This window comes from Phocoena sinus, chromosome 19 (assembly GCF_008692025.1).
Source record: "Phocoena sinus isolate mPhoSin1 chromosome 19, mPhoSin1.pri, whole genome shotgun sequence".
NCBI lineage: Eukaryota > Metazoa > Chordata > Mammalia > Artiodactyla > Phocoenidae > Phocoena > Phocoena sinus.
Window position 1 is genome coordinate 16874893 of NC_045781.1, and position 62745 is coordinate 16937637.

The 62745-nt window shown below is 46.2% G+C and overlaps 1 long non-coding RNA gene across 2 annotated transcripts; it reads left to right on the forward strand.

Annotated features, from left to right (window-relative positions):
- The first annotated feature begins 32910 nt into the window (after positions 1-32910).
- On the forward strand, positions 32911-60630 carry LOC116744711. Of its 2 annotated transcripts, none has more exons than XR_004347129.1 (5): positions 32911-33125; positions 36521-36612; positions 36876-37032; positions 59437-59492; positions 59961-60630. It is a non-coding gene; the product is annotated as an uncharacterized LOC116744711 (long non-coding RNA). The 2 variants fall into 2 exon arrangements; XR_004347128.1 differs by lacking the exon at positions 32911-33125 and adding an exon at positions 35254-36424.
- Positions 60631-62745: the final 2115 nt, after the last annotated feature.

Here is a 62745-nt window from a genome sequence, read left to right on the forward strand (position 1 = left end):
ACAAACCCACACTCTCTGTACAGCTGCATGTTCACCTGGAGGAGGAGAATGTGCAGATCATGTAGACCCAAGCATCACCCTCCCTGTGAACGGTCCCTCTCTATCAATAAATGGGCATGCTGAGTTTTTACAGCAGTCCTGAGAGCTAGCCTCATGGAACACAGCCCCTGTGAGATAGATACACTCTCCACTTGTTGGCAACACCCAGCTTCCAAGCCTGCAGGGCCAATGGGTAGACCAGTTCTGCCAGCTGCCTTCCAGGAGGCGGGGCAAGAACAGGCCAGCTGCACACTTCCTCCCTCTGCCCAGTTGCAGCCTTGGAGACTTTACTTCTAAACCAGTGACTCTCGACAGTTTTCCCTGTGTTATGGGCCCAATTTTGTCTTCCAAAGATGCTGAAGTCCTAACCCCACCAGTGTCTGTGAATGTGACCCTATTTGGAAATAGCTCTTTGCAGAAGATCTAGTTAAGATGAGGTCATTAGAGTAGACTCTAATCTGGTTTGACTGGTGTCTTTATAAAGAGGGGAAATTTGGAGGCACAGAGGGAAGATGATGTAAAGATAGGAGAGAACACCATCTACAAGCCAAAGAATGCCTGAGGCCACAAGAATCTAGGAGAGAGGCCTGTAACAAGCTCACAGCCCTCACAGGGAACCAATCCTGCTGACACCTTGATTTTGAATTTCTAGCCTCTGAACTGGGAGACAATTAATTTCTGTTTAAGCCACCCAGTTTGTGGAACTTTTTAATGGTAGCCCTAGGAAACTAATACACCTTGTACTGGACTTTTTACCAGGGAATTCTGAATTAAAGCTGTTAGTTACGATTCACCATTTAGCCCTGGTCCCTGACTTTACCTGTTGCTGGAAAAGCAATCCCCTAAGAATATGAACTATGGTTGGGCAAACTTGGTGTCACTGTAGAGAATCTCTGGCCATGGAGAATTTCTACCAGCAGGGATAGATGTTCTGCAGGGCTGAGTAAGTACTGTCTAGTGCTTTTTAATTTTTTTAAAGTTAGCTTCAGATAAGACAAGCATTTCAGCTATGTATATAGAAGGCATTAGCGCCAAAAGATATTCCTAAAGACAAATTATAATTTATTTAAAGTGGGTATTTACCATTCTGTTCCAAACATAAGTAAACATAGTCTGTTTATTTCAATGCTTTGCAAGTCCCCAAAAATTTACTTTGGAATTTTTAATCACATACTAACTTTCCAGTAAGAAAGCTCAGACATTTAAAACTATTTGCACATAAAACATGTTGTAATTTTTTAAATGAAATTTAAAATTTTCCATGTTTAATGTAAAAACAGCTGTCCTGAATTACCTCAGATGGCTCGCCTCCACAAGTTAAAGGCAGAAATACTTGGTATCTGAGCAAAAAAGTGACCGTCAAAGTTTGATCAAGTGAAAACATGGGATTATAATGAATGTAATAGATGCTTTTATCTATAATATTCACTCCAGTTGAAATAATTAACTAAGTTTCTGAAATAGTCCTTGTTTCATAATTTGATGTACTTTTTCCCCTAGACTTACATTTTGTAAGTATTAATTCTGGAAGCAATCCAATGAGGTTGACAGATTTTCTCCCATTTTGTGGATTGAAAATACTGAGACCCCAGAAGGGCGAGTGGCTCACCCAAAGGCATAAAGAATAAAAATTGCCAAACGTGCAGGCATCTGTTACACCTCTTCCCTTCTCATTCCTTCCACAAATATTCATTTATTGAGAGTAGTCCTCCTGTTCAGATTCTTTGTCAGGTTCGGGCACACACAAGGTTCTTGCTTCTGACTGACATTTACTGAATGACTCCTGTGCTGCGGGCTCTGGCATCTCTTACTTCATTAAACCACGCCTGTGAGTCAGGTATGGTTAACTTCATATTATGGATGAGGAAACTGAGGCTCAGAGGGGTTTGGTGTCCTGCACAAGGTCACGTAGTTAGTTCATGACTGACCTGCCTGGGGTTGGTAGCAGACATAAATGAAATTCAAATACATCATTTTTAAAATTATACCAGGTAGTTTCCAAAATGAAAAGAATTTTTCTTAGATTAGTCCTTAGCACCTGCTATATGCCAGATACCACACGAAGCTAGTTCAGCTTCATCTCATTTAACCCTCTGAACAACTCTTCAAGGTAGGAGGGTTATTTCCACTTTTTCCAGCTAAGGAAGCAGAAACTTGATGATGGAAATAAGGTATCGTGGCCTGAAATTGGCAGAGGCAGAATTGGAGGCCAGGTCTGACTGGCTGAAAGCACAGTTTTGTTCTGCTGCCCAGGTGACTGTACATATGAAACAGAGGGTGATGGCTCAAGAAAGCCCCATCAGATCGCTACAGGATTCAGAGGAGGGGGGCTGTTATTCTAGGGGGAGTTGGTGATGAGGGTGATGAGTGGAAGAGTGGGTGCAGGAGAGGGGCTACAAAGGCTTCTGCAGGCAGAGCTGGTGAGGAACGTGTGGGAGGATGGGGAGAAGGCAGGAGTGACACACTTGCCCTCCCTGTCCCCTCGGCCACCGCTGTCCTGTGGGCCAGTGTGTGCTGGAGACTCTTAAATGCTGAGTTTGTGCGTAAGATGGAGACTATATAGATGAAGCTGATCGTGAGTGAAGAGCTGAAGAGAGAGCATGTGGGTGGATGTTTGCATGGATGCAGAGAAAACCCCAAGAAAATTTAATCTGGGAGCTGCCTGGCACATGTGGGAGGGGAACCCCAAGCCACAGTGAAACAGGGCTTGTGCAGTCTCCCAGTTGGCCCAGCTTCCTTTAGCTTCTTTTGACTGCCCCCCTCCTCCGTGACTGCTTTTCAGATCTTTTTCACTTACATTTGCCTGGAAATAATCTTTTACGAGGTTCCAGGGACAGTAAAATTGGGGGGAGGGGTGCCCTTACAAGGATCCCCACATTTCTAAGCTGTCCCTCTTATTTCTCTCCAGAAAGGCAGGGAAACTATTCTTTGGAAACAACTGCTGAACTGCTTATGGGTCTTAGAGTTTGCTGTTGTGGGAACAGCAGTGAGTTTTATGAAGTGACACTTTTTGGCCTGCAGGTCAGAGCAGGGGCACGTGAGTCTTAGTGAGGAGAAGAGAGGAAAGTACAGGTTGGGGTATAAACCCAGAGTTCATTGTCTGCTTCCAGCAGCATTTTCCAGCTGAGGGACCCAGGGCACACTCTTTACCCCTCCTGACCATAAACTATAAACAGTGGTAACATCAGTGCCTACTCCAGAGGAAGTGCCCGGCAAAGTGTCTGGGACGGAGATTCAGTAGATGTGTGTTGTATCTGAATCTGAGTCAGTACGTTCTCCATTCACAAGACTGTTTCAGCAGCTACCTAATAACTAGTCCCTGATGCTGAAAGAAAACACCTTTCGGGCAACACTGCAAGTGGCTGGAATAGAAAAGACTCAGAGGTTGTTCACCATCCTCAGTGAAGTCAAACCCATCGGGCAGCAAGGTGTGGTCGTGTCCTTAGGGGCATCAATGAGGAGGTGAACCTGCATGGTGGTGTCCCCACTGACATACTGGTGTGCTGTGGGTGACTGCAGGCTGCACCCACAGAGCCTGGCTGTTGCAGAGGGGAGCCTGCCTGGCAAAGGTAGGTGCTATCTTGAAGGCATTAAAGATGGCAGATGAGCAAAAACAGGTAAAACCAGGGCAAATGGCCAGGATGCCAAACCTGTGTCCAGTGGCAGTCCAGACTCACCTTGAGGCCAAGCTGGTCACCAGGTGAGGCCCTGCGGGGGCTCTGCCCCTCTTTAGAGAGCGCAGGTGCTAGCAGTTTCTGTCCTATGGGGGCTCCTTGCAATGTGTCCCGAGGGACTGAACAGCACTGAGCAAATCTCTGGAGAGGGTTTCCCATCAGACATCTCTGAGTTTTGGAAGAACAAGAAATAAAGATAAATGGCAGGTATTGCTTACTAGACTAAAACACGCAAATTGATCATATATCCCAAACTAAGATGTTGATTCTTATTTCAAGCAAAAATGCCCATGTTTTTAGTGACGCTTTGCCTGGAAAGGTTGTACAAAGGGCTGACACAAACCCTGTCTTACCAAAGGAGCTGGTTATCCCTGAGAATGAATGAACATTACACATGAAACATGCGAATTAAAATTAGGTGTTCTTTTCCCCCCAACCGTCTTACTTTTCATAGTTATTTAGAAGAAATCTGCATTTTTCACTTGAAATGTGCCGTGCCTTTGTTGGCCAGCTATGTGTACCAGTCTGCCTGCCTGTTTCCACTGGCTTAGCATGCTCACTAATTAGAGAGCTGCTGCCTGATTCACCTTGTTAATTAGAGGGACTTGCACACGGAGCCCTTCGGGCAGTGTGCGAGAGAGCCTCGCACCAGTGCCCCGAGAACGACGCGTCTGTGAAGTCATTCTTCTCATCTACCTTCTATTTTTCATTTGAAATGAATAAATCATTGAGATTTTCCTTGTGGAGTGAGAATGCAAGAATTCACTTCTCTGTAAGATGTAAATTACATGTGATCAATAGGAAGGGATGACTCGTGTATTGTACTTACATGATTTCCTAATTCACTTCTTGTCGGTGTATGAAAAATGGCCTGAAATATATGTCTCCTCTCCATGAATCGGTGTCCTTCATCTGGTAAAGGAGGGTGTTGAGTGAGAAACACAGTTGCTTCTTTTGAGCTCTCGGAGTCTGGACTGGTGGTTTGTTGTTCTCTTGGTCAGAGGAAGGGAAGCCTCTGAAACCCAGGCCTCTGAGGAGGGGGTTTGACCAGCTTTTTCTCCCCGGCCGCCCCCGGGCCCCTGTCTGCTCAGGAAGAGACAGGGCGCAGCAGGTCATTTTGATGGAGACGTTCTTTTGTAATAGAGACCCCCACTTCTTGGAACTGAGATTTTAGATGTATTGTGTGTCTTTAAAAAATAAAAAATTTAATAGTTTGGCTTGGACGCCATCACAGAAGCAGTAGTGCCTTCAAGCACCATGTTGCCTTCTTTTCCAACCTGCACAACACTTTGGAAATTAGTTTCAGTGGCCTTCTCTCCAACTGCTTGGTTAAACTGAAGCATTATGGCTAAAGGAGAATAGAAAAAGGCAGTGAACTCTCATTGGTTGAAAGGAGGGTAGTAAAGGTGTAGCTTTCCCATGAAAAAAAGAGAGGGATGGGGCTCAGCCCCACCAGGTCTGGTTGTCTCTGCTGAGAAGCCTGTTCATTAGCCACATTATCAGTCTGTGTGGTTAATATCTTTATTGGCTGTGTTGGGTCTTCGTTGCTACACGTGGGCTTTCTCTAGTTGCCGCGAGCGGGGGCTACTCTTCGCTGTGGTGCACGGGCTTCTCATTGTGGTGGCTTCTCTTGCTGCAGAGCACAGGCTCTAGGTGCACGGGCTTCAGTAGCTCTGGCACGTGGGCTCAGTAGTTGTGTCTCGCGGGCTCTAGAGCTCAGGCTCAGTAGTTGTGGTGTACAGGCTTAGTTGCTGTGCGGCATGTGGGATCTTCGCGGACCAGGGCTCGAACCCTTGTCCCCTGCATTGACAGGCGGATTCTTAACCACTGCACCACCAGGGAAGTCCCTGTTAATTAATATCTTAAAGAGGTTCACCTTTCTCCTCATCCATAGCATCTCACTTGCAGAGATTCTGGCAAAAGATTTGCAAATATTTCTTTAGAAAAAGGAAAGAATTTTATACCTGCTCTTCCTGGGGAAGGCGTAGACTGGAGTAACTGTTTTCTAGATGCTTTCCCCACCATTCTCAATATCTGATTTTGTGCCCACAAGCACGCATTGAGCACTTGCTGCGTACAAAACACTGCCCCAGTCCTGAGGGAAACCCTGGGACAACAGAGGTCACCCCTGTCCTCAGGACACCACGTGAGGGTGGAAGAAAGAATCGGAGAAGAAGCAAATCATTACCACCGAGTGGTGGGCACTGGGGAGACTGCACAGGGGAGGGGAGTTGGGACTGAGGTCACAGAGGAGGGATGTCTGTGAGGGCTGCTGGGGACTGAGCAGAGCTGGCCAGGTGGAGGAAGGCTTGCAGGCAGGGAGCACAGTGCATGCAAAGGTGTGGAAATGCCTGGCCTGTTGCAGGGGTGTGAGTGGCAGGAAGGCTGGAGGATGAGTGAGTCAGACGAGAGAGGGCTGCAGGGGAGGGAGGCACCAATCAGGTCCCCAAGGCCAACATTCTACCCTGGATTCTACCTTGGGTGCACAGCATTGCTGTTGGCTCTGCTACAGCCTCCAGCTCGGGCGGGGACTAGGGGGCAGAGGGGTCAGTATGTGGCCTCCACAGGCCTGGGTTTGGGCTCAGGAATAGCCCGTGCGGGTCTGTAGGATTCCACAGGAGGATGCAGAAAGTGCACTTGGCCTCTTTGGCACATCTGCCCTCTGCACAGCTCCAGCCCTGGGTGCAGGATCCATCAAACATAGGGAGTAGAGGGCGTGGTGAGGGTGGATACTGACCTGCCAGGAATCTCATGGGCAAAAGAAGCTACTTCTACAAGAGCCTCCACCAGTTTGACCTTGAGAATTTTACCAAGGATCCAGATTGCAGCATGGGCCCTCACACAACACTTCCCAGACACCTAGATCAGTTCCTCAAGTGGGATTTGAGCACCTGCCCTTTGCTGGGGTTAGTGCAAATAGCCAGGGATACAAAGATGAAAAAGACACTGTCTCATGCCTTTAAGAAGCTCACAAGAGATGGCAGAAGTGATGCGTGTTTACAGAGATGTAGAGGACGCACTGTTAAGTATCAAAGCAGCAGCCAGGAGAGGGAGGTGTCACGGGAGAGGTAACACTGGCACTGAGTTTTACAGGATGAATAGGATTTATTAGACTGAAATGGTGAAGAAGGATTTTCTAAACAAGGGACAGTATGTGCGGAGAAAGGAGATGTGAACGTGCACTGTGGGTTCAGGAGCTGCAAGAATTTGTTGAGGTTCCAACTCGGGGAATGAGCCTGGAGGGTTTGCAGTGGGGTCCCAGGGGTAAGAGGATCGGAGGGAAACAGGATCAGATTTAAACTTATAAAGGAAGCTTTTGCCAGCCCCTCCCACACCCAGTTGTACAACACCAGACTTTGTTCCTTTAGCAAGTCGTTGGCTTCAGTAACATGAGTTACAAGACAATGAAGAGGTAGAAACACAGACACAGACACACACACACACACACACACACAGACAGACACACACACACACACACACACAGTGAAATCAAAGTAGTATTAAAATAGCATCTGAAAGCCCCATAAGGTTTCTCCTGGGACATGAGACCTCTTGGATCCCCCTCACACCATGGGCCTCACCCTGCTGCTTGCCCACCAACCACCCTGCCGCCCTCCCTCCTCCGGGCTGAGCGCCACATGTTGGTGTGCTAACTTCCTAAGTCTGTGACATGTCCCAGGAGGGCCAAGTCTTGCCCACCTCCTGTTGCCCCAGTGGTACCAAGTCCAGCAGCACCATGGATTCTTGGGAAGCCTCTGCTAATTGATTAGTAGTTTCTCCACACATTTAAAAATGTCATCCTTTGCTTGATTCTAAAGGTAATGTGTGTTGATGGTAGATAATTTGGAAAGTGCAAAGGTGCTGAACTGTTTCGGAGTGACTGATCTAGCTTGTTTAGGCCAAATATATACCCCCTGCCCTCCCAATATCCACCTTTACAATGCTCTAGTTGATTTTACACTTTGACTTCTAAAATTCAGCCTTCTTACTTTGTATTGGCTATTGTAAAATTAACTCTTTTAATGGACTTTTTGGGGTGAAGGAAGAATTCTAAACTCTGTGGTGTTCTTTTGCAGTAATAATATGAGTATAAACTCCTAGCATGATTTATCTGAAGTGGTGACACCCACCTCCTTCCTAGTAGAGGGTTGGGGATGATACAATGGCAGGTGAGGTCAAGTTGGTGTACACAAAGCAGGTAAGTGAGTGTCATTCACACTCATAAGAATGATTAACCTTACCACAGTAGTATTGATGAGCTGGGATATAGGGGCATGCACGTGTGTGCAGATGGATGCAGGTATCCCAGCTACAGAAGGCTGCTAAGTGCTTGCAGCGAACTGTGTACAAATCAGTGCCTAGTGAATCTGCCCATAAAATGCAGGCAGCATCTGTTTTTTCCTGTCTGCCCTTTGCTGCGATAGACCAAGCAATCTTGAATTCTGAACTGAAAGACTCATTTTGAAACAACTTTAACCCATATTTATATTTCCAAATTTGGTGAATCTGTGGCTCTGCTCTGAAAATAAAATGTTTGATGCTTTCTTAAACGTGAGGACATATTCATAATTCTACAACTATCTGCTGAGCACTCCCTATTTGTGAGGTTCTCTAACAAAAAGGGGAGGATTGGGCTTCCCTGGTGGCGCAGTGGTTAAGAATCCGCCTGCCAATGCAGGGGACACGGGTTTGAGCCCTGGTCTGGGGAGATCCCACATGCCACGGAGCAACAAAGCCCGTGCGCCACAACTACCGAGCCTGCGCTCTAGAGCCCGCGAGCCACAGCTACTGAGCCCGGGTGCCACAACTACGGAAACCCACGTGCCTAGAGCCCGTGCTCCGCAACAAGAGAAGCCACCGCAGTGAGAGGCCCACGCACCACAATGAAGAGTAGGCCCCGCTCAACGCAACTAGAGAAAGCCTGTGCATAGCAACGAAGACCCTATGCACCCAAAAATAAATAATAAATAAGTAAATAAATATTTTTTTTAAAAGACTGGGCTTCCCTGGTAGTGCAGTGGTTAAGAATCCACCTGCCAATGCAGGGGACACGGGTTTGAGCCCCGGTCCGGGAAGATCCCACATGCCGCGGAGCAACTGAGCCCATGTGCCACAACTACTGAGCCACGTGCCACAACTACTGAAGCCCACGCGCCTAGAGCCCGTGCTCCGCAACAGAAGAAGCCACCACAATGAGAAGCCTGCGCACCGCAGCGGAAGAGTAGCCCCTGCTCGCTGCAACTAGAGAAAGCCCGCACACAGCAATGAAGACCCAATGCAGCCAAAAATAAATTAATAAGAAACTAAAATGGTATTAAAAAAAAAGAAAAGAAAAGAAAGGGGAGGATTTGCTCTTAGCTTTGAGGTGCTCATAGTCTGGTGGGAGACAGAGTCCCATGGGCGGGCACCAACCCTGGAGGAGGATTGTCAGCTATGACAGGAGTTAGTCCACCAGAAGGAAAGCAGGGGATAGTCAGACAAGGAGTGTATTGGGGTGGTCAGGGGAGTGCTTCCAGCAAAGCGGGGAGATCAGGAGATGCCTGAGGCCAGAAAGGAGCACGTCCTGCAGCTGCTGGGCAGAGGTTGAAAGGGAACAGCTTGAAGACTGCTTTGGGTGGCCTGCGATGTGTTACATTTTCTTTTTAAATTAGCTGCCAACATTTAAACACTGAGCGGTTTCACATTCAAAACCAAACCGAGCCCAACCTGGATTTTTGGGTTTTCTAAAAATTCTGGTATCTGCATTCCCTCCTGACAGCAGTCCTAGTCCCCAAGGTGTCTGAGCCTGGAGCTGCGAGGGGCAGTGCAGAGGTGGGTGGGGCTTTGGCTCCACAGTGGGCACCCTGTCCTGCAGGCAACAGAAAGCCTTCCAGGGCTGTGAGTGTGGAGCTACCTGAGCAGGTTTGCCTTTAGAAAAGTGTCTCTGATTATAGCCTGGAGAATGGATTTGGTGGGGCTGGACAGGAGGCTGTTCATAATAGTTCATGGGAAGAATGATGGGGAGACTTGTAGAGGGTGAAAAATGCCCCCCGCCAAAGATATCAGATTCTAATCCCTGGAACCTGTGAACATTACCTTATATAGGAGAGAGAGAAAGAGAGACTTTGCAGGCCTGATTAAATTAAGGATTTTGAGATGGGAGGTTATCCTGGATTATCCAGGCGGGCCGCAAATGCCAGTTACATGTCTACTTATAAAAAGGAGGCAGGGAGAGATTTGACACAGGTAGAAAAGGAGGCAACGGGACCATAGAAGCAAGGGCAGGAGGGATGTGGCCGCAAGCTAAGGAATGTCAGCAGCCACAAGAAGAGGCACGGACCAGATTCTTTCCTGGAGCCTTGGGAAGGAGTGTGCCCCTGCTGACACCTTGGCTTCAGCCCAGGGATACTGATTTCTAACTTCCACTCCAGAACCGTGAGAGAATACATTTCTGTTCTTTTTAACCTCCTCCCCCCCACCCCCAGACCCCGTGCCCAAGATTTGTGGTGACTTGTTACGGTGGTCACAGGAAACTAATACAGACAGTGTCAGAGGGCCTTAGGGGTAGAGCCTACCAGTCTGGAGACTGAGTGGATGTGTTTGCTGTGGGGATGGGAGGCATCTAGGAGGTCCCCTGGCTGAGTCCTGCTGAAATCAAGCCTGAGATTCAGCTAGAGGTACAGGAGCAGGCCCAGGAAGCAGAGGGAGGGCACAGGGAAGGAGGAGACTCCTGTGAAGGTGCGTGAGTGAGTTGGTGACTGCAGTGGGCAGAGGAACCATGTAGAATACTCCTCTGAATCGTCCCTCAGAAGGACAGGAAGCTGGGGCACCTATCAACTAGCGCCCATCTCCCAGTGGTTGACGGTTGCCTGTATTAGGGTTTTCCAGAGAAACAGAACAAATGAGCTGTATATTCATTATGTTTCATCTAAATATATTAAACATTCATCACAGTAACTCTCTCATATGTACATATATATATATAATGTCTCTATATATTTGTTAAATGTAACAAAAATAAATAAATAGGGAGAGAGAGAGAGACGTATTTTATGATGAACTGGCTCATGTGATTATGGAGGCTGACAAGCCCCAAGATCTGCAGTCAGCCAGTTGGAGCCCAGGACAGCCACTGGGGTAGAAGACCACTGAAGACCAGCAGCCTCAAGACCCAGGAAGAGCTGATGTTTCAACTTAAGAAAAGGCAGGAAAAACCTGATGTTCCCAACTCAAACAGGCAGGAGGAATTCTCTCTCACTCTCAGGAAGGTCCGCCTTTTTGTTCCATTCAGACCTTCAACAGACTGGATGAGGGCTGCCCACACTGCGGAGGGCCACCTGCTTTACTCAGTCTAGCAGTTCAAGTGTTAACTTCATCCAGAAACACCCTCACAGACACACCCAGGATAATGTTTGACCAAATATCTGGGCATTCCATGGCCCGGTCAAGTTGACACACTATCTCCTGTTGAGTGGCCTCCTGTGGCCACTGAAAAATCTGATGGATGCTGAGGGGTGCCTTCGATGTGGGACCCAGGCCGTGTGCCTGGGACCATTCACAATTGCTGTGCCGAAATCAGGTGTGCCCAGGGATGCGGCTAGGACACAGAAAGTGTCTGCCCCAGGCTCCTGAGTTTCCTGCTCGGGCGAGTGGGGGAGTAGGGGATCACGTAAGAGGAGTAGGGGGTGGGGGACACAGAGTGTAGTCAGCAGCGGGTTGGGTTTGCGCACGCCGGGGCACACAGGCAGGTTGAGCTGGGGCAGGACTGAGGGGCCCTGGAGTGGGTGAGGTGATCTTGGCGAGACCAGCTGCAGAGGAGCAGAGGGACGAAATCTAACGGCAGTGGTGCGGGCGTGAGTGGGGGGATGGTGAAGTGGAGCCTATAGCTGAGGACAGTCCCTTCAAGGAGAACCGTAAGACAGGGGCTGAGGGAGAGTTGGAGTAAAAGGAGAACTTTAAAAAAAAATTTATTCTGTCAGTCAGTCAACAAGCATTACTGAGTGCCTAATCCATGATAGTCCCTGGAGATGTGACCATTATCAACACACACTAAGCTTCTGTCCCCGGAGAGTAAACATGTAATAAAAAGCACAATAATTTCAGATGCTGTAAACATGTAACGCAAATAAAATAATTTCAGATACTGATTAAGAAGCACGAAGAAATAAATCAGGGTGATGTGATAGCGAGTGACAGGGCTACTTCAGCTGGACTAGTTAGGGAAGGCCTCTCTGAGGAGGTGACAACTGCTGTGACTGCAGGGAATGGGAAGGACCCAGCTGGGCAGAGAACTGGGGGAGGACGTGCCAGTGCAAAGGCCCTGGGGTGGGTGTTCGAGGGAGAGGGGGAAGCCGTGTGCCTGGAGGGGACAAGGCCAGGAGGCTGCTGGGTGACACCACTCAGGGCACCATCAGTAGGCCATAGGGGGCTTGAGGTGAGGCTAGTTGCCGTGTGCAACCATTGGAACTTCTGAAGCAGGGAATGACATTATCTGATTTACGTATTTAAAAGGTCACTCTGGCATTCATGGGGAAAATGGACTCAAAGAGGGCAAGAGCAAAGGCACGGAAGCTAGTGAAGAGGCCCCATGGTGGTCCAAGCTGGGGACGGTGGGAGAGATTTGGCAAAGACGGGCATTGCAGGGAAAGGCCTGTCTGGATGTCCTAGGATCAAAATGATACACAGAAGGACAAAAATTACCATCTTCTAAGGTGATTGTGCCACAGTAACGATGCAATGTGTTGTATTAAATACAGAAGAAACTTGATAATTGCCTGGCATCAGTCAATGTATTCTATGAGGTGTGTGTTGTTGGCAGGTATTAGACTTGTTTAGGAGGACTCCATCAGTTAATGAGCTGTTGTGATTGGGCTGTGGAAAGCGAACTTTTGTTTTTAAATTGAAGTATAGTTGTACAATATGATATAAGTTACAGGTGTACAATATAGTGATTCACAATTTTTAAAGGTTATGCTCCATTTATAGTTATTATAAAATATTCCCCATGTTGTACAATATATCCTTGTAGCTTGTTTTGTACCTAATAGTTTGTACCTCTTACTCCCCTACCCCTATATTGCCCCTCCCCGCTTCCCTCTCCCCACTGGTAACCACTAGTTTGTTCTCTACACCTGTGAGTTTGTTTACTTTTCGTTATATTCACTAGTTTGTTGTATTTTTTAGATTCTGCATATAAGTGATATCATACAGTATTTGTCTTTCTCTGTCTGAATTATTTCACTTAGCATAATGCCCTCCAAGTGTACCCATATTGCTGCAAATGGCAAAATTTCATTCTTTTTATGGCTGAGTAGTATTCCATTGTGTGTGTGTGTGTGTGTGTGTGTGTGTGTGTGTGTGTATCACATCTTCTTTATCCATTCATCTGTTGGTGGACACTTAGGCTGCTTCCATATCTTGGCTATTGTAAATAATGCTGCTATGAACATAGGGATGCATGTATCTTTCAACTAAGGGGTTTTTGGTTTTTTTCACATATATTCCCAGGAGTGGAATTGCTGGATCATTGGTAGTTCTATTTTTAGTTTTTTGAGAAACCTCCATACTGGAAAACGTACCGTTAATAGAGGTAGGCTTTTCACAATCTGCCGGTGACTGGAATGTAGCTTTCAGAGTGCGAAAGCTCAGGGCAGGAGCAAAAGGCCAGCGTTGAGAGAAGACCTGTTCCTGGGACAGCTAGACCCTGCTGCCACAGCCCTCACCACATCCCTCTTGAGGACAGATGTGGAGGGAGAATGTGAGATGGTTCCCAGCGGGACTGCAACCAGGCTCTTTCCTCAATCTGGAGATGCTGCAGGGGAAGGGTGGCAGATGGGGAGGGAGGGTGTCTGCTCACCTTACGCCCAAGGGTGGGGAGGAAGGTTGGAGAGCCAGGTGCAGAGCTGTGCTTTGGGAAGGGTCCGGCTAGAGACCCGCTGCCCACAAAGGGTGGGATTCTTGTGCCAGACCCTAGTGACCTCCAGAAAGTATTTGGGGAGAATGTCCCTTTTATTCTCTGGTTTTGGTGAGGGAGATACGCAATCACTTAAGTTCAGCATAGGTATTTGCGGCAAAGAGGCCAGATCACTGCTCCTTGTCTGACTCTGGACCACTGATGGCAGGTGTCCTGGTGCCAGCAGCAAGTGATGGACTCAGTCAAACCGAGGAAAAGTCCCCACTCTACCCTTGTGAGCCTCAGTTCTTTCAGCTGTGGAATGGGAACAGCCCCTCCCGTCCTGAGTTCAATGAGGACTAAATGGAAGTAAGGGCAGGGTGAGTGTGCCAGTTTAGATAAACCCTGAAGACATGTCATGCTAAGTGAAAGAAGCCAGAAACTAAGGGACAAATATTGTATGAGGTGCCTAGAACAGGCAAATCCATAGAGACAGAAAGTAGAACAGAGGTTCCCAGGGGCTGGGAGGAGGGAGGAATAGAAAGTTATTGTTCAGTGGACACAGTTTCTGTTTGGGATGTTAAAATAGTTCTAGAAATGGATAGCAGTAATGGCTTCACAGCAATGTGGATGTACCTAATGCCCCTGAATTGTACACTTAGAAATGGTTAAGATGACACATTTTATGCTATGTGCATTTTACCACATTAAAAACGAGCAAGAGGGCTTCCATGGTGGTGCAGCGGTTGAGAGTCCGCCTGCCGGTGCAGGGACATGGGTTCGTGCCCCGGTCCGGGAGGATCCCAACATGCCGCGGAGCGGCTGGGCCCGTGAGCCATGGCCGCTGAGCCTGCGCGTCCGGAGCCTGTGCTCCGCAATGGGAGAGGCCACGGCAGTGGGATGGCCGCGTACCGCAAAAAAAAAAAAAAAAAAAAAAAAAAAAATTAGAGGAAGAAAAGCACCTTCCGATGAACCCAAATTGGACTTCCCGGGGTCGCTGTGGCCTGGCTGGACCCTAGCCCAGGCCTGGACGCCAGCCACCCGTGGAGGATAACTAAATGTAGACAATTTTGAAAATAACTAAAGTATATGAAAGCAGAACCACATCACCCATAATCCTCATAGTTATCTATGAATTTTTCATTATAAGGTTTTCTATGATTTGATACTTGGGTTTTTGTTGCTGTGGTTGTGTAGCTTTATGTCATAAACATTTCCCCATATCACGAGAAACTCTATATAAAACACTATAATGCCATATGCAGATGCCATAATTCACTTGATCAATCCCAAATGTTGGCTATTTAAGCTCTTCACAATTTTTCACATTATGTACAACACTGTGATCAATGTGCATAAATCTCTATCTACTCCCTGAAATTTTCCCTGGAATAGATTTTTAGAAGTAGCATTACTTGGGTATGATATTGAGCCCTTATAGAGGTTTACCCCGCAGTGGCTGGTCAATTTCAGAAAGGCTCTCCATTTGATACCTTCACCTGGCTGACAGGCGTGCCCTTTCCTCAGCACCCAGCCTACCACCTGTGTCCTAGAACTGTTGATTCCACATGGAGAAGGGGCTACCTTGGTTTAATATACCTCACTCCTGAGCGAGGCACTGCTCATCCCACTGGCAGCCATCACGGAGCTCCTGGGATGCCAAGGCACTGTGTATACTGACCTTAGAAGGTGGGATTGACGAGAGGGGGCAGATGTTAGAGACCGTCCCCAAGCAGAAACAAACTCTCCAGACCGTAGCAGCCTTGCTTCTCATAAGGTAGACTCAGCTCGGAAGAAAGACAGAAGGCCCTCCAGCCCCCGTGGGGAATGTTTGCCGTCCAGCCAATATCGTGTGGGTTTTTTTGGGGTTTTTTGGCCGCGCTCCCCAACCAGGGGTTGAACCTGGGGCCTTGGCAGTGAAAGCATGCCATGCTAACCACTGAACTGCCAGGGAATTCCCACCAGTATCATTTTATGCTTGGTGCCTTGTAGGTTCCTAGAGAGGCAAAGCGAGAGAGAGATTCTCCAGGGGTGTGGAACAGAGGCAGAGGCAGACTTGGAGAGTGGGTGCAGCCAGTCCCTGCCCTCAGCTCTTTCAGAGGTGCTAGGGCAACCTCGGCCGGAGTGGGGTGAGGCACCCAGATACCCTGGTCTCTACCTCCAGCTGACTCTGGACACCGCTCAGCCACTTGCCTCCATGTGACCTCGGTCACATTTCTGAACCTCGCCCTGCCTCCGTTTTCCCATCAGTAAAGGGGGCTGATAATACTTATCTCCAGTGGGTCGTAGTGAGGGTTAAGGTTATGGATGTCAAAGTGCCAGGCCCAGTCCTCTGTAACCAAGCAGCACAGAATGTGCCAGCTACTCACTCTCCTACTGCCACTCACAGGACAAGCAGACCTTCCTCCTTCCAGATGTCTTTCTCCCCAGTCATCAGCAGGGTGGGCATGGGGCTGGTGTTTGCTGTGCCCATGGCGGGGGGCATCTCAGACATGAGAGCTGATGCTGGTTCCCCTACTTCCCTGTCTCTCAGCAAGAGGCCCCTCCTTTGTACTCAAGGCCCCCGGACCCACCCAGACCCCAGTGTCAGCTCTCCAGGGTCCCCACTGCCATTTGAGGCCTTTGCTTTCTAGGTGATCATTTTTAACAAGTAGACCCTCATCTTAATATATTCAGCACACATCTGACAATTGTGATAACCCTGATGGGTGGTGAGCAGGGCAAATTAGCTAAAAGATGATTGATTTGTTTTTTTACGCACAATTTTATCTTCAACCTTTCCTAGCAACGTGCTCTACCAGAGTCATAATTTCTTCTCCCAGGTATTTGCCGGTATCAAGATTGCACATCTATTTACGGTTGCCTGGAAGCCCCATAATTACAATACAGTCCAAGTGCCCATTTTCTTTCCTTGACTACAAATAGGGATCAATCGAATTTTAAATGACCGCTCCGGGGCTGGCTCCCGATCGTGACCTTTGTAAATGATTAGAGCTCACCTCTGTTGCCGTCTGCCCAGAAAGAGCGAGTGGCCAGAGCTTTCTAACTGGCATTTAATCTGGATGTGGGCCAAAGATATTCCAGATGAAAACCGGCCATGAGCTGCCGGTGGAGAAAGGGCTTGTGGACTTTGTCTCCGCCCCAAGGACACTTCCGGGGGGGTCCCCCTTTCCTTTGTCCAGGTCCTGAGTTCTGAGGATGTCTGTGGTTGGAGCTGCACTCAGCACCCTTGTGGGCTGAATTCGGAACATCCCTGGAAGTTGTAAACCTGCAGATAAAAAGTGTTACTTGCCAGAAAGACGTTTCAGAAGTTTCTTCCTTTCTTCTTCTTCTTTTTTTTTTTTTTTTTAAATCACTGAGTTTGATCTCCGTGCTAAGCTTTAGATTGTGAAGCCTGAGAAAGCTTCAGTGTAAACAATTCTTACTGAAGAAACTGGGTCCAGACCTTGCCTTGAGCTCCCACTTAACGCCCCAGCCATCCTCAGGGTCAGGGCTGGAGTTTCTGATTCAGGCTGGAGCCAGCTGGAAGTGTGTCTGAGCCTGCTGAGGCCCCTGGCGGCACTGCTTGAGGGAGAGGGCTGAAGCCCAGCCACAGAGGCCTGGAACGTGATCCTCCTGCATTTGCGGGGAGGGAGATTAGTCAGGAAGACCGCTTCCCACCCACCTCCCTTGATGGCAATGTAGGGGCCACGGGGAGGGTGAGACAGCCTCCTATTTGGCCGCCAGCCCCACCTCAGTTTCTTGAACTGCCGCTGTTAGGAATGATTTGCTACCTTTATCTGCGGTCAGGGTGCGGCCGTGCCATTGAGATGAGTTGTTGGCCTTGCCCTTCCAGAGTCTTATTCTGTGTAATAGCAACATGTTTCCTTCTGGGCGGTGGTCTTCCGGCTATCTGCTACTAGCACCGTCTCGGGTTTCTCTGAGCATCCCTAAGCCCAGCCTTGGAGCCCACTGGTTCACACTACACCCTCTGTCCCCTCTGCAGCCAGGCCAGCTTCCCTGGGACTCATCCTTCTCAGCACCTGAGTATCAGCTGCTACCCACGCTATGCCCCACAACACCCCATCGTCGCCCACACCTCCCCTTCTGCACCTGCATCCAGCCACCCTGAGCTGGCTCTGTGTCGGCCCCCCTGAGCGATCCAGGCAGTGGGGCTGGCACCTGCTTAGGACGCAGACAGTGGTTACCCCTGTCCCCGCCCGAGCACCTGAATGTATCCTTATAGACACTTCAGCTCCTCGTCATGCCAGTCCCTAGGGAAAGCTTGACTCTCAACCAACCCACGAGAGTCCTCTTTGGCTCCTGGACACCTGAGGTTCCAGGAGTAGAGGAGGAAACCCGGGGAGGGGATAAGTTGAGATGTGCCAGCAAACGAAGCTTGATCCCATGGTTGGCCTGCTAGCATCTCTCTGTGATGCAACTGCTAACAGAATTCTTATAAAAGCACCAATGTTTCCAGAAGTGAAAACCATCGTTAAGAGTTACGATCTAAAATCACATGAGAAGTCTCAGTTAAACCACTGTTTTGGGGCTTCCCTCGTGGCGCAGTGGTTAAGAATCCACCTGCCAATGCAGGGAACACGGGTTCGAGCCCTGCTCCGGGAAGATCCCACATGCCACGGAGCAACTAAGCCCGTGCGCGACAACTACTGAGCCTGCGCTCTACAGCCCGCGAGCCATAACTACTGAGCCCACGTGCCACAACTATTGAAGCCCGCATGCCTAGAGCCTGTGCTCCACAACAAGAGAAGGCACCGCGATAAGAAGCTTGCACACTGCAACGAAGAGTAGCCCCCACTCGAGAAAGCCTGCACGTAGCAACAAAGACCCAACTCAGCCAAAGTAAGTACATAAATAAATTTATTAAAAGAACAACAACAGCAAAAAAAAAACCTCACAGTTTTGTCCTGCTGCAACAGTCTCAGGAAAGTGCGTGCTGAGGCTGTGTTCCCCCATGGGTCACAAGTACACGTGTGTTCTTGGAATGTGGAGGACAACTTTCTTTCTTTGCCACAGATGCAGAGACAAGCTGGCTCAGCTGAGGCAAAGGCAGAGAACCGAATAGCATCAGTAGCTTCCAGCCCTTGAAAGGCCACGAGGTGAACTCACTTGAGCTCTTTCCGCAAGTGGGGAGGTGAGCCCGGCCTGTGTGAATGTGCATGATTTCTTCTATGTCTCATGACTAAGCATTTCCTTCTGTTTGGCCTTTGAAATGCATCAAAAAACAACAAAAAACATCTCCTTGTTCCTGTCCATTTATTTACAGAACAAGAGTGTAATCTCACAGGTTGGGGCCGAACTCAGTGGGCTTTCCCAGTTGTCATCACTGGGTTTTAATGTATACATTCTAGCAGGCCCCAGTAATGTGAGCACAGCATATTTCAAGATATTTCTGTTATGGTATATCCAAGGATACAGTTTGAAGCAATTGATTTAATTCCCAAATACAATGGCAATCTGGAAGCGTGAGATGTGTTTTGTGTGCAGTCAGGATGGGCTTTAAAATGTGTCCTCAGGCTCGGCAGCAGATCTGAGCCTGGAGCCAGAATCCGTTGAACTGCCGTCCCAGGAGCCCTTGACATCATCAGGCATTAGTCCCAGCCACAGTGTGGGATGGTAAAGCATCTGGACTGTGGAAGGTGGCTCTGCATCTTTATTTGCTGTTACCTTTTGATCACTCCCTGAAGAGCGGCGACTTTGCTGATTTCAGTTGAGTTTATTTTCCCACTATTAACATGTATACATGTGTTTTCAAAGATGCTTACATTCGTGTCATGTTTTGCAGATAATGTATAACAGTAGGATTTAGGTGAGAATCTTTAGTGCAAAATCTATTGCTCCTGGTAACGAAGGAAGTGCACGGCAGTGAGGTATGATAATGGATCCCACCACAGGCAAATTGTATCTCTTGAATTTCACCTTTGTCTTGGCACATATACTATTAGTAATTATTCTGATTAGAATAATGGCCTGCATTTTAAAAGTGTATAATTTGCTCTTCAAGTCACTGTTTAACCTTCGTGGGAATGTTACTTTTGCAGAGTTCTGCTGATCCTACAGGCATCTAAAATACCTGAGTGCAGAGATAGGAGTCTGCTTATGGGCAGGGACCGTTATCAGAAACCTGTTATCAGTGAACGATGAATGTTTGAGTCGGGGTTTGGGTAGTCTTCTAAATTCTTTTCTGAACCCTTCTGTTAAGAAATTCAGAAGAAGCAGTGCCTACATGCCCCAAGATTCTGGACTAATTGACTTGTGCAGTCAAGTAGATATAGTATAATTTCACACCCAGACCAACTGGCAGGGGCAAAACCAACAAAGAAGATGGCTTTCATGAATGAAAATTTAGCTGAAATGGGCAGAGCAAACAGCCATATTTTCCAACGGAAAACACCCATGCTACAGGAATAGGCTACAGGATAAAAGGGTTCCATCTTCAAGACAGTTTGGGAAGTAGTAGGTCAAACCATGTGCAACAGGTTTCTTTACCAGCTCGCACTGTGTATCTCCCCTTGCCATCCTAGCTCAGGGCTCCATCCCTGGTCACCTGGACAAATGTGATAGCTTCCACTGGCACCCTGTCATTCTATTGTCCTCCAGAACCCATTCTCCACACCCAGCCAGAGGGGACTTTTTAAAAGATGATTTGACATGTCACGCCCCAACCTCAAACCCTCTAAGGGTTTCCCACTGCGCTCAGAATAGACTTCAGCTGTTAACGTGGCCCGAGGCCTGCCTCTCCTCTCTGTTCCACTCTCCTCCTTCCCAAAGGCTTCAGCCACCCTGGTCTCTTCCGCCCTTGGAACTGCTCAAGCCCTTTCCTGCCCCAGGGCCTTTGCACTTGCGATTTCCCTGCCTGGAAACTTCTTCCCTCTGATCTTCTTGGTTAGCTTCTCCTTGTCATTCCGATCACAGCTCAAACCCACCTTGTGAGAGGTGCTTTTCCCATCACCAGCTGTGTCCCACCTCCCGCACCTGCCCCAGTCACTTTATATACCATTAACATGTATTATTTTCTTTATAGCACTCTTTGTTCTCTGAAGGTATCTTGTTTATTTATTGTTCTATTATCTCTCCCTGCCTGAATGTGAATCTCATGAGGACGGATTGGTCAGCGTCTTGGTCTGTCCCATTCACACTGACTCTTTGCGTTTGGAACCACTCCGCAACTTGGAAGACTCTCTGTGAATACTCGCTGAGAAACAGATGAACGGCGGGCACGTGTTCCTTAGATCCTGGGGAGTAACCGGGAGCCGGCCACAGGCGTGCATTGAGATGTAATGTGCACTTAAACCGTGTGCAGCCCCTGGCCCAGGGTGAAAACCTCACCATTTGAATGTGTTCAGTACTTGGAAAATTGATTAGAACCTGAGGGCTCAAAACTGGTTCTGAAAGTCTCGCCTCCTATCCCCAAATCTAGGTATCCTCAGGGGTGGGTGTGCGTGTCAGGTGCCCCCCGCCCCCAGTCACCTGCTCCTGATTACAGATACCCCATCCTGCAGTTTGTGCTACAGGCAGAGTCCTTTTTGGGTAACAGGCCCTCATGTGGCTCTGTTGCCCCACCACTGTTCCTGTCTCTGGGATTTTGCTCCCCCTCCTTCTTCTGGCCCCAACCCTGTAGGCAGGAGCTCTCATTTCACCTAAGTGGTCCAAGAGGTTTAAGCATCCTTAAGAGGGAATACTGGTTGAGCAGAGCAGGCCCAGGGACCCTGGCTTGGTACCAGTTTTCCTAAGGCGCTGTATCACTGAGCCGGAAATGTCTTCCAGTTCGAGGCATCCCCCTCATGTGATACACTGTGTCAGCAGGGTTGATGGGAATGGGAACAGTGGAGTCAGAGCCTGAGGGTTCCCCACCATGGAGGGACCAAAATGATGGTAACCTTCTGGCCAAAGCCCGAACCCTGCTTGTCAGATAATGTGGCCTCAGAGCGTTGACCTCTTACATCATCTAAAGGACACCTGCCTGCCTCCTGGGCTCCCACCCCACACTGCACACCTGCCCAGAGCCTTGTTCCCATCTCTGCCCTCCCCTCCTCTGTCCCGCTGCTCTGGCTTCCCTGGAACGTTCCTTTTCTAGACTTCCATAGTCATCCTCCCCTAATCAAGAATGGCCATTCTTGTTCATTCTCCTCATTTCTTGCCTCCCATTCCAGGTTCCAAGGCTTCTGGTGGTCCTTCCCTCATCCATCTCCCTGTCATCCATCTCTTCAGTCTTGCTTGGCTGACTCCCCCACGGCAGCCAGAGAGAGTGTGGTGTGTTATGGATAAAGTCAGACTATTCTGTGAGTCTATGGAAGGGAAGATAAATTAGCATAGTAAAGAGTTTCCCTTCTAGTCACACTCCTTTGGAGCATGGTTTTCTAATTGTTTACAACTTCCAGACTGTAAAACAGGAATATGGACAGTGCCAGCAAAATCCATAAAGCAGCTCCTATTTGCCTCTATGGTGTGAGAGGCATTTCTTTAGCTTGGGAGGAATATTGATGGATAAAAGTGTTGATTGGCCAGAAGCCCCAACAGGAGGAAGCGGAAGATGTGAAATGTGAATGTCCTTATTCATGGAAAGGGGTGTCTTTCAGGACAGGCACCAGTGCCAAATGCAGGGGAGATGACTTCAAAAGCACACGTGGTCACTTGTGGGGTGCAGCTCTCTGAGACACACACATCTGTAGTGAACTCTTTACTGGATCCTGAGAGGGGGCCCGGTCAGAAATGAGAACAGAGCTTCAGGGTCTTAGATGGGAGGGTCACACCACTTCCAGTTATGTTGGTTTTGCAATCAAGGCACATGAGACTCCCAAAGGAACCCCTGCTGAAGTTGAGTTCACAATAATAAATTACAAACCACCACGAGAGACAGTCTGCTCCGACAGAGAAATTGACATCCCAGGAACTGGAAATAATAGAACAAACTGAAAGAGATTCTAAAATGTGTTTAAAATATTTAGAGATCATGGAATGTGGATCACTTTGCTTTTCTGTATGTCTGAAACCAGTTATAATTTAAAAAGAGAATCAAGGAGGGCAGTCAACTGTTTAAGTGAAAAAGTGACAGGAGTTTTAATTAGAAATTAGAACCTCCACCTATGAACACCCACCCCTTTCATCCTGTCCCCCTTTCTTCTTGGTAGCCCAGGCTATAGAAAGCCAGTTTGCAATCTAGGTCAGCAATCAGAGTGGTATGTTATCATCTTTGTTCAAAACTCCTGAAACAATATGGCATATGTCTTGTCAAACAAAAATATAAGAATGTATTTCTCATGAATAGATAGAACAGGTATGAATTTTCTTTTGCTCAATCAGAGGAAAGTAAATGGATACGTATGACTTCACATGCACTTCTGTTCTATCACAGCCAGACAGTTTCCCTGGGATGCTATCCATAAACAGAAGTTGCTTGTTGCCATGGATTTCTGCTCTCAAGTTATTTTGTTTTTTGTTTTTTTCTTCTTCCTTTGCCAAGACTTGAGCAAAGCCAGCCTAGCTAAGAAATAAGCGAATTATTTTTAGTTTTTTCATGAACTCTTTCCTGCCTTTGGCCCAAGGCCCATTGGACCATCAGAGGGATTTTAATACTAAGATTGGTAAAGAAGAAGTGTCTTTGCTGGACCACTTATCTCCATGCTTGCCCCTTACCAGCTAGAACCCTGGGTGCTCCCAGGAAACAGGAAGCCCTTGCTCTCACTTATTGGGGCTTTACAAGAAACACATTGCTTTTCAGACATCCCCAAGGTACTTCAGACTTAGCACATTTCAACAGAGAGCTCTGGAATCTCCTCCTTGGAGAGGGTCACCTGAGCCAGAAGCTCCACAGGCCCAGCGGCTATGGCTCACGGGCCCAGCTGCTCCGCGGCATGTGGGATCTTCCCGGAACGGGGCACAAACCCATGTCCCCTGCATCGGCAGGCGGACTGTCAACCACTGCGCCACCAGGGAAGCCCTGAGGGTGTATTTTTCCCTGAATAGGTTTGGGGCTGCCTTGGAGATCAAAAGATCCAGCCCCCGTCCCAGGACGTCTTTGCTCAAGCCTTACATCCACAAGAAAAACTTTCCTTGCAAACCTCCAGCCTCCATTGCCAGCCTCCGCAGCATCCCTTTCCGGGCCCCACCTCCAAGCAAAGTAGTCCTGCAGGGGTACGGAAGTGTGATCTCTCCAGAGCCCCTCCTTGGAGTCTGTCCTTTTCTTGGAATCAGACGCAAAGAAACAACAGTGCAGCAGAAAAAAATTAACCCCGAACAAATAATAATCCGAAATTCTTGTTCACCCCTTCTTTTTTCCTCAGCTCCTCATCACCTGAAGCAGTAGGATGGATTTCCCTTCTCTTCTCCTGCCCGTCCTGTGGGGGTGGGAATGACACTGAGGATGGGGATGGAAGTGATCCTCAGCTCGCAAGCAGGAATATTTCTGTCCCTGCCTCTTTCCCTGATAAGATTAACTCCCCTCGTGGCTGAAAAGGAGTCAGGAAACATGAAGGAGAAGCAGCATATCCTTAGGGGAGAAATCTCTGGCACCTCTGTCTGAAAGAACTTGCCATCTTTCCAGGAGGATTAGATCTCACCTGCCACACTTGTCATGGGTGTTTTCAACTGCAACTCGGCCTTCAATTATTATTATTTCCACGTGAGGTGTTCCAGGTGTTGACAATTTCCACCCCTTGGGGTTTGCAATTAAAACTAGGTCTTGGGGCTTCCCTGGTGGCGCAGTGGTTGAGAGTCCGCCTGCCGATGCAGGGGACACGGGTTCGTGCCCTGGTCCGGGAAGATCCCACATGCCGTGGAGCGGCTGGGCCCATGAGCCATGGCTGCTGGGCCTGTGCGTCCGGAGCCTGTGCTCCGCAACGGGAGAGGCCACAACAGTGAGAGGCCCGTGTTCCGCAAAAACAACAACAACAAAAAACTAGGTCTTCATAGACCTTAATATAAAACACAAAACTATAAAACCCTTAGAATATAACCTAGGAAAAAACCTTAGTGCCCTTTGGCTTTGGCGATGACTTTTTAGATCTAGCACCAAGAGCATGATCCATGAAAGAAAGAATTGATAAGTTGAGGTTCATTAAAGTTAAAAACTTCTGCTCTGTGAAAGACACTGTCAAGAGAGTGAAAAAACAGACTAGAAAATTTTTGCAAAACATATCTGATAGAAGACTGCTCTCTAAAATATACAAAGAACTCTTTAAAATCAACAATAAGAAAATAAACAACCCAGTTTAAAAATGGACAAAAGATCTTACCAGACACCTCACCAAAAAATAGCAAAAGAAGATATGAAAATATGCTCACCAGGGACTTGCAAATTAAACCAACAATAAGATACCACTTACACACCTATTAGAATGGCTAGGATCTAAAACACTGACAATGCCAAATGCTGGTGAGGATGTGGAGAAACAGGAACTCTCATTCATTGCTGGTGGGAATGCAAAATAGTGCAGACAGCCATTTTGGAAAGCAGTTCGGCAGCTTACAGAACTAAATGTACTCTTACCATATGATTCAGCAATTATGCTGCTTGGTATTTACTCACATGAGTTGAAAACTTATGTCCACCCACGAATGTTTATAGCAGCTTTATTCATAATTGCCCAAACTTGGAAGTAACCAAGATATCCTTCAATAGGTGACTGGATAAACTGTGAAACATCCACACAATGGAATTTATACAGCACTACAAAGCAGCGAACTATGGAGCCATGGAAAGACATGGAAGAACCTTAAATGCTTATTTCTTTTTTTTTTAAATTTATTTATTTTATTTATTTAGCTTTGGCTACGTTGGGTCTTTGTTGCTGCGCTCAGGCTTTCTCTAGTTGTGGCGAGCGGGGGCTACTCTTCATGGTGGTGTGTGGGCTTCTCATTGAGGTAGCTTCGATTGTTGCGGAGCATGGGCTCTAGGCACGTGGGCTTCAGTAGTTGTGGCATGTGGGCTCAGTAGTTGTGGCTCACGGGCTCTAGAGTACAGGCTCAGTAGTTGTGGCGCACGGGCTCAGTTGCTTTGCGGCATGTGGAATCCTCCCGGACCAGGGCTCGAACCCCTGTCCCCTGCATTGGTAGGCGGATTCTTAACCACTGCGCCACCAGGGAAGCCCTAAATGCTTATTTCTAAGTGAAAGAAGATAATCTAAAAAGGTTACATACTATAAAAGTCCAACTCTATGACGTTTTGGAAAAGGCAAAACTAGGGAAAATGTAAAAAGATTGGTGATTTTCAGGGTTCAGGGGAAGAATGGGTTGGGGGGTTTTCTAGGTCAGTGGAGCTATTCTATATTCTATATGATTCTATAATGGTGGAGACGTGACAACCCATAGAAAGAGAGAACTTTAATGTAAACAATGTAACTATTATTAATAGTAATGTATCCATATTGGCTTATCAATTGTAACAAATGTACCACAAAAATACAATGTTAAAACAGGGGAAACTTTGTGTGGGAGGAATGGAGTATATGAGAACTCTGCACTTTCTACTCATGTTTTCTGTAAACCAAAAACTGCTTTCTAAAAAGTAAAGTTTATTAATTAAAAAAAATGTTTCTTAAGGGCAAAGGGCCTCCCAAAGGTCTCCTTGTAGCTGAGGTCCAAAGCAATTTTGGGGCATTTCAAATGGACTCCTAGCATCAATCCAAACCACGAGCTTTATTAGGTGTTCTGGCATGCTTGCCCAAAGAATTTTAAACTCTAGAGATAAAGACTATAAATTTTCTATCAGTCCATCTGTCCGGCAGTACACTTGACTAGTCCAAAAACCTGAACAGAAGACAACGTCACCTAGAGGCAAGAGCCTCTAACTAGAGTTGCACACGTACGGCTGATTGACCATAAGAACTGACAGGCCTGAATAATGATTGTTCCTCTATCGCAATATTGAGCTTTCTAAAATTCTAAAGATAATTTTTAATACATTTTTATTTTCCAGTAGTTTTAGCTCACAGAAAAGTTGTGAAGGTTGTGCAGAGAGTTCCTGTATACCCCACACCCAGTTTTCCCTGTCATTAACATCCTGCATCAATATGGTACGTTTGTCACAATTAATAAACCAATATTGATACATGATTAAGTAAAGTCCATCCTTTATTTAGATTTCCTTATTTTTTACCTAACATTTTTTCTGTCCCAGGATCCCATCCCAGACACCATATCACATTTGGTTGTCATATCTCCTTAGGCTTCACTTGCCTGTTACAGTTTCTCTGACTCGCCTTGTTTTTGATGACCTTCACAGATTTTTTTTTTGCGGTACGCGGGCCTCTCACTGTTGTGGCCTCTCCAGTTGTGGAGCACAGGCTCTGGGCGCGCAGGCTCAGTGGCCATGGCTCACGGGCCCAGCCGCTCCGCGGCATGTGGGATCTTCCCGGACCGGCGCATGAACCCGTGTCCCCTGCCTTGGTAGGCGGACTCTCAACCACTGCGCCACCAGGGAAGCCCGACCATCACAGATTTGAAGTCGGGTATTTTATAGACTGTCCCTCAGTTGGAATTTTTCTGATGTTTTCCTCATGATTAGACTTAGGTTGTGGGTTTTGGAGAGGAAGATCACAGAGGTGAAGTACCTTCTCATCATATCCTATCTAGGATATGCGCTCTCACTGTGACCTTGATAACCAGGCCTAGGAACTGTTTGTCAGGTTTCTCCACCGTATGGTTCCTCCCCACCCCCTTCCCTACGGTGCTTTTTGGAAGGAAGTCATGATGCTTAAGGAGTGAATGGGTGTGCTCCACCTTCCTAGGGCTGAGTACAGCCATAAATTATTTGGAATTCTTCTGCATGAAAGATTTGTCTATTCTACCCCAATTAGTTATTTAATAATTTATTTATATTAGTATGGACTCATGGATATTTTTAAATTATACTTTGAGTTAAAATCTAATACTAGGTTATTGTTGATCAAATTTCTCCAGTTTTGCCATTGGGAGCTCTTTCAGTTGGTCCCTGTGTCTCTGACATACCTCCATAACTTTGCCTTTATGGAGACTTCCTTACTTTCTAACACTATAAGATGCTCCAGGCTCATCTTGTATATCCCAGTCCTAGAATCAGCCATTTCTCCAAGGAGCCCTGGATCCTTTTTATTGGAGCGTGATAATAGAAACCAAGATCTGGGCAATAGGTGCATTCATTGCTACCAGGGTCTTATTGCTTCTAGGGCCTCTCAAATGACAGAGCAAGAAAATATATGTGTGTATGCTAACTTGTGTACACACATATCTCTAAATATTTCTATACGTAGCCATATTTATCTATATTAAGCTAAACGGGAGTTCATACTGATGTCTCCAACTCTAATCTATTACTGCATGGATCATTCTAATCTCCTCCTATTGCTTATGTGTAAACTAACACTCCATTAGTGAGAAACCTGGCTCCAACCATCCACCATCCATTTATGTAATTGTTATATATATTGAGTAGTTTTACAATTAACCCTTACCCCTATATCAACTAGAGTTCAGTACTTACGTACAGTTCCTTTTGCTTTTAGTCCTAAGTCTTTGCTTCACCTTCACCTTTGCTTCACCTTCAGTGAAGTTACTCTATCCATTGGTAATACAGTTAAATTCTCTTGTTGTTATTCAATCCTGGGATTCTCCAACCTCCTAAGTGATTTTTTAAATTTACACAAATTAAAGTTCATTCTTTGCTCTGTAAAGTTCTATGAGTTTGATAAATGCATAGTATCCATTAGTATAGCATCATATAGAATAGCTTCACTGCCTTAAAAAAAAAATCATCTGTGCTTCATCTTAGTCAACTCTCCTCCCTCTCCAAACCCCTGGCAACCACTGATCTGTCTACTGTCTCTACAGTTTTGCCTTTTCTAAAATGTCATATAGATGGAATCATAAAATCTGTACCCTGTTAAGACTGGCTTCTTCCACTTAGCAATAGACATTTAATATTCACCCATATTTTTGCATGGCTAATTCCTTTTTATCACTAAATAGTAGTCCATTGAATGGATTTACCACTGTTTATCCTTTCACTTACTGAAGAACATCTTGGTTGCTTCCAGTTTGGGGTAATTATGAATAAATGTACTATAAATATTCATGGACAGACTTTTGTGTGGACGTAGTTTTCAAATCAGTTGGATAAATACCTAGGAGTATGACTGGGTCGTATGGTAAGACTATGTTTCACTTTGTAAGAAACTGCCAAATGGTCTTCCAAAGTGGCTGCACGGTTTTGCATTCCCACCAGCAATATACGTTCCTGTTGCTTCACGTTTTCTCACCAGCAATGGGTAATGTCAGTGTTTTGGAATTTAGCCATTCTAATATGTGTGTAGGAATATTGCATTTTAAAAAAATAAATAAATTTATTTATTTATTTTTGGCTGTGTTGGGTCTTTGTTGCTGTGTGCAGGCTTTCTCTAGTTGTGTCAAGCAGGGGCTACTCTTCACTGTGGTGTGAATTGCAGTGGCTTCTCTTGTTGTAGAGCACGGGCTCTAGGCACATGGGCTTCAGTAGTTGTGGCACAAGGGCTCAGTAGTTGTGGCACATGGGCTCAGTTGCTCCGTGGCATGTGGGATCTTCCCAGACCAGGGCTCAAACCCATGTCCCCTGCATTGGCAGGCAGATTCTTAACCAGTGTGCCACTAGGGAAGTCCCTGCATTGTTGTTTTAGTTTGCATTTCCCTAATGACAAATTATGTTAAACATCTTTTCATATGCTTATTTGCCATCTGTATATCTTCTATAGATAATTTTTATTTTTTTAATTTTTTTTTAATTTTATTTATTTATTTATTTATTTATTTTTGCGGTATGCGGGCCTCTCACTGCTGTGGCCTCTCCCGTTTTGGAGCACAGGCTCCGGACGCGCAGGCTCAGCGGCCATGGCTCACGGGCCCAGCCGCTCCGCGGCACGTGGGATCTTCCCGGACCGGGGCACGAACCCGTGTCCCCTGCATTGGCAGGCGGACTCTCAACCACTGCGCCACCAGGGAAGCCCAATTTTTATTTTTAAATAATTGCAAATCTACAGAAAAATGACAAATACGGTATAGAGAACTTCACTATTCTTGAACAATATGAGAATAAGTTGCTGGCTTGATACCCTGTCACTCCCCAAAACTTGAATGTGTGTTTCCTACAAACAAAGACACTCTCCTAAATAACCATAATACATAGCTAAAACTGGTAAATTAACATTGATACATTGCTCACATCTACTCCTCAGACCTTATTCAAGTTTCACCAGTTGTTTCAATGACATCCTTTATACAGAAGGATTGAGTCCAGAATCTTGTGATGCACTTAATTGTCACATCTTCTAGTCTCCTTCAATCTGGAACTGTTTCTACTGTTCCCCAGTCCTTCCTTGACTTTCATGACCTTAATACTTTTGAAGGCTATGGGCCAGTTATTTTGTAACTGTCCCTCAGTTTGGTTTGATTGATGTCCCCTCAGGTTTAGATTCAGTTTTGTATTTTGGGCAGGAAGTTCACAGGGGCTGCTCCTCTAGGTGCATCTTGTCAGGTGGCACCTGATTTCGATTTGTCCCATTACTGATGATGGTAACTTGATTAAGGTGTATCTGTATCTGCCAAGCTTCTTTACTACAAAATTACTCTTTACCTTTGTAATTAATAAACGCTTTTTGTGTGGCGGTGGGGGGGGCGGTCCTTTGAAACTAAGTAAATATCTTGTTCCTCATCAAACCTCCTCCTACAAGTTCTAGCATCCACTGATGATTCTTGGATGAATTACTCGGCTGGTTGTGAGATGATGCTTTTCTCACTCCATTATTCCTTATATAGTTGGCATTCTGCCATATGGAAGCATGCTACCATTCTCCCCTTTTATTAATGTATGGACTCACGGATTTCTCTTTCATTCAGTGGATCATAATGGCCCCAGATTTGGCCAGTGGCAGCTCCTTCTGTGTCTGTTTGACATGTTGTGTCATTCTTTGGGCACTTCCTTCTTTTCTGGCACAAAAAGATATTCCAGGCTCATCTTGTACTTTCCCTGCCCTGCCCTTTTAATGGAGAATGGTATTTAGAAAGCAAGATCTGGACACTAGGGTGAACGTATAGCTTTTGGGACGTCATTGCTCCCAGGGACTCTCAGCGAACATGGCTGGGAACAGAGATAGGAAGTACATGAATGCATATACAGACATGCAAACATACATACACAGTTATACAATACACACACATTTACACCTGCATTTATTTTTATATCTATTTTAATGTATATTGAAAACCATGAATTTACACTGATAACTCCAATTTTCATCTAATCCTAAAGGGTTCTGTTTGTTTGCTAGGGCTACCATAACAAACTACCACAGACTGGGTGGCTTAAACAACAGATATTTAATTTCTTACTGTCTTGGATGCTTGAAGATGAACAGATACGTTGAAGCAAGTATAGTAAATACTAATTGTACCATCTAGGTGGAACATGCACAGGTGTTTACTGTACAATTCTTTGAATTTTTCTGTATACTTGACATTTTTCACAATAGAATGTTGGTAAGGGAAAGAGTAGGGACCACTGTGAATAAGAGAAAAGGCGCTAGCTAGCATTCATCTTGTACTACAGTGTGCTGGGCCTTGTGCCAAGCACTGTTACAATCACGTCACTTGATTTTCTCAATAGCCCCATATTATTATTTTCTGGTGCTATTATTTTCTCCATTTTATAGCTAAGAAATCTGAGGCTCAGAGAGGTTAAGTCACTCATCTAAGGTAACAATGCTTGTATACAGAGGCGGGACTCCAATTCAGGTATGTGTGATTCCATAACTGATGCTCTTAACTCTCTCACATCTAGAGTACCAGCATTCCTGTCCAACCTCCATCCATTTCTTTGATAAAAAGAGAAAGTTAAAACTCAGTAAATGGCTTCTAACGACTCCTTGATTTTTACACTTCTCTACTATGGAACTGTACTTTTACAGAAGGAAAAATAAAGTTCTTATTTAAGTTCTCTTCCTTCAGGGATGGGAGTCTCCTTCCCAGCAACCTTGGCAGTTGTACATTCTTTTTCCAGGTGCTAAGAAAACTGGTAGCAGTGAGTTGTCATGTTTGCTGTCTCCACTTGTTCTAGCTGTACTCTGAAAGTAAGGTAGGGCGGGCTCTTTTTATGCATGAGAACACTGTGAGGCTCAGAGACTTTAAATATATTGACCAAGTCACACAGGATTACGGGACAGGACAGATCTGGCGCTCAAGTCTGGGGCTTTGGACTTGGCATTTCTCTCCAGACTGGTTTCCGTCTAAACCAAGCCTGACAATTAAGCAGCACTTGCTCTTAGAGGCTCGCGGTTACTGTGGGTATTTTCCGGGGAGTCGTACTTCTCCATCTGCACTCCTCGCCTGGCTTAAATTCCCAGAAAGGTTTTGAGCGGCGAGCAGGGATCTGAGCCGGTTGTCGATGTGCGCTCTTGGTCACCTGAGCGCCTTCCCAGAAAGGGCTGTTTTCTGTCTAGGTTTCCGTTCTCACAGAAGGCCTGTAAAACGCCTGGATGTCCCATCCCGTGCATCGTTGTATCCCTAGGGAGGCTGTGGCAGAGACCTGGGTGTGCCGATCTTCCCCAGCAGGAAAGGCAGAGAAGAGGCCCCGAGAGGAGGAAATGCTTTGTCAGTGCTCCTCAGGGCTGCAGCCTGGGCGGGGCCGGCCTCCCTCGTGCCCTGACACCGCCGGGGCAGAGCTGGGGGCCCTGCGCGCGCCAGCTGACCATTTGATCTGAGCCACTAACCCCAGACCAGCCCGTACTCAGCCGGGCCTTCGTTATGGGCCCGAGTCTCGCCGCCACACAGCTCAGCCCGAGCGCCCCATTTGGAGGCTGCGGCCCACGGAGGTGGAGTGACTGGACGGCCCCACCCGGGGCCCAGAGGCGCGGCGCTCCCGGCCCACGCGGGGCGGGCGGGCCTGGGGTCGTCGGCTGGCGTGCCCGAGGGCTTTCACCCGCAGAGCCGCCGTCCGAGGTTCCGGTCTCCGCCTGGGGTCGCCTGAGCACCGCAGCTTACAGGGCTGCTCGGGATGACGTGGGGGGAGGGGGAAGAAGCAGCTGCGCCGCGGCTGCTGGCGGCCAGAGCCCGAGGCGGGGTCGGTTTCTTGGCAACGGGGCCCCTCTCGGGTCGCGCCCACCCCCTTCTTGGTCGGTCTCCCCTCCCCCATTGAAGCTCCGCGGAGTCAGAGCCCCGGGACCCGAGGCGGAGCCCAGGTGTGGCCTGGGGGGGGGCGCGACTGGCGTGGGAGGGGTGACCCCAGGGCTGCCCAGCTGCGGGCCGGCGTTTGTCCGGTGGGGCTGCGCTGGGGGCAGGCGACCCGGAGGGCCCGAGGTGGGGGCGACAAGTCTGTTTCCGCCCGGCCTCCGCCTGCTCCGGCTAAAACGAGTCTTTCCGGTGTGGCTGCCCAGCCGGGTCCGCCCTCCCCAGCCTCCCGGAACCCGCCCGGAAGCGTGCAGTACCCCGCCCGGGCCGAGGGCGAGAGCAGGCCGGTGGGTGGAGCGCTTGGAGAGGCGGGAGAGCCCGGGTCCTGGGTTCCAGCCCGGGCCGCGAGCCCCGGGGCCCCTCTTTCCATTCCGGTGAGTCCCCAGGGCCACCCTGACAGACGGTTTTGGAAAAGCTTCCTGGGTGATTCTGGGAATCAAGGGTCCAGACTAACCTTATTACTTGACAGCTGGGAAAACGGAGGCACAGACTGTCCCAAGGCCGCACCAAAAGTTAGCAAACCACGAGGAAGCCAAGGGAAAGCCTATGGGGAGAGACCCGACAGAGACCGGGATTTTTCCCAGGCCCTGAGTCCTGGGGGTCTGGAGTAGACAAGAGGGGCTACGAAGGCCTGGGCGCCCGCTGCCCCGACAGCTTCCCCGGGGGGTGGACCGAGCTGGATCACCGCGACGGCCCCCAGCCTCACGAAATTGAGGAAGATGCCTTTCTTTCCTCAGTCGAGGAGTAGAGATTCCGTTTAACCTCTGCAGACAGTACGACAGGTACCACTCTCCCTCCCAGCCTGGCGCCAGCAGGATCCCGAGGGCATGTCAACAGGAGCCAGGAACTGGAGGCGAAGCATCCTTCATTTCCTCTGCGGCGGTGGAACAAGTGAGGTCTCTGATTGCCAGAATCTGGTTTTTCAAAATCGTAGCATGCTGGCACCGAAAGCGGGGGTACCCTGAAAGACTCTTTTATCTGCTTAACCTTGAATCAGGCTTGCAATCAGCATTTGATCAAAAAGCTTGGCCAGTTTCTCAAAATGCAAAATCAATCGCCGATTTTACTTTTTTACTTGGCATTTCCTTGGGATAGTCTCGGTTCTGGGGATGAAAGATTATAAACTGTTGTCTTAAATTCTGTCCTGATTAGCATCTTTCCTCAATTCAGGATTTCCCTGGAGCCGGATCTTTGCAGCTTCAGGATTATGACTTTTTTAAAATATAAGTTTGATGAATTTTTATCGGTTCTCTAAATTAGAAACTCCCTTAATTACAGGAGAAAACATTTTCAAAGAGAAAGGGTAGACCTTTAGAACAAACCCGGGAGCAATGCTTCTAAAGAAAATCTCAGGGCAGGCAGGTCCTCAGAACCAAGTGAGATGGTCTTTTCTGCAGCCGTCAGGCCCACCGTCTTTCAGTTAACTCTTGACTAAAAAAATAAAGAATAAATGAAGGTTTGCTTAAAGCTGTTCATCCTCCCGCAGAGGATTCTAACTTGAGAGAAAGCATGGTCTTGGTTAAATTGTTTTAAACTTGGGCTTGGGTGGCCAGATGGTAGATGAGGGGAAATTTCCCCTTGTAAAAGTATTTCCAGTTAATAAATGAAGAAAGAAAGATAGAACATCACCATTTTGTATTCCTAATTAATTAATGGATCTAGGCATGATCAGCTATGGCTACTAAGTCTTGAAAAGAGAGAACCCACATGATGTGCTAATGGAAAAACTCAGCACAAACTCTGAAGTCATCTTGACGCTCCTTACAGCCCTGCCCCCACACAAATCAAAGCTGCATCTGATCAAGCCTCATCTGGATCAACAACACTACGGGAACATAATCAAAACTATCCACATCTTGTGAAACTACAAATGACTCAGTTCTTTAATAATTACTTGCAAGGAAAATATTGCATTTAGATTCTAAATCAAATAAATGGTAAAAAGAAAAAAGTGACATTCATAGGACACTTGTAAATTTGAACACCAGTGTGGTATTTGATATTTAAAAAGTATTATTACATTATTTCAGAATGATAATGTTACATTTTTAAGTATTTAAAAATATTTTAACATTTTCGATGTATTTTGGAAATATGTGCTAAAATATTTACAGATGATATGATATCTAGATTTTATTTCTAAATAGTTTTATGTAGGACTCTCCTGGTGGCACAGGGGTTAAGAATCCGCCTGCCAATGCAGGGGACACAGGTTCGATCACTGGTCTGGGAAGATCCCACATGCAGCAGAGCACCCAAGCCTGTATGCCACAACTACTGAGCCTGCGCACTAGAGCCCATGAGCCACAACTACTGAGCCCATGTGGCTAGAACCCATGTTCTGCAAGAGAAGCCACCGTAATGAGAAGCCCGCGCACCACAATGAAGAGCAGCCCCCGCTCACTGCAACTAGAGAAAGTCCGCATGCAGCAACAAAGACCCAATGCAGCCAAAAATAAATAAATTTATTTTTTTAAAAAAAGATCTAAATAGTTTTATGTAGTAAGGAAAGTAGGTGAAGGTATAGATGGAAACAAGGTTGAATATAAGTAATGAGTACATGGTGGTTCGTTTTATTATTATTATTTTTTTAATGTTTAAATTTTTTTTATCTTTTACTTTTTGCGGGGCGTTTTCAAACTTGGGAACCTGCCTTGAAGCCTGACTAAATTGTCTGGGTTGGAGCTCAGGACGACTGGCCCATGTCTTGCTCCGTGAAATTACACATGTCATTTCTCACTTGTCCGTTCAAGAAACACTATGGAGGACCTTCTGTCTGCTTGAGATTTTGAAATTATGGAGCTGACACTTCAGGTTAGAAAATAACAAAGAAGGAAGCCACCAAATGGAAGCATGGAAGGCTTTGCAGAAGAATTGATGTTTGATATGGGTTCTGACAGATGAAAAGGAGCTCCCCGAGTGGTGTCAGTTCATCTTCTATAAGATAAGGTGGTTAGACTAGGTCTACGTGGAGGACCCATTTAATCCTAATAGATTCTGTGGTTATAACCTGCCCGTAATCAGCTTTTTCTTCTCTGTGTGTCCCTCCAGGGAGTTGAGAGACCACCATGGACTTCCTGTCATCATTCTTTATTTTGTTAGCTGAAGCAATCCAAATTGAGCTGTTGGTCTTGAGTCTCCCAGTTGTGTTTGGAGGCCAAAGCATTATCGTGTTGACCAGTCTGTAACCTTCTTAGGGATTGGTCTCTTGGGCTCATAGATTTATTTCCATCCATCTAGTTTCCAAGGCATTTCACTTAGTAACTGTAGCTGTACCAAGCTATACCAAGGCCCAGCCATTTTGTTGAGCCATTCGCTCATCAAAACATGGGTGCCTGTAGTCGATACCCTCAGCCTTCCCAACTGCTTTTATCTTCCCTCTCTTCCTGTAGGACATGCAGTTCAGTATTCAGCATGCATCCTGGCCTTTGGGTTAATTGTTCATCCTGATACTCTGCCAAAACAGGTCGAACTTTGTGCTTTGATGGCCTTTTCACCCATGTGACATGAACCATCTGTTGGGGCAAAGCTTAAAACAGCAATTGTCATTTGACAAGTAGTTGGCAGTATCACATCTCTACTCTGTTACGGAAAATTATTTTTCTGTTTTCATCTTCTCAGTTTTTGTGGATGTTTGTACTTTAAAAGGACAATTTCTGAAACTTCTCGAGAAGTAAGTAAGATAAGACTGTTTAAATTTGGTTGCTCTATGTTTGTTGAATGAGTTTGCTTGGGCTATCATGCTGAGTCTAATATGTTGTCTTTTTAGGGACCTGGCTGCATCTAGCCGTGTGATCCGGAGCCTGGTGGAGGGCTGGGAATGCTAGCAGCTCCTCTAACTCTTACTACTATAAACCAGAGGTATACTTCACTGTGGGAAAAATATTGGGAAATTAGCTGTGATATATTGTATGTTTCCAGTGATTGCTCAAAAGCTTCTTATATTCATTTAATTAGAATAACTTACCTTAATAGAAAACTATAATTTTCTACTTTTTCCAATCAGTTGAACCAATGTGTACTTTTTTTTAACCCACTCAGATGGAATTTATTACACCAAAGCTAATACCCTAAACCTGAATTTTTGTGCTAACCATCATTATAACTGAGCAATTATGCTACAGGAATAGTTGAGACCTCTGCTTCTGGCTCTGAACACCAGCCTGGATCAAACCAAACCTCCCACCTCAAACAAGCAGAACAGCTGGATAATTTAAAAAATCTGTCTGACAGTAAGAACCTGAGAGGGCAAGATCCTGGAGAGAATGGAAACATAGAAAGGTGAGCCTGACATTTGACATTTGTCTTAGCTTGGGCTGCTATAAAATATACCATAGACTGGGTGGCTTAAACAACAGACATTTATTTCTAACAGTTATAGAGGCTAAAAATCCAAGATCAAGGTGTCAGCAGATTCGGTTCTTTGTGAGGGCTGGCTGGCAGATTGCCACCTTCTCTCTGTGTCCTCACATGGCAGAGAGAGGAAGTTCTGGTGTCTCTTCCTCATCTTATAAGAGCACTAATCCAGGGACTTCCCTGGTGATCCAGTAGTAAAGAATCCGCCTTCCAATGCAAGGGGATGCGGGTTCAATCCCTGGTTGGGGAACTAAGATCCCCCATTCCGTGGGGCAACTAAGCCCACACACCACAACTACTGAGCCCACTTGCCTCAACTAGAGAGAGAAAACCTGCACACCACAACTAGAGAGAAGCCCATGTGCGCTGCAACAAAGAGCCTGCAACAAAAAGATCCTGCTTGCCGCAACGAAGACCCTGCATGCCACTACAAAGACCCGATGCAGCCAAAAAAAAAAAGCGCACTAATCCAATCATAGAGGCTACACCCTCATCACGCCATCTGAACCTAATTACCTTCCCAAGGTTTCATTTCCTTATATCACCACGTTGGGGGCTAGGGCTTCAATATATGAATGGGGGGGCACAAATATTTAGTACATAACAGCACTATTATTCCCTTCAAGGCATTTACCTCTTCACTGCCTCTTCAAGGCAGTGATTTCAGTGCTAAGAAGCTGAGCAAAGCTTTGGCAATCTCAGAGAGGCCCTGGTAATATCCTAGGCTTTTGGTTAGGACCTTTGAAAGGTTATACCAGTAGTAAGGGCAAATCAAAAAAGGACCAACTCTCACAAAGGTACAGGTTTACTCAAACCAGATTAAGATGGTCTGCCTCTATACTAACTGCATTACAAAGCAAAAGAAAATCTCTGGAGAAACATAGCATCATCCACAATACCACATTGATTCTATAATTTTTCATGTACAACCTGTAGCTGTTGATCAAAATATACTAGGCATACCAGGAGACAAGACCAAGTCACCCTAAACCAAGAGAAGAAATAGTTAATATAAACTGACTCACAGAAATCCAGTTATTAGAGTTATCAGATATAGACAAATATAGATAAAATAACCTCTGATCAATACATTCAAGGGGATTAAAGACAAAATGGAAAATTCCAACAGGTAATAGAAGTATATAAAAAAAGAATCAATAGAAATTTTATAACTGAAAAAGTGTAATTAAAAGTAACAGGTGAGTTCAAAGAAGATTAGACACAGATGAAGAGAGGATTAGTGAATTGGAAGGTAGAAAAAAAATATCCAAAGTGATGCATCAAGAGACAAAAGAATGGAAAATACAGAAAGAGTATGTTGTATTTTGGACATAGTGAAAAGGTTTTAACATAATTGTAGTTGAAGTCCCAGAAGAGGACAGGGAGAGAGAGAATTGAACAGAAGCAATATTTGAATAGATAATGGCCAGGAATTTTCCAAAGTTGTTGAAAGACATAAATCCACAGATTCAAGAATCCTTTTAGAGCCCTAAGCAGTATAAATATAAAGAACATCACACTTAGACACATCAGAGTAAAACTACCAAAAATCAAAGAATAAGAGATAATCTTAAAAGTAGCCAAGTAAAATGACAGATTACCTTCACTGGAACTATCATAAGACTTAGTGCTAACTTTAACAGAAACCATGAAAGCCAGAAGACAATGAAATAACATCTTTACAGCACTGAAAAGCTAATCTAGAATTTTTTAGATGGGATCTTCATTGTGGCTTGTTGGATCCTTAGTTGTGGCATGGGGAGTATTTAGTTGCAGCATGCAGGGTCTTTAGTTGTGGCCTACAAACTCTTAGTTGTGGCATGTGAGATGTAGTTCCCTGACCAGGGATCAAACCTGGACCCCCTGCATTGGGAGCATGGAGTCTTAGCCACTGGACTACCAGGGAAGTCCCTGGAATTTTTTAACCAATAAAAATACTTATCAATAATGAAGGTTAAATGAGGTTATTCTTTTTTTTTTAAACATCTTTATTGGGGTATAATTGCTTTACAATGGTGTGTTAGTTTCTGCTTTATAACAAAGTGAATCAGCTATACATACACACATGTTCCCATATGTCTTCCCTCTTGCGTCTCCCTCCCTCCCACTCTCCCCATCCCACCCTTCCAGGCTGTCACAAAGCACCGAGCTAATATCCCTGTGCCTTGCGGCTGCTTCCCCCCAGCTATCTACCTTACTACGTTTGTTAGTGTGTATATGTCCATGACTCTCTCTCGCCCTGTCAAAACTCACCCCTCCCCCTCCCCATACCCTCAAGTCCGTTCTCCAGTAGGTCTGCGTCTTTATTCCTATCTTACCCCTAGGTTCTTCATGACATTTTTTTCCCTTAAATTCCATATATATGTGTTAGCATACGGTATTTGTCTTTTTCTTTCTGACTTACTTCACTCTGTATGACAGACTCTAGGTCTATCCATCTCATTACAAATAGCTCAATTTCATTTCTTTTTAAGGCTGAGTAATATTCCATTGTGTATATGTGCCACATCTTCTTTATCCATTCATCCGATGATGGGCGCTTAGGTTGTTTCCATGTCCTGGCTATTGTAAATAGAGCTGCAATGAACATTTTGGTACATGACTCTTTTTGAATTTTGGTTTTCTCAGGGTATATGCCAAGTAGTGGGATTGCTGGGTCATATGGTAATTCTATTTGTAGTTTTTTAAGGAACCTCCATACTGTTCTCCACAGTGGCTGAACCAATTCACATTCCCACCAGCAGTGCAAGAGTGTCCCCTTTTCTCCACACCCTCTCCAGCATTTATTGTTTCTAGATTTTTTGATGATGGCCATTCTGACTGGTGTGAGATGATATCTCATTGTAGTTTTGATTTGCATTTCTCTAATGATTAATGATGTTGAGCATTCTTTCATGTGTTTGTTGGCATTCTGTATATCTTCTTTGGAGAAATGTCTATTTAGGTCTTCTGCCCATTTTTGGATGGGGTTGTTTGTTTTTTTGTTATTGAGCTGCATGAGCTGCTTGTAAATTTTGGAGATTAATCCTTTGTCAGTTGCTTCATTTGCAAATGTTTTCTCCCATTCTGAGGGTTGTCTTTTGGTCTTGGTTATGGTTTCCTTTGCTGTGCAAAAGCTTTGAAGTTTCATTAGGTCCCATTTGTTTATTTTTGTTTTTATTTCCATTACTCTAGGAGGTGGGTCAGAAAGGATCTTGCTGTGATTTATGTCATAGAGTGTTCTTCCTATGTTTTCTTCTAAGAGTTTGATAGTTTCTGGCCTTACATTTAGGTCTTTAATCCATTTTGAGCTTATTTTTGTGTATGGTGTTAGGGAGTGATCTAATCTCATACTTTTACATGTACCTGTCCAGTTTTCCCAGCACCATTTATTGAAGAGGCTGTCCTTTCTCCACTGTACATTCCTGCCTCCTTTATCAAAGATAAGGTGTCCATATGTGCGTGGGTTTATCTCTGGGCTTTCTATCCTGTTCCACTGATCTATCTTTCTGTTTTTGTGCCAGTACCATACTGTCTTGATTACTGTTGCTTTGTAATATAGTCTGAAGTCAGGGAGCCTTATTCCTCCAGCTCCTTTTTTCGTTCTCAAGATTGCTTTGGCTATTCGGGGTCTTTTGTGTTTCCATACAAATTGCGAAATTTTTTGTTCTAGTTCTGTGAAAAATGCCAGTGGTAGTTTGATAGGGATTGCATTGAATCTGTAGATTGCTTTGGGTAGTGAGGTTATTCTTAAAATAGACAAAAAGCGAGAGCATTTGTTGCTAGCAGATATCTACTAAAAGAAGTACTAAAGGAGATTCTTTTAGGCAGAGGGGAAATTGTCATAAGTGGAACTTTAGAAATGCCAAAAGGAATGAATGTAGAAAGCAGCAGAAAGAGAAAATAAGTGGGTAAATCTGACCAAAATAATATCTTGTGGGGTTTTAAATACATATAGAAAAACATTTTAACAATATATATATATAAGAATAAAAATGTATGACAGTAATAGAACAAGAAATGGGAGGGGAGTGAATAGAGTTAAGATGTGTTAAGGTTCTTACACTGTTCAAGAACTAGTAAAATTACGAATCTTTTTTTTTTTATTTTAATAACTTAAGATGCATTTTATAATATCTCAGTGTGCTTGGGCTACCATAACAAAATAAGATAGACTGGATGGCTTAAACAACAGAAATTTATTTTCTCACAGTTCTGGAGATTGGAAGTCAGAGATTAGGGTGCCAGCATGGTCAGGTTCTAGTGAGGGCTCTCTTTATGTTTTTTTTTTTTCTTTGCGGTACGTGAGCCTGTCACTGTTGTGGCTTCTCCCGTTGCGGAGCACAGGCTCCAGACACGCAGGCTCAGTGGCCATGGCTCACGGGCCCAGCCGCTCGACGGCATGTGGGATCTTCCCGGATTGGGCACGAACCCACGTCCCCTGCATCGGCAGGTGGACTCTCAACCACTGCGCCACCAGGGAAGCCCTGAGGTCTCTCTTTAGATGGCCCTCTTCTCCCTTTGTCGTCAGATGTCAGAAAGAGAGAGAACTCTCTGGTGTTTCTTCTTATAAGAACAGCAATCCTATCAGGTCAGATCCTTATGACCTCACTTAACCTTAATTACTTCTGTAAAGGTCCTGTCTTCAAATACAGTCACACTGGGGGTTGGAGCTTCAACATATAAGTTTGGTAGGGGGACACAATTCTGTCCATAACATAATCTCTAGGGTATATATATATCAAGCTAATACTAGAGGGATAAATGATGTGAAAATAATTACTTCAAAAGAAAACAAAGAAGGTGAGGCAAATAGAAAAAGAAATAGAAACATTGTAGATTTAAACATAAATATGAGGGAATTCCCTGGCAGTCCAGTGGTTAGGACTCGGTGCTTTCACTGACATGGGCCCAGGTTCAATCCCTGGTCGGGAACTAAGATCCTGCAAGCCATGCGTCGTGGCCAAAAACAAAACAAAGCAAAACTAAACTAAATATGTTAGTAATTAAATCAAATGTAGATGAACTAAACATTGCCATCAAACTACAAAAATTGACAGACAGGATAAATAACGGAAAACCAACTACATATTGAGACACACCTTAGGCATGAGGATAAGAAAGGTATAAAGTGCAAAGATAGGAAAAAATACTCCATGCAAACAATGACTAAAGAGGTTGTTGGAAGGCAGAAATATCAATATTTCTAATGTGACCACACAAATTTGCCACTATCGATAACAGTTAATGGAAAATGTATTTTTCTGAATTTTATTGGATCAAATTGATTGTTCTCACGTCTTTGAAACTAGTCATTTTCTTAAAGCAGGATCACACTCTGACATACCCACATGCCATCTGTATTCAAAGAGTCAGGTGCCAGGAGCCTCCTGCCAGCCTGAAAACCATTCTGTTGAGTCTGGCAGTCTGTGTGTATGTAGTGTGTAGGCATTCGAAGCTTTCTTTCCATTCACCCCAAGTTTGCTGAGCTTTGCCAAAGGTCAGGTTCAGTGTTGGGCAGTGCCTGTCCTAGTGGAGCTCAAAACTCCAGAGAGAGATAGGCATGTGTGGATAGGACCCCCAAATATCTGAATGTGCACTGTAGCAAAGGCACGGGAACCTGATGAGAAAGGGACTCATTCTTCCTGCAGAGTTCCTTTCTCGCTTCCTCAAATATTCATTGAGCACCTACTATGTCCCAGGCTCATTAACATGGTTTTTTTCCTGACCTATGACCCATATTCTTTCCAAAAAACTATGTCATCTTTTTTTTTTTTTTTAAAGTGGGGAAGATTTTTCTCCCCAGTCAGTGAATTTTGTGAAATATCTATAAATTAACAGCAAACGGGCAAATACAGAGGCCGAGGCAGGAAAAACAGGAAAGGAAACCAGCCCTTTTAGAGCCACCATTGTTTGTTCTCTCACTGATCCCCATAATAACCTAATTTGGGAGGTGTGGATACCCTTTACAGATTGGAAATTCAGGCACAGAGAGGTTAAGTAACTTGCTCTAAAGCCCCAGCTTACAAATTGAGGAGCTGATCTATAGACACCAAGTCTTTTGACTCCTGGTCCAGTGTTCTTCCTGTACCAGGCAGCTGAGTAATAGGTGTCCTAGAGACCTTCTTCACTCGCGGAGCCCCTGGGCTTGGGGGTGGCGTTTGTGAAGCAACGTGAGGAGCCTGGGGGAACACATTTCAGCCTCTGTCTGCTATGCTCTCAGGTTGAAATGCCCAGATGTTCCACGTGGGGTTGGATGCTGGTGCCTCCTCCACCCACTGCTCACCCCTTGGCCTCCCTATCTTTGGGACTTTGCATCAGCCTGTCATCTACTGACAGGTAATAAGATAGAGCATTTGAAGGTGGGTGAAGGCCTTTGTCTTTGTGGATGATCCTCTCGTCATCAGGGTCCTAGCATTTTCTTGACAGTTTCCAGAAGGTTCTATACTCATTAAGAACTGGCATTTGCATAGATGGCTCTGGTGCAAGGTGTTCACCTAGTCCTTTGGGCCAATAGTGTAACTTCAGAAGCAGACAGGAGAAAAGCAAAGAAAAGACTATTCACAGGTGTCTTAGTCTGCTCAGGCTGCCTTAATAAAATACCATAGACTGGATGACTTAAACAACAGAAATTTATTTTCTCAAAGTTCTGGAGGATGGAAGTCCGAGATCAAGATGCCAGTATGGTCAGGCTCTGGTGAAAGCTCTCTTCCTGGTTTGCAGTAGACTGCCTTCTCACTGTGTCCCCACATGGCAGAACGAGTGAGCTCTCTGGTATCTTAATAAGACCACTAATCCCATCATGAGGGCCCCACCCTCATGGTCTCATCTAACCTAATTACCTCCCAAAGGCTCCATCTCCAAATACCATCACATTAGAGGTTAGAGCTTCACCATGTAAATTTGGGGGGACACTGAAAGTCCATAGCCACTGGTTTTGTGCCTTTGGGCAAATCTCTTCATCTCTTACCAGTGTAATGGGCATATTATGATTCAAAAGGGGTAGAAAGTAAGAGCCCCTGCCCTGCTGTCTGTTCTTTCCCCTTTGTCTTTTCAGAGGCCCTTTGGCAGCTTCACAGCCAGGGCTCAGGAGGGGCCAGTCTCCCTTACTGAGCAAAATGACCCCAAGCACGCTACATGCAGTTTCTCCAAGTGAGTTTGGGGGAGGGGGGTAGCAGATGTCTCAGGTGGTGTTGAGCATGCGTCTAGGCACCTGGCAACCTAAGGAAGGTGGCTGATGTTCCCATCTGAAGGTCAAATCATTAAGCAACCTTTATATCTTTCATAGGTTTCCCAATTAGCTTGTTTTTAAACCTCCAAAGTTCGAACCTTGTAAGTTTATCTGCTGAAAACGAAGATGCTGTAGAGGCTGTTGCCCCATTTTCCCTTGGATGGACTCAGTCTCCCTGCCCCAGCCCCACTTCCTCTGGTCCTCAGGAGAACCCAGCTACTAGATCTTTCTTTTGGGGACCCAGCCACCTAGTCTCTGGTAGGACCTCACCCTGTGTGCTCTAGGGCTCCAAGCGGAGGCTCAGACGCCCAGCCCAGCCCTGCCTCAGGTGCTGGGCCCACAACGAGTCCGAGTGGGGGAGTCTAAGGCTCAGTGCTCCTGACAGGCTGAGGACTCCTGCTGTTTGACGTGTGGCAGCTTCTGACTAACCTGGACCTAGACTTTTCCCTTAACTAAACTCTAATCCTAGCTTCTGATTGGTGACACCCCTGTCCCCATTGCCTGGTGCCCCTGAACCACTGCCGACTCTTCATGGCTTTGCTGGCTACACCTCTGTGCACACACCCTTCTCCCTAGGATGTGAGCAACTGTCCTGGGTCTTCCTGAGACCTGCTTCCTCCCTCCCCGCCCTGTAGGGGGTTCCTCTGTGACCACACCTGCCAGCTGGCTTGTGAGGAGGCCAGTGACGCCTCCAGGGAGGGCAGCTAGGGTGGGGCAGTTAGCAAAGCTGGTGGGTGTGGATTGCTCTGTTGTGGCCTAGAAACAAGGTTTTATAGAATTGCCCCGTAATGCATGCTCTCGCAGTCCCTGAAGCTTTGCAGTGGGAAGATGGATTCACACACAGCTTAGTAACGAAAACCAGCATTTCCCCTTTTGACTGCTCAGCTTTGACAAAGTGGCACCAAAACAGCTGGATTAAACTGGCCCATGTCAGGAGGTATTCTGGGGCAAAACCGGGACTTCACGTGTACTCTCTTATTTAGCTCTCACAACCACCCTGTGGGGCGCATAGTGCTGTCTGAAAACCGAGACTCAGAGAGGTTAGGTACCTTGGCCACGGTCACACAGCACATCCATGACAGGGTACTATTTTAAACCAGACCTGCTGAGGCCAAGGTTCACAGGGCACTAGGCTGGTGTGTACCTCTTCTGTTGCTCCACACAGGGCAGGCTCAGGATAGGGATGGGGAACTGACATTTGCAAAGATATCTAGTCTTTTCTTCTTTGAAAAAGTATATCACTCTGCAACTCTTCAAATATGACTGCATTGCACAACTTGGTAGACCTCGGCAAATGCAGAAGGGCCGCAGCGGGAGCGCCCTGGCAGGTTAACAAACCAGTGAAGTCAGTAGGTGACGTTCTCACCCTGCATAGGTACCTGGAGCTGCCCTGAGCCCCACCCCAGATGCTGAGACTGTGCTTTGATGCCCACCAGGGCTGTGCCCGAACACGGCTCTGGGTAGTTGGCAAGTAAACCTTTGCCTTCACTAAAGTGACCTTGTTATCCCAAGGGATACATTTGCTCTAAATAGCACCTTCTGAGACCTAGTGCCCCTTCCTGAAGAGATGACAGCCAGTTTCAGAGAATCAAGAGGAGGGCCTCCTGGTCAGGCCCCTCCTGGAACAGAGCAGGAATCTCCGCTCAGCAGCTGGTAGAACCAACTCACCCCTGCTTCCCTCGACTGCCCAAATGCCCTTTTTTGCAGAAAGGGCCCCACATCCCAAGCCCTCTGACCGCCGGCAGCCACATGTAACCAGCCACCACTCACAGCTTCCCGGTCGCCCCCATGTCGGGCGCTGGGCCAGGCTCTCAAACAGCGGCCGGCCTGATGAGGTGGTGGCCGGGGGTGGCAGCTGTGGCTGATTGAAGTCCCCATTTCCCTTGTACAAAGGCAGCATAATTAATCAGGCAGTAATGAATTCAGGTACCACCAGCTTGTCACCTTGAGAGATAGGCTTTCTGAGAGGGCTGGAATTCACAGGAGACAATCAGGTCACCATTAGGATTTTTCAGTATTAAATATTAATATTAAGTGGAAGATGTATTAGAAGTTGACCAAACTTTGGTCTGTTGACCTTCAGGAACCCCTGCCCCACTTTCTTTCTCTCTCTCTCCCTTTGGCTCATGGGGCAGGGACACCCAGGGTGGGTGGACCTCTGGCTGAATCTGGTCCTCCACCTGAGGCTTTCTGAGCTCAGGGATGACTCTCCCCTTGTGTACCTGTTACTCAGCATCCTCTAAAGTGGGGCCATGGGGAGGGGGAAGGCGGGCGTTCCCCTCAATGAGAAATCGGGCTGTCCAGCGCTCTGCCTGCAGCAACTCAGGCGATGGACCAGGGTGCGTGTGCTGTGGAGTGGGTGTGGGTGTTGGGGGGTGCTGGATGCTATGGCTGGGCCCTGGTTTTACTGACATGCACTCTTCAGCTTCCAGGAGCAGCCAGCCTAGGAGTGCAGCAGGGCCATCAGCAAAGCAGGGATGCCTATCCAAGTTCAAATCCCAGTCTTCCCGGGGCCACACTGGGAGGTTTGGAGCAAGCTGTGGAACTGGGAATTGGCATCTGTCAATGTAGTGGGATTAAACAAAGTGATGGTCACGGGCCACCTTGCCTACGGCTTGCACACAGTAGGCCCTCAGCTGTGGAAGGCTCCTGCGGGTGGGGCCCATAGAGCCCCAAGCTCTGGGCTGAGGCCAGGCCTGGGACTAGCCCACTGGAGGCTGACAGCTCCAGATGGAAGCCCCAGCTGGCTGTGGGGCCCGAGGTGCTGTGTGTGACAGGGTCCCCTGACTTTAAAAGGGGTTCCTGGTCAGTGCTAGCACATGTCACTGCCAGTTTCAGGATCAGTGATCCCCAAATGCCATGGGAATACTGAGCAAGCTTCCAAGAAGAGGTGCTATGTGATCTCTTTTAAAGGAATATGTCAGAGCCACAGTGTGGCCCAGAGGTGCTGTGTCCCCATACAGAGTGGATGGGTGGCTTGAGATCCCATGTGTCCCAAGCACCTGCTGTGTGCTCAAGCAGGAAAGCAAGTGATAGGGTAAAAAGATAAACTTATTTTTTTTAAGTGGGCAAAGAATATGAGCAGGCAATTCACAGAAGAGGCCTGGAAAATGGCTTGGAAATTGATTACCAAAAAAAAAAAAAAAAAAGATGCTCAATCCTGCCAAATCTTAAGGAAAATGCAAGTTAAATGAGGTAGCATTTTTATGTATAATGAAATATTAGTCAGAAAAAAAATGAAATAATGCCATTTGCAGCAACATGGATGGAATTATACTAAATGAAGTCAGACAGAGAAAGACAAATAACATGTGATATCACTTATATGTGGAATCTAAAAAAATGATACAAATGAACTTATTTACAAAACAGAAACAGACTACAAACTTATGGTTACCAAAGGAGAAAGGTGGGGAGAGGAATTTGGGATTAACATACACACACTACTATATATAAAATAGATAATCAACCGGGACCTACTGTGTAGCACAGGGAACGTTACTCAATAATCTGTAATAACCTATATGGGAAAAGAATCTGAAAAAGAATGGAGATATATATATAACTGAATCACTTTGCTGTATACCTAAAACGAATGCAACATTGTAAATCAACTATACTCTAATATAAAATAAAAGTTAAATTTTAAAAATGAGGTAGCATTTGTCACTCATCAAATGGGCAAAAATTTACCAGTCTGATAATAGGAGGTACGAGTGAGTATGTCAAGGATACTGCTCTCAGACGCTACCTATTGCTGCAACTTCTTTGGAGGACCTAGCGGTTTCCTTTACAACTAGAAATGTACACACCCTGAAACCCAGCAATTTCCCTTCTGCTTTACCTACTCTCAAGAAACACGTTATGTGCACAGAGAGAGAATCATCACACCAGGCTTCGTAATAGCAGAAACCTAAACGCCCATCAATATTGAAATGTCTAAATAGATTAAGGCATCTTCACAGCGTGGAGTTTTATATAGCAATTAAAAAAAATTGAGTTGGGCCTATATGTATGCAAATAGATCTCTAAGATGTATTATTGAGTGAAAAAATTCTGCAGAACAAATACATGTATGGTTTATGTTAAAAAAAAAAACCCTCAACAATAACAACTAATACTGCTTGGTTTTAATGGAGTCCCATGTATGTTGCAAAAGCATAGAATAAAAGTCAGAAAGAATATATATAGACTCAGTGGCTACCTTTTAGAAGGCTGAGGGTAGCCATGGATGATAGGAGTTCAGCGGGGGTGGGGCGGCTTGAGCTTTCTCTGCAACGCTATAGGTTTGGGGGAGGCAAAAGGTTAATGAACCTCATGTAGAATAGAGGTTAATTTTTAATTTTTTTAAAATATATTTATTTATTTATTTTTGGCTGCATGCAGGCTTTCTTTAGTTGCGGCGAGTGGGGGCTATTCTTCGTTGTGGTGTGCAGGCTTCTCACTGCGGCAGCTTCTCTTGTTGTGGAGCATGGGCTCTGGGCGCGCAGGCTTCAGTAGTTGTGGCTTGCGGGCTCTAGAGCGCAGGCTCAGTAGTTGTGGCGCACGGGCTTAGTTGCTCCGCGGCATGTGGGATCTTCCCGGACCACGGCTCGAACCCGTGTCCCCTGCATTGGCAGGCGGATTCTTAACCACTGTGCCACCAGGGAAGTCCCTAGAGGATAATTTTTAAAAGAGTTTGGCTAGGGGAAACAGGTAGTGCATCTAGGGGGGTGGTTGGCAGAATACGTGAAAAGCTGAGAGAATGGCTAAGAAGGAATGGGAGAGCGTGTACTATGAGCAAAAGCCCTCTGGGGCTTGCAGAGGGGAGGAAAGAGAAGAGGGGAGTGAGAAGGTCAAGGAGCCTGGACACACAGAAGGGACCACTGGGGAGGGAAGGTGAAGAGCTGGGCTGCTCATTGCTTTGTCCTTGGCCGGGCTGGGAGCATGACCCACAGAGATGTGCTTCCTGATGCTTAAGTTTCCAGCTGTGACAACTAAGGTTCTTCCTCACACCCCTCCTATCCTCCTTTTAAGCTGGAGATCTGTTTCTTCCGCTGCTCAGATAGGAAGTTTTGATTATTTTTGCATAAGGACCCAGAATTGAAAATCAGTGCTCCTGCTACTGACCCCATATCATCCAAAGGAAGTGGACTCTGGTCCTGGGCACACCTTTGCTGTCCAGGGCTGCCCAGCAGGACTGGAGACCTGCTCCTGCCCATGGCTGTGTGGATGGGGAACCTGCTTCTCCTGGGTCATGCTCAGGGGTCCTCAGGCTTACGAGGGGGTGGTGTGGGAGCCTCAGTTGCAGCCACCTGGCCAACCTTCAGCCCTGGGCTCAGCATCCCTGCACAGAGCTAGGCCAGAGAAATGCAAAAGGAAGAGTAAAACCAAACTCACCTCCAAGGCTCCACAGTACGTGGGCTTTGGAGTCCAATCTGACTTCATATGCCAGCTCAGCCCCACGGCCAGTGTGTATAACTTTGTGCAACCTCAGATTTGCCATCAGGGTTTCTGGGAACTAAGCAAAATAAAATGTGTCGAGCCCTCAGCTCCATAATGGCACCCAGTATGTGATAGTGGTAGTTGAAAATAATGATGCTAACAGTACATCTCCTCCTGTCTCTTCAAGACTTTTATCAGAACAGCGTACTATGTTTACGTACTATGAATGTGGTGACGTACTTAGAATAGTTTATTCTAGTGTGATGAACAAGAAAACTGTGTTTTAACTCAGTAAGTCTTTCCCATCCTGGGTTTTGTAAAGTTGGAGTTTCACTGTTTCAAAAAGCTCTAGTGAGCCTGGATTGAGAAGGGTCAGCAGAGAAATTGTTTCCAGCTGTCCAAGGGAGGCTTGTTGGGAGAAATGTCAGCTCCTCTGCCATGTTGGCTGGTCCAGTTGGGACCCCATTCAGCTCGTGAGGCACCCATCATTCCCCACAGCGAGGCCAGGACCAGGGAGAGGTGAGTGAGGCAATTGCCTGGGGGCAAAATTTAAGGAGGTGCCAAAAAACTCAGTAGTCAAGATAAGTAACATTTTACTGCAATATATGTTTAATAAGAATTAATGCAGGGACTTCCCTGGTGGCGCAGTGGTTGAGAATCCACCTGCCAATGCAGGGGACACGGGTTCGAGCCCTGGTCCAGGAGGATCCCACATGCCACAGAGCAACTAAGCCCGTGCGCCACAACTACTGAGCCTGCGCTCTTAGAGCCTGCGAGCCACAACTACTGAAGGCCGTGTGCCTAGAGCCCGTGCTTGGCAACAAGAGAAGCCACCCCAGTGAAAAGACCGTGCACTGCAACGAAGAGTAGCCCCTGCTCGCTGCAACTAGAGAAAGCCTGCGCACAGTAATGAAGACCCAACGCAGCCAAAAATAAATAACTTAAAAAAAAAAAGAATTAATGCAAAAAAAAATTATGATGAACAAAATATCACCACTTTACACCCTGGCCTCCAGCCTCATCTTACTGACCCCTTCAGCAGCTGTCAGGCTCCTAACATCCTTCTTGCTGGGTGTCTTGGGCACGGTTAGGTCTGCCCTGGTCTAGGGGAAGGGAACTGGGAAATGGGTTCTGTGGCTTGCCTTTCATCAACATGGGGAGAAGCTAGGAAACCTTTCTGGACAATTATCTTTGAGTGTGTGTATGATTTTTTTTTTAATTTTTATTTTTTGGTGACCTTCATTGAGGAAATGAGAGACTTAAAACATAGAAACAAGTGATAGGAACATGAGAGTTTATAGTAGAAAAAGCAGATTTGAAAACTTTTCAGAAAGTCTTCGACTGTCGTCTATTTTTCAGAAAATAGTCAAGAGTTTGCAAGAACAATTTTTCAGTTTTAAGTGCTTTCGCTTTCCCCCAACAGTGCTGCTTCAGTAAATACAGGCTCAAGGGTACATCTTGTCTGCCCTTCTAGGATCTGAGCATTCTGTACACCTGGCTTGAAAGCTCAGCTGATTAGCTCTCAGACACCACCCATCTCAATCCTAGGCCCATCCCCCCATCCCTGGCTGATGGGGCCGGATGCCCAGCGAGAGAGGATGATTTCACCCAGGAAGAGACAGGAAACAGCTACAGTGTAGAAGATGTTGGTTTGATGAGACAATCCATTAGTTGGTTGACCCCTTCCCAAAAGAAATGGGATTTGGGGAAAAAACCCCCAAAAACCTTCTTCTGCAAGTTGGAAGTCATGTGACAAATGATTTTTGTTGCAATACAATATTTAAGTCAAACTAAATGAATAATAATATAATCATAGGCATTCTGCCATTCTTCTATATATTTTTTTAAAAAACTAATTTGAGAATATTTAGAATTAAGGTAAGCTGTTTGTGGCAATTATTTGTGGTGTGTATCCAAACACGCTGCTGGGCTTCCCTGGTGGCACAGTGGTAAGGAATCCGCCTGCCAATGCAGGGGACACGGGTTCGAGCCCTGGTCCAGGAAGATCCCACATGCCACGGAGCAACTAAAGCCTGTGCGCCACAACTACTGAGCCTGCTCTCTAGAGCCCATGAGCCACAACTACTGAACCCCGCCCTCCTAGAGCCCGTGCTCCACAACAAGAGAAGCCACTGTAATGAGAAGCCCGTGCACTGCAAAGAAGAGTAGCCCCCGCTCGCTGCAACTAGAGAAAGCCCGCACACAGCAACGAAGACCCAATGCAGCCAAAAATAATAAATAATTTATTAAAAAAATAGAAAATAAACTCGCTGCTGAGGGGGCTGCAGTTCTATCAAGGTGGATGTCGGGAGACCAGGTCAGGGGAGCTGGAGGAAATCTAGGGGGAGAAGGACCCCACCTCCGAAAGAAATGGCAGTGGAGGCAGGCAGGCAGATTTTAAGTTTTCAGGCAAACACTGCTTTTGAAAAAACTGGATTCTATAATTTGTTATATTAATGATCTTTAAATTATTACTAAAAATGCCATCCAGGGGAACAGGAAGGTAGACCCTGTTTTGTCCTTCCCTTTATCTGTGAACTTCATTTAAAAAAATCACTTTATTTTCAGCACCTTGGTTTTGTTGTTTTTGCCAGAAAGTAACTTTTCTGTTCAACAGTATATTAATGCAGACTAGAAATAAAGATGCTTTTAAAAATTCTTTCAAGCACAAAAGGAGATGGTTTTCAACAGATAATTTTACATATTTACATATTTACCTTAAGCATTTTGTAGTCTCTGCCTACTGGTGAATGGATCAGATTTTTACACTCTTTCAAAATGAACCAGTTTGGCTTCTAAGCCACTGCAAAGGACGGAAATGAATTCTAACTTTTTTTTTCCGCTTCATTTTCGCATCTTCGCATTTCCTTATTTCACATGGTTTAAAATCAAATGCCTCCAGCTTTATTTTTCCTTTCTCAAGAGCAAAGTGAATGTGACTTTTCGGAGGGGTCACAGGATGCCCTGGGGGCCCTTGGGTGTTGTTGGGCCGCTGCCTGCTTTCAGCTTGACTGAAGGGCTTGTCAGAGTTTTCATCTCCTAAGAAACGAGCCGCAGGCGCTGGCCAGAAGCAGGGGAAGGCAGCAGTCTGAGTCCCACGCTGGTTCTTTCCCACTGACATCAAATCCTGAGGTTTTGAAATTAATCCACACAAAGACAGCCCTTCATTGTGGTGCCTGTTTGAAATTAGACTAGCAATAATGACCTTTCTAAGATGTCTCGTTGTTAAGATAGCCCCCTGTTGAGTCTGAAAGGCTGCTGAGGGCCTCTCCCCGACTCCCCCGACCAGAGTGGGTGAGATGCCCCAGCAGTCAGGTCAAGGTGACCGCTTGGCTTGGCCGGAGGTGCTGCCCGGTGGCAGGAAGTGGCCGCTAGCCCAGATGGCCGGGCTGCCTCGGGCCCCTATGACCTGGAGCCACTGTTGCTTCCCAGGTCTGAGCCGCTGACTGTCCCCGGGTGAGAACTGCTCTCACCTCCATGTAAAACAGATTCCTTGAGTTCTAACCGGTATTTTTGTTAAAGGGAACTGGAGCCATAAAGGGACTCGACCTGAACATTAGCAAAGAAAGCAGTCATCCCTCCAAGGAGGAGGAGCCCCCAAGGGGCACAGAATGGGGACCGGTGGTCCTCCGCAGAACCCCCGCTGAACCCCACTTATCTTGCTCCTTTTACACAGTGAGTTTTCTTCCCCGTAGCACGTGGCTTCCACAGCAGACTGCCTTGCCGGGGACGTGGATGGAGTCGGGTGCAGCCAAGTGGGCCAACCCGGGTTCAGGCATCTGACTGTGCCCTCTGAATCCGGAGCAGCACAGCCGCCTCTCCGCTGGGCCCTGGGCACTCGTCCACTGTCTTTGCGGTACCCACGGGCTCTTCACACGGAGGCGACTAAGAAAACATTTCTCAGGGAGAACAGACTTGAATGGTAACATCCCTGCATATTAACAGAAACGGAGGAGTATTTAGAGCTTATGTGGTTTGAATGTGACCTTCTTACCAGACTAGCTCAGAATAACAATTTAGTTATTTTCGAAAATGGCTGTACTTCTAAATAATTAGATATTGTAATCATTTCCATCAGTGACTCCATTCGGAGCCCTGTTTCAGTTAACATGGTCATTGTGCTACCGTGGCCTGCATGTAGCGCTCGGTCTTTGGAAATAGGAAGTGTATGATAAGCGTTCTATTATTTCTGCTGCCCACCACAAGCTCTGCTATATTTTTCCCAGTGTTCCTATTTGGAGAAGGATTTTGTGCTGTTGAATTTTGATATTCCTGGTGTCCTCTGCAAAGGTTGTCTCTCATTTGAGTTGCTTCTTTTAACCCTTGGCAGTGGTTTTGAAGAGAAGAGGCATGTGAAGACGGTCTGAGTATTTTGTAAACAGCCAAAGCTGATTTATCAAAAAGAGCACTTTTTTCTAGTGTAACGGTCTCTGTCAAACTTCTTTCTCTTTTCCGAGTGCTGGAGAATGTGCTGGGTCTGGCCCTTGCATTTGGAAAGTTAGAATGACGCCTCCTTCTCTGCTTTAATATATTTCACCTCTCTGAGGCAGAAGGGATCAGAAGCTCACAAGGAAAAGCGATGCCCTTTCCTGCGGCGACATTAACCAGAATCACGTGAAAACAATCCAAGCCTTGTAGGAAAAGGGAGCCATTAAAATGTGCCCTGAGCGATTGGCTGCACCCAATCTTGCAGCCTGGCTCACTCGCGGCAGCAGACAGGAGGCTGCTCCCCTGGATGGAGAGAGCCTTGTTGTAGTGCCACAATTAAAATCAGCTCCTCTGCCAAAAATAAAAGGGAGGAGGGAGGAAGGAGAACATCAAAGACAGACTGAAATGTGTAGTTAGTAGTAAGAGTGGTCTCCTCTTGAACCAAAGCCTGCAGCGATTCACGGCCCCCTCGTTAATGAGAAATTTTGACCTCTGGTTTGTAAGTTAAACTTGTAATCCCAGCTAATGAAGTAAATCACTTCCAACTTGAGTCTGTTGTTCCCGTCTGCTTTGCACACTGCGTCTGAGAGTGAGGATCCAGGTCCACACACACAGATTGAAGGGAAATATAATTATTCAGTGACCGCAGAGTTTCTTGCGTGTTGAGGATGTGCTCGCAGTAACACTGCAGGCGTGGATTGTGGACCTATGTGTTATTTCATTGTAACCTGTGTGTTGGTAAGAGAGAGAGCCTGTTTAGACTCTGGGTTGAACAGCAGGATTGAATGACACTTCAGGGAGGTAAGTTGGGGACCCTACACACTGCATTTCTTTAGCAAATGGAAATCTTAGTTCCAGGCCAACGACCGAGCAGACAGTCTAGTACTTTGCATAGGGTAGAAGTCGATGCATATTTACTGAAGAAATGCTGCTGAATGAAGGAGAGACTATTCGGGTGATGTGGAGCTCAGAGGGAAAGAAGAAAGCACCGCTCAGGAATGTGAGTCCAAGAAAGGCAGGGCTGAGGAGTCTGCGAGCTGCCTCACTTCCGGCTGCGCTGAGCCGTGGTGGGGAGGAGAGGAACCGTTGTGTGAAACTGGGTACAGCTGGGATGCTAAGGGGCTTGCTTCTTCGAGTGACAGATTATAGCTGAGAGAAACGGGCTAAAAAATTACCCTATTTTAATTACGTGAGGGCAGAAGTAGGTATTAGACTGTTGTTTCGTCTAAAGGGGATTTCATTCAGAGAGCTGTTGACATTCTGTTGGAGGTCCATGACACATCACGTTCTGTTCCTCCCGCTAGTCCTAAATTCTCTAAAATTTTCGGATTATTGTGTAAATTATCTTAGCTTCTGACCGGGAAGCAATACTATTAATTTTTGGCCAGGAGACAACTCAGCCCACAGTCTGGTGCCAGGGGCATAGTGACCTGTCAGAGGTGAATCTTCTGGTCTTTGGGGAATGTTATCCCTCCTCCCAAGGGGAGGATGCCTTTTCTGGAGTCAGGCCACCACCCTCCAATCTAGGCCGACTTTCCCAGTGGTGGGAGGTGGCTGCCCTCGGAACCGGCTGGGACCACGAGGAATCAGTGGGAGCTCCCATGGGGCAGGGGTGGCACTGCCCACCCTTCTCTGTAGGCGGGATCTCTGTGACAAAAATCCCACAATGGAAAATGGCTCTTGTTCAGAAAAATCGGGGAAGCCGGAATTTTCCTTCTCATGTTGGACATCCTTGTCCCTCTCCAATCCCTTGGCCAGGTATCAGCCTAAACGTTTCTGAAGACTTAAAGCTTCGAGGCCCTAAGGAGGGAGTTTGGGAGGGAGGATGTTTTTTAAACCACTGACTCCTGTTATTTCTGTTGAAGGGCACTTAGACCTAGTCTCCTTGTGTCGCTCTGGTTTTTCATTAGACAAAGCAAAGCATGTGGGCATTTGTCCTGTTTGTATGACCCTGGAGAGAGCTCTGGGGTGAGTCCCCAGGCAGGAAAAGTCACTGACCGGTGTCCGAAATCTGAGGACGTCTGGGGCATTCAGATCTACTACAAACAACAGTGCGTTATACGTCAAGTGATTTGAATAATCACTTGAATAATCTCATTTTTCCTCTAAATTTGAGCATGTATAAAATATTGATTTCATCAACAAGTGGAGAAAATGCCACAGCGAATCTGTTCTCCGATGGTGTACCTGGTATGTGGAGAGAAGCCTGTCGAGAGGGGCCATGAACATAATCATGGTTTATTAGCTGCATGGGCTTTTTCCTTTGTTTCTTTTTGTTTAATTCAAAGTGAAACAACTCAGCATGCAAAACTAAAATTAGCTGGGAAAAAAAAAGGTGTAAGTGAATATAACAGGCAGATCCATTAGAGTCCATGGGTTATCGGATCCCTTGCCACTCCTCAGACAGCGGCCTATTAAAAGTGGTAATGTTTGCTGCCGGCGGTGCCCCTGGCAAAGAAAGAAGGCCAAGGCAGGCCTATTTCACATGCATCAGACACAAGAATTAAATAGACCAATGTTCCCTAAAAGACTGAAGTACATCTCTTTCTGACGTTCATCTCAGGCAAAAATTCATTGATCTCAGTATGTCCCTTGGCAATTATAAAATAATTAAATCCAAGTCACACTTTTCTAGTTGGCTTAATTTTTTCTCTTTTCACAGCTTTCTATTTGATCAATTTTAACAAGTTAGGATAGCATCTAATAATAAAAAGGGCAGAGTTTTAAAAGTTTGTTCTTTTGACATTCTTTTCTTTTTTATTTTGTTTTGGTTTGCATTAACTTTTGGTTATATAAAATGACTTGAATGCCGTTTTAACAAGCAGAAAGAACATGAGTGAACCAGAAGGTTCTTTACTGAGAATGATATGCATTAGGAGACATCCAACGATAAGGACAGCCTGATTAAAGATTTTTTTTTTTTTTTTTTTTAGCACATGCCCAAATAGCCTTCTTATTGTTTTGTAGTCATTAATGCTCCTCTATTCCAAAATTAGCATGTAGTTTCAGCTGGGAGTATCTGGTGGGGCTAGAGGTTTGACTACGTTCCACTGAGATTTACAAAAGATGCAAATTCCTTTCCCCATTTTTATGCATAATGTAATGTTTTAGTGTTTGATGTTTGTTAATTCAGAATATACCATAAATGCTAACGCAAGGACACACATGATAAAAATGCAGAATTTTGGCAGCCATTTTCATTAGACCCTCAGTATGGGAATTATTGGGGGGAAATGTTGCATAATAGTAACTTTACTCTCCAATTCTCCTTGCCATAAACTATGAGCACATCCCCCCCAAAATTTATAATTTATAATATATAGAATCATTTTATGTGAAATAATAAATTCTTCTGAAATAAAATCTATTATGGTCTTCTCCCTACATTTAAGTTTTCATATGGGAAAGTTATTCACCTGTTGTCTACCAGTTCCTTTATTTAAAGCTTTATTTATATTATGTCATTTAATTCTTACCACAAATCCATGATGTCATGGTATTGTCTCCACTTTTCAGATAAGAGGTGCAAGGGGCCCACGATCGTCCAGCAACTTCCCTCTCTGGCCAGCCAGGCCAGTCCCTCTGGCGTTTTGACAGCAGGATCAGAAAGAAAGAGAGGAGGAGAGAAGGTCAGGGTGGACAGGGAGAGGCCTGGGGGATATTGCTGAGGAGTGTTGAAAAAGGATGGGGCCACTGCAGTACGTCAGGGAGAAAGCAGGAGAGAAGAGACAGGTTCAGAGCAGTGCTGTGATCTGTGTATCTCCCTTAGACTGTTGGAGGAATGTCGGGATTGAACTTGGCTTATTTTTGAAATTTATTATGTTTACGTTGACAGATTGTGTTTCTTTGTCTGAGACACTACCCTGAGACTGGACCCCATAGGTGATGGCTTTATAATTACCAAGGTTGTTTTGAATGGCCAATTACAATGTTTCAAAGAGAATTCAAAATAGAGCTGGGGACGAGAAGGCTCTAAGCCTGGTGGCTTCTGGGCTCCTAATAGGCTTTGCTTGGGTCTCTAAAGGGGCATCAGATGCAGAATTTTCTGCACAGGCTCTTTGTGGCTGCCATTGTCATTCTCCTCCTATGCCTGTTTTCCCTTGCTGCCCATGCGTCCTCACCTCTCTCACCATGCAACGATGATGCATTGCATTTCCCTCTCTGAGATGGCAAGAAAAGACCTCTCAAGGAGATGATTAGTGCCATAGGGTCCAAACTGCCGTGAGCCATCTCTTATCGTGGTCCAAACAACGCAGGGCCTGCTGTGGGACCCTGAGCCCAGGGCCAGCCAGTGTGTACAATCATGGTGGGCTCACCCCACCTCTGCGTCTCCCACCGTGGTGTCCCCTCTCTGAGTCACTAGCCTCCATTAAGGTTTACTCCCTCCTCTGCATGCTGAGATCTCTTTTATCACTCCAGCACCTAGAACATGGCTTGACACAGAACAGGTGTCCAGGTAGGATCTGTTGAGCAGGATGGATGGATGGGTAGATGGATGGATGGACAGACTGGAGAATGGTTGAGGGTATCTCGTAAACTCATGTCAGGAACTGAAATAGGCTACTCCTCCGAGGAGCATCGGCGTGTTTTGAAAGACCTAATGTTGATGAAAATAATCAACAAACAATCTATGATAGGGATAGAAAAGATTTTTATTTGAGCCAAACTGAGGACTATAGTCTAGAAGACAGCCTCTCGGATAACTCTGAGGAACTGCTCCGGAGAAGCATGGTTTGCAGCACAGTGTTATATCTTGGCAGAACAAGGAACATTAAACAAGTCTGGGATACATCCCTTCAGGGTTTCCATAAAAAAACAGATCCGCACGTACACAGCGAGTCAGTATGGCCTGGCACCTGGGAAGGGAGCCTTATCAAAGGAGTATGCACTGGGCACCCCAGTAAGGTAGGCATTTCATCTTTATTTTAATATGGACATTCTTTACTTCTGGTCAGTGCACCCTTTTCTTAATAATTAAAGCAGACGTACAACGTATGTTTTGATAGGGCCACAGTCTGCTTTAGTTAGCATACAGTTCAAGTTAATTCACGTATAAGCCAGAAGGACTTCCCCTTTTCTCAATACGTGAACATTTCTTCTATCACTAGGAAGGATGCTACACACACCAAGAAATGTTACCCCAAAGTGGGGTTACCCAAAGTTTGCTCCTCTGACCACCTGTTACGCGACTTACCTGAGCAGCCTTTTCATTGGGTCCTTGGGCCCCACTCAAGACCTACTTAATCAGAAATGTGTCTTTTCAATAGGTGCTCCAGAGGATCCTTTTGCACTCCAGTGTTTGAGAAGTTCTGCTTTTCTAAAGGTAAGATTTTAGGAGTTAGGATGCCGATCTGCTGGAGGGGGAGTGGAAACTCTTCCCTGGTATCAGCAGCTAAAACCTCCTTTCTGCACCACCTACTGTTAGCTGATCCAAGGCAGCCCGAGGACCCAGCCCAGCCTCCTGGACACTAGGTGCCCTCCCTGCCACAAGGCCGAGGCTACATTCCCATAGCCCCCATCCCATCTCTCTCAGCAGCAGGCTTCTTCCCCATGCCCTGGGATCAGGGTGGACCTTTTGCAACTTTGCCCTGCCCCCATGCTGCCCACATTAAGCTCCTTGAGTAGCAGGGACCTTGTGAGAGGCCCCAGGCCCTTTGGATCAGTGGTTCGCTACAAGCTTGTCCAATTCCCCCAAAGGAGGGGAGCCTAGACATTTCCTTCTGGGATTCTGGGAGGAATTCCTGGGATATAGCAGCTGTCAGTGTGGGCTAACGAAGCTATTTCTTCTTAGGTGGAGCCTCAGTTATCTCATCTGTAAACTGGGAGTAAGAAGAACAACCTCCTTGGTTGCTTCGGACACCACGGGCATGTGAGAAACCTTTGCAAGTCTTAAAATGTGCAAAGGCTCTGCACATATGTGCCCATTTTAACCTTGAATTCTGACGTGTAGCTGGGGTGATTTCCTTCCTCCGTTGGTGGATCTGGGGGAAGGCTCTCCTCCCCTCCAGATCTGAACCTCTATGTGCCTTGCAAGAGAAAAGTGCCTCTTGAAGGTCTGTGTGCAGTGAAACCTTGCACAGGCTTTGAGGGTTGCAGAATGTCCCCACAATCCCCTTTTCCAGATTAAATGTTTGCATCTCTTGTTATATTAGGAATTAGACCTGCTTTGTGATCATTGCACCTGAGTACCTGTAAAATACAAAAATACAGCAGTGGCTGGTGTCTACGAATTGGCTGTTTTTGGTGTGCATGCGTGCCTCCGTGTGTGTGTGTGTGTGTGTGTGTGTGTGTGTGTGTATGTGTGTGTGTAATATATATTCAAGGCAGGCAAAACGGTTTACATATTCCCAACCCATGTTAACAAGATGTTCTTTCCTGAACATAACATGTTTCTGAAAATTCCTGAATCTTTCACTCTGAAACTCAACAACATTGTTATTAAAATGGTTCTGTTTAAAGAACACCTTGGTGAACTTTGTTTCCTTTTAACAACATGCTCATTTTAAAGGTCAGGGTGTTGAGTTGCCAGAGCTGTGACCTAAAAATAACCTTTCCCTTCTACCTGAGTTTCTGATCCGTGATGTTAGCATTTGGAAACGCTCTTTCCCTTCTAGTTTCTGCAGCTAAAGGAGTTGCAGCCCCTTCAGCTATACTCATAAAAATTTGCTTCCAGACAACATGGTCTGTTTATTGTGTAATAATCAAAATGGCACTAAAGTGCCGTGATTGCCGAACACTTAGGAATTGTATTAACCTCTTAAGTGCTAAGTGGTTTGCTGTCGTCTCCCCACTCAGATGTGCAGCCCCAATGTGTTTCTGTCCCTTTGCTTCCCTCAGTCAGTGTAAGCAAGTGTCCTCAAGCCCAAGTCCTGCCTGGGAGCAGGCTGGACCCTGCTGGCACCACACTAACCAGAAGAGAGTCCTGCCTGACCTGTGGCAGAGATGATAAACTGTCCCTACCGGGGATCCCGAGAGGCTGGATTGGCCAGTCTTGGCCCACCAAGTCCCACTTCTGTCCCCTGGCTTAAGCCATGTTGTGTGTTTTATGACAGTTGCTTTATAGCTCAGTTTGAGAATTGATTCTCCAAAGAGCAAAGAGAATAGCTCGTCTTTCTGCCAGAGCCATCATCTTTGGGAAGCTGCTCCCAGTTGGGCGAGTCCCGGCTGCCCTACAGGAGGCCAGGTGGCCGTGGCCTTGGCGTCCCTGCGCCCTGCCCGCCGCCAGCCCTGTCCACACTGCTCTGGCGAGCGGCAGGCCCGGGAAGGAAGAGTTAACCAGAAATGGAGCGGCGCTGCTCCAGGGCAGGCAGCCTCGCTGCAGAACCGAGCAGCGTTCGTGCAAAGGCAAGTCATTTCCCGAAACACTGCAGACACACGGCCTCGGGCAGCCTAAAACCTTTGGAGACCAAAATGGCTCGCAGGGGTTGGAAGTAATAAGGTGTTTTTCCCTTCTTTCTCCTTCACTGAAATTCTGCGAGGTTGCTCTGCATTGCTGGGGAACAATGGTGCTCTTTTTGTGTTTTCTATGGGTATTAAGATCCATTACGCTGTGACATTTTTAAGATTGGTTATCCTGTACTTTGGTGTTAAATTGAAGTTGTTTGTTTTGAATTTAATTCTTTCATTTTTCAAATGGAAAAGGCAGCTTTGCGTTGCGGTGAGGCTGGCTCACTGAAGTGTGCCCGTACTCATTCGGGGGTGGGTATCTTTGCTATCCCCGGACCTCGGCAGAATTAGCCCTGATAGAACATGACCTATTTCTCTATTGGAAAGTCTGTAAGAATCCTGGGAGACGACTTTAAAAACTAGGAACTAGGGGTCGTCTCCATTGTATGTCGAGGGAGAAACAGGATATGAGCTGGGTTTTTGGAGAATGTTATACATCCAATCTGTTATGCCTAACGCAGCCTGCATATAATTATTACTACTCTCTGTTTACGACAGCAACAAAATCCGCTTCCATCCAACAAATGACCCAGCAGCAGTGGGCCAGCCGCCTCTGAAATGACATCTGTTAACTCTTTGTCAAATGCCCTCTCGTTGTCCCTTTTCTCCTAAACAGCTCTGTGGTTAATTATGACCTGAGCATATGACACAGTCTTTTCGAGTGGAGAGAACTGCTTAGGGGCAAGGAGAAATCTAGCTCCAAGAAATTGTCTTCTCTCGCCCTTCAAAAAAAAAAAAAAAAAAAAAAAAAAAGCCATAGCAAATTGTTTTAAAATAAACATTCATTTATTGCACCAGAATAGGTTGTTGGACTACGTTTTGATTAAGCCCTAAGATTACAGGGTTATTGTATAGCATTGTGTCGACAGGCCCAGCCATTCATGGAAAAAAGAATCACATCAAATTCTTGTCAAACCATAAAAAAGTTTCCGTCAGAGGAGCTTGGGCGGCCTCTGCCTGTGAGCGGGGAGCTGGTATACATTTGTGCCACTGTCACCAGCTTCACTGATGGTGAAAGGTAGTTTCATCTTAATTGGTCGCTGGAACTTGGAAAGACCAATCTGATAAACCAGAATTTAGGCCCAGCCCCAATGAAGGAGGTACAAAGTGCCTTCTATATCCGGCTGCCC